Source organism: Ailuropoda melanoleuca, chromosome 12 (assembly GCF_002007445.2).
Source record: "Ailuropoda melanoleuca isolate Jingjing chromosome 12, ASM200744v2, whole genome shotgun sequence".
Taxonomy (NCBI): Eukaryota; Metazoa; Chordata; class Mammalia; order Carnivora; family Ursidae; genus Ailuropoda; species Ailuropoda melanoleuca.
Window position 1 is genome coordinate 29463880 of NC_048229.1, and position 51246 is coordinate 29515125.

Sequence of the window (51246 nt, forward strand, 5' to 3'; positions counted from 1 at the left end):
AGTCAGCCCCCACACGGGCATTCCTGAGCAGGGGAAGGACCAGAAAGGGAGGAACACAAATGGGAAGATGTTGGATGGGCATGAAGTTCCTGTTTACAGTCTATCAACAGGACCCAGACTTCCTGCTACTTACCAACTCTGGCTCCAGACAGCCTGGGCTAGTAGTAACTGCAAGATCACCTGGGCAGAGGTGGGAGCCTTGGAGTGGTTGAGTCCACCTATCGAGGGACCAGAAGCCTCCAGACAGAAATGTGAGAAAACACGGAAAGAGGAAAAACCCATCCCAGACTGGAAGAGCGAAAATCAATTCAAATGGAGAAAGAAAAAAAAAATCTTGAAGTTATTCAGGCTTGGTAGGAAGCCAGTTACAAAACTAAATGGAAACCTTATTTCTCCCAAGGTCTTAAAACAGCTCTAAATGCCATAAGAACCCCCTTAGGTCCCCTTACTACTTTCTTGCCAACAATGCCCCAAGACTGGCCTTGTTATTACCTCTAATTACTGGGGACATCCATGCCTAAACCTCACCTTGGGACAGCACCCAATCCCTGGTTAACACCTTCTGGGAGCAAAGAGCCCAAGTCCGAGGAGGGAAGCACACCCTACAAGGTCCCAGACACCCCTGACCGGCATCATTGGCTTAGGATGTCACCAGACCCTTCCGCAGGTTCCTTCCACTCTGCACTGGGAGCTGATAAATGGTTGGCACCCTGGGGGCTCTCTGTCCAGCAGGAGACCCTGACCCCTGGAGAGTCCCAGGGAGGGGAGCTGGTGCTGTCCGCGGTGCTGAAACAGGGTCATGCTTTGAGCTCAGGTGCCTCCCAGCTCAGCAGCAGTGACCCAGAAGCTTGCGTCTGGGTTTGGGGCCAGGAGCAGAAAGGGGTGGAGATGGATGGAGCCAGGGAAGCAGACAATCAGGAGTGGGGAGTGCCGGCCTCCTCTCTCTTCTCCACGGCCACCTCTCCTGTTCACTCTCAGGCATTTTTCCTCCTGTGGATGAGGTCTGTCTGCCCCATCTGGCTGAGCCTTCTTGCTAAGGCCCTCTGCTTACTGGCCTTTTGTACTGTTCCTTTAAATAATTCGCTTCATCTCACACACACACACACACACACATCTTCTGAAAGTGAGGAGGCTAGTCTTCACATTTGACAAAGGAGAAAACTTAGGGTCTGGGTCAGGAGTTTTAGACATTATGCCTGGATCCCTTTCTCCTTTTCTGTCCACCTGCTCCAGTGCCTCCGAACAGGAGAAGATATCTCAAGTCTGATGGAGAAGGTAAGCGTTTCCTGGACACATATTTCTGCCTCCAATTGATCCCCCTTGTTGGTGGTGTTGGGCCTACCTGATTGCCCCTCCATGCAGGAGAGAAATGGCCCTACCTGGCTGACTTCTGTTTCTCAGTCAGAATTTGGGAAATGATGGGTCTATGTGTCTTTCTTCTGTTGGATGGGAGAACCAAGATGCTCTCCCTCTGTATTAGTTCCCCAGTTCTGGGGCCCTAAACCAATTCACCTTCTTTCCGCATTCCAGAATTCTCCTTTGTTTCCTGCACCATTTACAGGGTTTCTAGTTGCAAGTAGAGGGAAGAGCAGGGAACAACGTGTTGATGACAACTTGTCTCAACTGGAAGTCTAACCATCAACTTTCAATGTTTTCAACAGATGGTTGGCTCCTGTCACCCAGCCTGACATTACCATAAACAGAAGTCTGACAGCTGTCCCTCTTGGATGTAGGGCAGGGAGAGTTAGGCCCCAGACATTTCTTTTACACCACACCAGACTCTTCCATTTATTTTTAGGAGTCACTTTATGATCTTATAGCATTATGCTTTATCCCTGTCATGGTTTTGGTGCTACTGGTGGATGTAGGGCACTTTTTATTTAAGCTGATTTTTAAGTAAAATATTAGGTTTTTCAGGAGGAAGTTTACAATTTCCTGCTTGCCTCCACCAACCATCTCAACCCTGACATCTATTTTTCAGTTTATTTTGAAGGATGAGCAGGTGCCAGATAGATGATGACCTGGTGATGGGTCTTCCTGGAGGAGGGACGTGGATGCATGGAGGTGGTGGGGAATGCACAAGCCTGGGGGCATTTAGAGAATGACATGAGGGACTGAAGGGTTAGGAGATAGGGATGCAGAAGCAGACTGGGTGGAATTGAAAACAACCTGAAAGAGAGGTCTGAAAACTATAGCCAGTGTCTGCTTTTGCAAATAAAATTTTGTTGGAGCACAGCCACGTTAATCCATTTGTAGAATGTCTATGGGTGCATTTGCACTACAAACACAGACACAGAGTTGAATAGTTGCTACAGAATCCTTACAGCTTGCAAAGGCTAAAATATTTGCATCTGGCCCTCTAAAAAAAATTTCTGACCCTTGACCTGGAATGTCAAATTAGAAGCTTGTAAATTTGTCTTTGGGGCTGAGGAGATGGAGAGGTATTTTGGCTGTGGTCAGCCCTGAGTTTTAGGAAATTCTCTAAACGTTAATACGTGATTTTGCCTCTAACAAGACTAGTAGGAGGCAGGCAGGATGGAAAGGGAAGACTCAGGAGGGGAGGGGGATGATGCTGGAGACCAAGTCAGGGAAGGGACCCAGGGGGAGGGTTTTGTTTTTCTGATAAATATTCAGCAATATTTATCATTAAGGAATACATCTCTATCTACAGTTTATTTCTTCCAGCCTTATTGAGATATAATTGACACATAACATTGCGTAAGTTTAAGTTATACAATGTAACGATTTGATATATGTATACGTTGCAAAATGATTACAACATGGGAGGGTTTTGAAAGTGAGACTGACACATTGCTGATGTGGTGTCCCAGACAGAGCATACCCAGCCTCTAGGTGAAATGTCACCAACACCTTTCTGTTCAAGCGGGAAGGAACTAGGGTGCACCGTACTCTCACAGTGCCGCAGGACTTCCACTGGGTGTTTTCTATGTGCATTTTTATTTACTCCTCATGGCAACCCTGTGAGGTGGGACTTCTCACATCTGTTTGGCAAAGCAGGAAACCGAGTCATGGAGGGGTAAGATGGCTTGCCTGATGTCTACTGTTGATGAATGAAAGAGCGTGGATTCTACTCCAGGCATCTCTGATTGCAAAGTCTTAGTTCCAATATAGCAGGAAACTCACATTCAGGAGTCTGTAAATCCATTGCCTATGGGGATGTTAAGTCTCCAAGAATCAGCCTTTGGGTCTCCCTTCCTAGAGGGTATGGGTGCTCCCTCTGAAACTGATGCTCTAGGTGGTTCCTCACTGGGTCCTGATCTCTGAGTATTCGGCACAGGTGGCCTCCTTCATCCTATGAAAGCTGATGGAAGCATAATACGGCTCCCGCTCCATCTGCGAGGTGGGGGGCATGGCTGCAGAGCTTGGGGGCTCAGCAGGGAGGGCTGACTTGGACTCCCGCTGGTAATCCTGTATGGAGAACAAAGAAGGGGTCAGAGCAGGGCAGTGAGGGTGTGGGGTAGAGTGAGGAGAGGGCAGAGAGGGTCCGTGAAGTGAATTTGATTCTCACAGGACATTGTTCTTTCTTCCATTCCTTTATCAGACGTTTCTTATGTAACAAATATAACACTATTGGGGCGCCTGGGTGGCACAGCGGTTAAGCATCTGCCTTCGGCTCAGGGCGTGATCCCGGCGTTGTGGGATCGAGCCCCACATCAGGCTCCTCTGCTATGAGCCTGCTTCTTCCTCTCCCACTCCCCCTGCCTGTGTTCCCTCTCTCGTTGGCTGTCTCTATCTCTGTTGAATAAATAAATAAAATCTTTAAAAAAAACACACAAATATAACACTATTGATTGCTTTCCAATTTTACCGAACACTCACTCAGACCTACATGGAAAAGACTATAATTTTACAGAAAGAGAAACTAATTCTCAGAGAGCTTGGGCGCTACCCAAGGTCACACATCCGTGGGTCATGAACTCAACCCCAGTCTCACTGGCACAGGACACACACACACAGGAGGGAGTTTATGAAACCTTCCTTTTCTTCTGGGTGTGTCTTCTTTATTCTCACACTGCTACCACATTCACAACACCTTTGACACCAGATGTGTGAGGTTTCCACCACACCAAGCAATTCTCCAACACCAGCCAAGTGGCCTACAGTGCAACTCAATTCTGATGCTCTCTGCCCAGAGGTAATGCCAGATCCCACGGATTAAGGGCTCAGACTTACAAGGCTGCCCCACCCCCACTTCACCTGCCAGTTGGAGGTCCAGGTTGTCACCTGTGTTTCTGACCAACTGGCTATAAATTAGCAATTGCCACGAGCCCCACCTCAGGTTCCATTAATTTGCTAGAGTGGCTCACAGAACTCAGGAAAGCAGTTTACTTACTATTTACCAGCTTATTATAAAAGGATGTGATAAAAGACACAACACAGATGAGCAGCCAAATGGAAGAGATGCATAGGGTGAGGTGTGGGGAGGGGGCGGGAGCTTCTATACCCTCTCCAAGTGCACTCCCAGCATCTCCATGTGTTCACCAACTTGGAAGTTCCTCGAACTCCATACTTTGGGATTTTTATGGAGACTTCATCGTGTAGCCATGATGGATCACTAATTCCATTTCCAGCCTCTCTCCCGTCTGTGGAGAATGGGGGAGAGGCAGGGATGAAAATTCCAAGCTTCTAATCATGGGGTGGTCTTTCTGGTGACCAGTCCATCCAGGAGCCTACCCAGAGTCACCTTGTTAGTACGAAAGATGCTCCTATCACACAGAAAGTTCCAAGGGGTTTAGAAGTATGACCATTTTTCTGCTGCAGACTAATTTCCCTAGACTTATGGCCACATTTTTCAAGAGTATTTCCACTTCCCATCCCCCCATTTTCTCTTGAACTCCCTCCAATCAAGTTAACTTCCTCTCCCAGGCAACCAGATCTGCTTTTGTCAAGATTAGCTGTGACAGCATTTCCTAAACTTAAGGCTCATTTCTGAAAACCTATCTTACTAGACTTTCTAGCATTCGAAACAAATAAGCGTTCTCTTCTCCTTAAAGCTCCACCTCCCTTTGGTTATCAGGAACCAACCCTACACTCTCCTGGTCATTTCTTTTTTCTCGGTGGTTTTCTTGTTGTCTCTACCTTGTATCTCTGGCTCTCCCAGGGTTCTGTCTGTGGACCTCTCCTCTCCTTTGTGGCTTCATCGACTCTCCGACTTGATGTGGATGCCCCCAAATCTCTGTGCCTCCTACCTGAACCCCTGTCCTGAGCTCCAGACTCTTGCCATATATATTCCTGCGCGGACTTCCTAAAACCATTACAATTTCCTAAGCGAGAAGAGCACTAGGAACATCTTCTGTTCTAATGTTTGGTCTTTGACCCTGGTTCCTGACACAGAGCTCCTAAATCCCTTGGAGTTTCCTGGATGACAGCAGCAACTTTTGTTCTAATGACGTAAATCTTGGTGGGCTCCTGGATGGGGGCTGGTCACAGAAAAACCAAGCCGTGGTTAGAAGCTTGGAAGTTTCAGCCCCATGTCCTCATCCTCCAGGAAGGGGAGAGGAGCTGAAAATGGAGGTAATGATCTATCATGTCCATGTGAGGAGGTCCCCATAAAAATCCCAATAGTACAGGGTAGGGGGGGAGGCTAGGAGCTTCTGGGGCGGTGAACCGGTGCTGGGAGGGTGCGCACACCTGGAAAGGGGATGGAAGTTCCATGCATCTCTCCCATCTGGACGTTGATCTGTATCCTTCATCACATCCTTTTATAATAGACTGGTACACAGTAAGTAAACTGCCTTCCTGAGTTCTGTGGTCTGCTGTGACAAATTAATTAAAACTGAGGACGGGGGTGTGTGTGGGAACCTCCAATTTACAGCCAGTTAGTTGGTCAGAAGCACAGGTGACAACTTAGGCTTGCGACCGGCCTCTGCGGGGGGGTGGGGCAGCCTTGCGGGACTGAGCCCACCACCTGTGGGATCTGATGCTAGCTCCAGGTAGATAGTGTCAGAATCGAGTTGAATTGTGGGGAAAACCACACACACATCTAGCGATCAGAAGTGTCGGAGATAGTAGTTCTGTGTGGTTTTCCTTTACATTGTCATGCTTCTCAAAACACATAGGTAATTATGGTGAACTGCAGCCCCCGTGCCTCTCCATATGCACGTCCTACCCACCATGACCCACAACCCACCTCCACACAGCGATGTTTTAGGCACACTGTCCAACTTGCTGTTTCTCCCACACATCAGGCATGCCCCAACTCGGAACCCCCCAAACCCTGCTTACATAGAGCCTTAGTGATGCTCTCAGGGCTCACATTTCACTCCTTCACTTCAGCTCTGGTGGGCGTTTTCTCAAAGACTCCAGTCCCAGGACTATCATCCCCCATTCTTCCACCTAATTCCCCTCCAAAGCACCGTTTCCTGTCAATTTCTTGCATATTTTTGCTACTTATCTGTTCACTGTTTTCATCGCCTCCCCCCAATGAATGTAAGTCCTTGACCGCAGGGACATTTTATATCTGTAACACACGTATTTGTAAAAACACAGATATTACCCAAGCACCCAGAACAATCGACAAGGGGGAGATATTTGCGAAAGGAACGGATGTATGCATGGTGATTGCAGATCATGTGCTCAGAAACCTCAGTGGTGCCCACCTTAGTCAAAGACTGATTGATTGATTGATTGATTATATTTTAAAGTAGTCTCCACACCCAGCAGGGAGCCCAATGTGGGTCTCGAACTCACAACCCTGAGATCAAGACCTGAGCCAAGATCAAGAGTCGGATGTGAACCACCCAGGCGCCCCCTTAGTCAGAGTTTTAAGTAAATGAACGTCAGTCGGAGCTCAGAGATGAGCAGGACCAGGGTGGGATGATAGACAAACGAGAAGACGCGCACAGCCGAGCAATGATTCTGAGATGCGAAAAGCTCACTCTGTTTGAGGCAAGTGAGCAGGCTGGTGAAGGGGGATTGAAGCATTGGAGGAGACTCTGGGTTTCCTGCCCCAACTTCCGGGGCCAAGTTGTCTGGGCCCCCGACTTCGGGCAGTGTGGAGGAGCAGTGCTTTTCAGACTGGGGCGTATGGGACAAGGATCTTCATGGAGGAGAGCTGGGAGGGATGCAGCAGGGTAAGGACTAAGAGGGGAGCTCAGCTCAGAGGGAGTGGTTGCATTACGCCGTGTTGAGACAAAGCACAGACATGCTACTCGGCAGCATATTGGTGCGAGAAGTGCCAGGCTGGGGCAGGACAGGGTCGGGTCTCTGGCAGAGCGTCAGGGACACAAGTGCCATCAGAGAGGCAGACACAGCAGGAAGAATATGGTTAGGAGTGCATTCACCACGTGTTTCTGAGGCTTTGGCATCTGGGACCTTGCTAACCTTAGAGGAATCGTCCCTGCCAGGGCTAGCCAGTCTCTAGAGATAGTGAAGGACTTCCGTGCAAGCATGCCTTTCGCATGCAAACCAGTCCATCCAAAGCTCGCACCCCAACCCCTCCTTACAACCCCTCTGGGCCACTATTCTTCTGCCTGGTCACCCCAGGGCCAGGCAACTAGGGACACCCCAACACCCTAGAGTTTGAAATGATTCAAACTAGCCAAATCTGAGCCTGCTTACCCTGTCTCACCGTGCCTTTCCTATGGAAACTGCAGTAAAGGCCCTACCCACGTCCCCCTCTGCCTCCTGACCCACCCTAGCCCTGCCCCACGTGGTCCTGTGTGGCGCAGTGTGCCTCTCCTCCTGGGAACTGAATAACAGATTGACTTTTCAGTGGCAATCACCTCTTGATCGGTTGGCCTCAGATACCTGAATAATAAAACCTCCATTTTCAAACAAGCAGGAAGGTGATGACCTCATTTCTGGGCATGCAGAATGGAGCATGGCTGCGGGCCGCCCCAGGAGATGCCCACGCCAGGACGCCCACATGACTCACCAAGGGATCTGGCTCTGCACCCGGGGGGATGCTGTCCGCGCCCACTGCTCTCCGGGATGCTGTCTTCCTGCAGGTCTTCACTCTGATGGAGACACCAGGGTCTCTGACATAGGGTCACTCTTCTGAGGCAGGTCGAGGGTGGGGGAGCCCAGGAGCCTTCATATCGAGACTTTCTAACAAGGTCCCCGTGCTCCCAGACTGCTGGGACCAGGGCTGGGAACACACTCATGCCTGGCACCCTTCACCCTTGCTCCAGGACCTCAAGACCCCTGCAAGTTCCACTTCTCCCCCTCTCCCCCATACCCACCCCGCTCACCCAAAGTAGATAAGGCAGAGGCAGAGAGCGAGCAGCGTGGTGATACCAGCTCCCGCAATGGCGCCTAGAATCAGTCCTGACCGGGTGCCCATTTTCCCTGTAGACAGAGACACTTGGGGAGAACTCCAATCTTGATGAGCAGGCATGAGTCCCCTCCTCTCCGGCATGCAGAGAGGAGCACCTTTCCCCTCCCGTCCAGGGTTCAGCCCCGGTCTCCCACCAATTGCGGGACCTCAGCCTCCACCAGAAGGACATGGTCTATGTGGCATCTTCTATCCACACAGTCTGGCCCGTGCACTCTGTCCAGCCAATGCCATCTCTTCAAGGACCCAGGTTCTTCCCCATACAGTGTCTCTCTGCAACAGACCCCAGACCTGGCTGCAGCAGGACCAAGAGACTCTGGGCCTCGTGGGCACTCCAGAGAGAGAGAGAGAGAGAGAGAGAGAGAGAGAGAGAGATATGCACAGAGCTCTGTGGGACGCAGAAAGTCCCTCTTTCCTTCCAGGGAGGGTGTCTGAATCTCCTCTCCTGGCCTCCAGTAGTCCTATCTCTCAGGGCCAAAGGTGGTCTTTTGTGCTTCCAGGACAGGTGGAAGCAGGGGAGATCTCAGACCTTCAGTTCTCCTCATCCTTCCTGGCCATGTTTCCCGGGAGCCTGACACCCAGAGTGAGGGATGTGTCTCTGGGCATCACCTTTCAGCTATTTGATGGGCACTGAAAGAGTCCTAATGGGCCTCCCTGCCCAAGTAGGGGCCAGATGTCATTACCAATGGGAATAGAACAGTGGGGGTGAGGCTGGGCTCAAAGAGAGGTCAAGGTGAGGGCTGAGGAATGATGGTCAAAAAATGGCCCAGAGACATTTTGGGGCAGTGAAACTATTCTGCGTGATACCACTAGAGGGATACATGTCATTATAAATTGCCCAGCCGTAGAAGGTACAATACCAAGAATGAACCGTAATGTCAACTCTGGACTGTTAGTGATAAAGGCGAGCCCATGGAGGTTTTATCGTAACAAAGGTACCCTCTGGTGGGGCATGTTCATGGTGAAGACACTATGCACGTAAAAGCAGGGCTTTTGGAGAGATCTCTCTGCCTTCAGCTCAATTTTGCCAAGAACCTAAAACTCCCCTTCTTTTTTTTTTTTTTTTTTTTNTTTTTTTAAAGATTTTATTTATTTATTAGACAGAGATAGAGACAGCCAGCGAGAGAGGGAACACAAGCAGGGGTAGAGGGAGAGGAAGAAGCAGGCTCATAGCAGAGGAGCCTGACGCGGGGCTCGATCCCACAACGCCGGGATCACGCCCTGAGCCGAAGGCAGACGCTTAACTACTGTGCCACCCAGGCGCCCCTAAAACTCCCCTTTTAAACATAAAGTTTACTGAAAATGCCTCAGGCCTTCAGAGACCAAAGGAAGACAAAGGGCATATTCAAGATGGTGGGGCAAACGGCAGGTCACCCCGGCAAGAGTGGAGGTCGAGGGTATGGGAGAGGAGGGGTAAGGGGGCTTCTCATGTCTAACCACAGCCCCCCCAACATACCCCCACCCATTGAGTCTTAAGTCCCACTCTGATTTAACGTGACAGAGACCCTGGCCAGTCAATGCCCCCATGGACGGGAGACTCCTTCCTACCTGTGGTGTGTCCCGGAGAGACACCAGTTGTTGGGTTCCGTGTGGCACCTGGGATGGGCAGAGGGGATTTCCTTCTTCAGTGGGGCCGGGTGATATGAGATACATGCAGGCATCTCCCCAACCACAGAAACCACAGAAATACAGGAGGGACAGTGCTTGAGTCCTTCTAGGTCCCACACTCAGCCAGGCCTCCAGGTAACACACCAAGCCTCCTGAGCCCCACACTTACAGGTGACATTGAGCTGGATGGTCCTCTCCACTGTCACACCAACTCCAGGGAAGTACACCTGACAGGTGAGGTTGGTGCCATGGTCCTGGGGCCCTGGGGTGAGGGTGAGCACCGACGAGAGGTGGGTTCTGGGGCCCAGGGTGGTGAGGGCAGCTGACGTCCAGGAGAAGATGGGGGGCGTGCCCCACTCACAGGCCCAGGGCACAGAGCAGGTCAGGTTCCCAGGGCGGCCACACTCTAGAGTCTCCGGGATGAGGATGTCAGGTGTGTGGGTCAGGGCTGTGAGGAGATGGGGAGACACAGGAATCAGGAGCAGAGTTCGAGATGAGGCCCTGTGAGAAGCCTCAGGGTTTGGCCCAGCTCCTGCCTCTGAGTCCTGACAATGGTTACCCCCAACCCCTCCCAGGAGGGGAGTCCCATCGAGCCTCTGACCCAGGGTCCCCATCCTTCCCCTATGGCCTCTCTTAGAGTCCACTTCTTACCTGTCACACGCACGGAGAGCTGCTTCTGTCGGTAAGTGTATCTCACATAAGACCCTCTCTCCACCCTAAAGAAGTATGTCCCCGAGTCCCTTCTCTGTGCGTCTCTAATATCCAGGGAGCAGTTGTAGTCCCGGGGGTCCCCGAGGAGTCGGAATCGGCCCTGGGTCTCCTCCTGCACTTTTCGACCTGGGTTGTTTGTGGCCACGGGAGCACCGTCAACTTCATTGGCCCCTTCCCAGAACCAGTAGCCGAGAGCAGGGGAAGACGGGGTCCAGTAGTCCATGGGGTGGTAGAATCTTCAGGGCACACGCGCACACAGGCCCTCCTGCACCGTCACAGTCTCCTGCACTTGCAGCCAGTATCTCTGATCCTGAGCCAGGGACCCTACAGGGAATCGAGGGTCAGCAGCTGCCGGGCCCCGGCACTCGGCCCACTCACCTGCCCACAGCAGGCACAGCAGCAGCGGCAGCGGGAACATCTTTGAGATGGAGAGTGTGTGGGCCTCCTGCGGGTGAAGAAGAGGAAGGCAGTGGGAGGGAGGCTGGGGGGACCCACGGGAAGCTGGGGAGGAGCACAAGGCCTCGTGGTTCACAGAAGAGGAACCGCACCTTCAGAGCTCCCCCTTTCTCTGCACAGAGCTGGCCACACCCTCGGCCAGGGATCAGGGAGACCCACCCAGGGAGGAGAGAGCGGCAGCAGACCCCGTGTGCGGAGTCTCGGCACTTCCCTCTGGCACCAGAGCCTGGACCAGGACCTCTGAAGACACCTGAGGCATGGGACACAGTGAGTCTCCTGAGGTCCTCCCACCTGAGAGGCTTGTCTGAGCAGCACTGTCTACACCGGGGAGCTAGTCAACTCCCGGCTAGACCCGGAGTCACCGTCTCATCTAGACCCTCGGGTGTTCTGTCCTGCAACGTGGGGGGTTCTTTAGGTCTGTGTGAGCGTCTGGGGCAGAAGAAGAGAAGGGATCCGGGGCGAAGCAAAGGCAGGAGCCGTTCATTCATTCATTCGTTCATTCATTCATTCTCCATAAGCTTAGTGAACATCTGTGTTGGGGGAACTGGGGACAAGACAGATGGGACTGACCTGGTCCATCCCGTGACATGGTCCCCACGAAGGGCACCATTTCCTCGGTAGACACACGGTGCTGTCCCTGCGGGGTTCACAGCTGCAAACACCTGGACTTTTTAAATGTCTGCTGACCTACTGGATATTTTCTAAACACACAAGGATGGGTTCTTTTTTCTTTTACTTCTATTATGCCGATTCATGAAGTTTCAATGGCATCTCCGAAAGGAAAACTGTGTAGTGTCTTCATGTAAAAGAGAAGGGAAAACAATGTTCATGAGCCAGTGGGAAATCTTTTCCATGAATGTTGTCTATACAGCAGAGTGTGGACTGAAGCAGTTTTTTTAGTCTCTCATCATATAAATTAGCATTTCCTGTGATGCACAAAATCAGCTTCTGGAGATGAAATGTGGTTCAAAACACGTGTTACTGCAGAAAACACGAGTGGAGCAGTCATACAGCTGTAATTAAAGTTGTGGGTTCTGCTGGCGTGGTTTTCCATCTCACTCTGTGAAGTACACATCTGGCAAAGCACTGATGCCTATGTATACAGTGTAAGCAGATAATTGCATTTGCCATCATACAATGGTAAGGCCTTCCAATCACAGTAGTACCTTCAGAAATGTTCCTTAAACATCACTAACATAGAGCTGTTTTTGCATCTCATCTGATAAATGGGGAATTGAGTCCCAATTAGTGAAATCGTGCCTTATTCTAGGTTATTCAAAGTGTAGGATTGTGGCACGTAATAGAAACCCCGATGCAACTGGGTTTATAGTCAAGAGAGTTATACCATTTTCACGGACAGGAAGGTTTTGTAAGTTCTCATTATGCTTCTTTAATGAACGTTGTACTTTTTATAAGGTAACATGTACCCTCTTAAAGTGTGCTTTTCTGTGACTTATGACCAACGCAAACCTCCACAGTCGAGGCATAGAACATAAGCACCAACACAAATGGGTTTCTGGAACCTCTTTGCAGCCCATTAGTGCCTCCTCTAGCCCCAGGTAACCATTGACCGAGTCTCTGTCATGGTGAATTAATTTTGCCTAGTTGAGAATTTCCTAGAAATGGACACATTTGTGTGTTCTGTATTCTTCCACTTAGCATGCTACTTTTTTTTTAATGTATGAAAACCATTGTGGGCCGTTTATTAAACAAACATTGATTGTTACATCAAATCAACATATCATGCATCATTTTTATGACTTACAATCACAGTAAATCAAGTTTCACATAGGAAGTACCATGAATTCTTAGGGTATTTGTCACTTTCTTTTTTTTTTTTAATGATTTTTTATTATATTATGTTAGCCACCATACAGTACATCCCCGGTTTCCGATGTAAAGTTTGATAATTCATTAGTTGCGTATAACACCCAGTGTACCATGCAATACGTGCCCTCCTTACCACCCATCACCAGTCTATCCCATTCCCCCACCCCCTCCCCTCTGAAGTCCTCAGTTTGTTTCTCATAGTCCATAGTCTCTCATGTTTCATTCCCCCTTCTGATTACTCCCCCCTTTCTTTATCCCTTTCTTCCCCTACCGATCATCCTAGCTCTTATGTTCCATAGATGAGAGAAACCATATGATATTTGTCTTTCTCTGCTTGACTTATTTCACTTAGCATTAGTATGCTACTTTTGAAAGAGATCCAAGGTGTATCTGTAGTTCATAAGATATGATGACTAAGTATTATTCCATTATATGGGTATCCTATAATCTTTTATTTATTCACCTGCTGATAGACATTGGAGATTTTCAAGTTTGGGCTATGTGAAAGTGAAACTTTTAATGGATGTATTTTCATTCTCGTGAGTATATACAAGAAGTATAATTGTGGGGGCGCCTGGGTGGCACAGCGGTTAAGCGTCTGCCTTCGGCTCAGGGCGTGATCCCGGCGTTGTGGGATCGAGCCCCACATCAGGCTCCTCCGCTTTGAGCCTGCTCCTTCCTCTCCCACTCCCCCTGCTTGTGTTCCCTCTCTCGCTGGCTGTCTCTATCTCTGTCCAATAAATAAATAAAATCTTAAAAAAAAAAAAAAAGAAGTATAATTGTGAAACTAACATAAGATTGTGTCAACCATCCTTCAATTAAAAAATAGACATAAAAAATGCTAAAGAAGAAAGAAGACCCCCTCCCCCAAAGTGTAATTGTTGGGTCACAGAGTAACTGCATGTTTCACACTAATAGAAATTGCTAAACTACTCTCCGAAATGGATTGGACCTTTACCACGCCTGTCCACCATGTTCCAGAATTCCATAGCTCCACGCTCTCCTTCACCCTGGATGTTGACAGCCTGTTAAATTTTAGCAATTTTAGCAGAAGGGTAGTGATTTCTTGATGGGTTCTTAAATTATTAAATGTATTCTCACTTGGACTTAGCGACGTTCCGTTGTTATCACCTTCAATTCTGTGAAGTTGGATGGACATACCACCTTTTGATTATCTGTTCATCTCTGGTGGACCCTTGGGTTGCTTTCACCTTTCAGCGCTTATGAATAATGCAGCCATGAACACGGATGTAGAAAGAGCTATTCAAGGGCCTGCCTTTGACCCTTTGGGTATATGCCCAGATGTGAAATTACTGGATCCTATGGTAATTCAATGTGTACGTTTTTGAGGAACTGCCGTACTGATTCCACAGCAAACGCGCCATTTTACAATCTCAAGAGCAAAACACAGGAATTCCACGTTCTCTGCGTCCTCACCAACACTTGTTAATTCCTGCTCTTGGTTTCCATTTTGTTTTTTTATAGTAGGCATTGGTGGAGTGTGAAGGGGTTTCTCGTTGTGCGCTTGCAATCCGCATTTTGATGAGTTTAGAAGTTGAGCAACTTTTCCTGTGCTTAGTGGTCATTGGGATACTTTCTGAGAAATATCTATTCAAATCATTGCCAATATGTAACTACAGTTGATTCGGGGTTTTGTTGTTGTTGTTGTTGCTGAGACACAATTTTTTTTACAATTAGGTTTTGTTCGTGTCTTTACTTCTTGTTTTGTCTTGAGAGTCCTTGATATATTCTAGACACGACCCTTTCATCAGATACATATTTGTAGGTCTTTTCTCTCTGTCCCTTTTCTTTTAGCTCCCTTAAGAGTGGCTTTTACAGAAGAGCAGGTCCCTGTTCCCCAAGACGTGTGTCATGCTTGAGGTGACCCACTAGTGTATCAGGACATGGAAGAACAGGGAAAGAAGGTCAGGGGGCCAGATGGGGGACATTTAGGGGTGGAAAAATCCCTTGGGCCATGCAGTGGGCTGAATAATGACCCCAAACATACCCAGGGCTTAAACCCTGGGACCTGTCGTTGTTCCCTTACAGGAAACAGGGCCTTGCAGATGGGATGAAGGGATCTGGACTGTGGAGCTCACCCTAGATTATCTGGGTTGGGTCCTAAATCTATCCAAGTGTCCTTCTAAAGGGGAAACAGAGGGTGACTTCCTGCACTCACAGCATGAGGCAACATGACCACAGAGACCCAGAGTGGAGCAGTGACACCCCACGTTAAGGAATGCTGACAGCCAACATCACCCCCAAGAAGCAGGAGAAGGATTCTCTCCTTGAGCCTCTGGAGAGCATGGAGCTCAACCACTCTTGATGTCTGGGCAGCAAACCTGATTCTGGTTTCTGTGATTCAGGACATAGCCTCCAAGATGTATCACCTTGGCATTGTGACCCTTCCAGGCTGAAGGAATTTGAGAAACGGCAGGTGGAGGAAGGACTTTGTGACTTTTCCTTCCCTCTCCCCACAAGAATGGAGCCGCACAAGTCTGAACACAGATGGACAGATAGAAGGATCCAGCAAGCAGGTGTCATCAAGCCCCTCCAGTTACTACCCAGAGCTCAAACCCTTTGTTCTCCCAGGGATGGCTCCAACTCTCCACTCTTCACCAAATCGAGCAAAACCCCTCAGGTTTAGCCATTTCTGTGGGTTTTCATTTCCTTGGGAAACTCCTGTGCCACATAAATCTCGTAGGAAATACCTGTGTATACTTTCCTCTGGTTCACCTGTCTGGCGTTACAGGGTCCCAGGGAGATCTCAGCAGAGCAGAGGGAAGCAAAATGTTTCCTTCTGAACACAGCTTTCTGACCTCCCTGGGAGAGCTTACATTTCTTCTGTATCAAGCCCCCGAGCGTGTGGCATTTGTTACAACAGCCCCGGGAAGCTAACACAGGCGGGCAATCAGAGATGCCCACTCTGGGGGAAATGCAGAGAAGGACAGGGAACAGCCCTCATCTCCAGACCCCCGCTCTGCTCCTCTCTGCAGCAGAGTCCTCACAGGGTTCTCGAAACCCCTGCTGCCATCTCCCCTTGTCTGACTTTGCTGAGAACTTGTTCCAACCACATCTTCACCCCTTTCCCACCCCTTCTGTCCAATCTGCATTCTTGGGTGCCTGTGACAAATGTGTTCTCAGGTGCCTCCTCTTCTCTGTTGCCATCAGCCGCTTTCATCCCCATCGACTATCCCCTTCCACTAGCTGCGTGACTTCACATCTTCGCCTGGACCCCTCTGCTGACCGGGCAGGCATAGCCTCCTCCATCCCCGATTGTCCGAATGAGCATCTCTAAAGTCCTTGACTTCTGAGTCCTGCCAGACACTCAGGGAAGACCCTGGGCATCATGCTTGCTCCTCCCCTTCCCCCACTCCCCACATCCATTAGAAAATTCTGTTTTATCTTCCTGATGCATCCAAAAATAAGTCCCCACTATCCCTGGTTGGAGCCAGCATCACGTCCTGCCTGGAGTCGCCAGCAGTGCCCTTCCCCATTTCTGTCTTGCCGTCGTGGACCCACTCTGGCTGGTCCTGAGCAGAACAGCCATGGGGATCCTGTTGAAAGGAAAGTTCCGTCATATCTTTGCTCTCCTCAAAGGCTTCCTGATTCTTGTGTTTTCTGCAAGGCTCACATAGTCTCCACCAGGAGAACGTCTGCACTCCCACCTCTGGATCTCCACCCCCCTGAGGCTTCCACTCCCTCAAGGTCTCCACAGCCTCGGGGTCTGCACCGCCACGAGATCTAACCATGACCCCAGCACCCCCACCGTGCCCCCTCTGCTCTCCCCCTCATCCTCTTCTTTCCACGCCAGCCCTCCTGTCCCAGAGCTACTTCCTCACCTTTCCCCATGTTCCATTTCTTGGCATAATTTTCTCTCAGGCAAACACAGAACCTGCTCTGTCACCTGCCTTCCAGACTTTGCTCACCTGTCACCTCCTCAACTCTTGCTGACAGAACACGGTCCCCAAAATGTCACGTGCTGCTCAGTTTGCATGATTTTTCTGCAAACACATCTTCTACCCAAAGTGCTCTAATATCACGTCTTATTTATTTCTTCTGATGTCTTGTCTCCAGAATGACAGGTTCTGGATGACCAAGATTTTGCTGTGTCCACCTGTGCGCCCCAAACCAAAACAAGATGGTGTATAGTAAGTGTTCACTACTAGTCGTTGAAGGAGCCTTTTAATAACTGAATATGACTTGATTCAAAATCATGTGAGATTCACACACACACACACACACACACACACACACACACACACACACAGAGAGCTGGGTGGCCTTTAAGACCGAGCCTGAGGATGATTAGGACTTGGAGATGCAGGATTGGGGAGGGAAGGGCACTTCAGGAGAAGGGAAGGCACATGCAAAGTCTCAGCTCAGGAAAGCCCTAACCCAGCTGGGTGTGGAGATGGTGCGAGATGCAGGGAGAGGGGGAGGTCTCGGTGGAGGGTCCAGCAGGAAACGGAGCACACCAGGCCTTCAAATCCAGCCTCTTTGCCCCTCAGTCTTGACACTGGTGAGGAATCATAGCCGTTCATGCTGTGGAGGAAGTGGACGATCATGGTCTCCCAAGACTCAGTGTGTTGAGGAGAGGGAGGGAGGCTGGAGGCAGGTGGGTAGAGGCCCAGGGAAAGAGGAGGCCACAGGAACAAGCAGGGTCAGGAGGTAGAGGAGACTGACATCAGGATGAGCTTTGGAGGAAGGAAGGACAAGACCGAGTGACGTACTGGATCAGGCAGGAGGGAGGGAGGTCCCAGCCTGGCTCTGGTCTAGAGACGGGGGCTGTGTCAGCCATGTGACAGGAACCCAGCAGAGAAGTGGGTTCAGGAAGAATGAGGCAGCTCCACTCTGGCCATACTGAGTGAAGCAGTGCTGGGGCCATCCTGGAGGAGGTGTTGATGGGATGTTGGGTGGTGAGCTGCCCATATCACTCACCTGAGGGATTAACTGGGGACGGTGTTTGCCTCCTCCAGGCCCCCTGTGGGCCTGCCTGTCTCCTTCCTGAGGAACCTCACTCTGAGAGGAGAGACGAGGGTCTTTCAGTCTAATCATGGTGGTGCAGGGTGAACTGAGTCACCCGTGCTCCCAGTTCAGGGGTCGGAGGGCTGACCCACGTGGGAGAGGGCAGCTCTGGCCCCACAGGCACTGAGAGCTCGGCAGGTGCATCTCAGCGTGGACACCTGGTGCAGTCCTCACACCTGGTGGGCCTCCCGCCTGCCCCATCCTCAGCCTGTTCAGTCCCCCCTGCACTAGTCTGGGACTCGGCTAAATGCCCGCCCTCCCCACCCCTGCCCTTCCCCTGTGGCACGGCTCACATGAGGATGATAACGCAGAGAAGAAGGACCAGGGTCTTGACCGCCGCGTCCCCAGCGGCCACCAGAACCAGTTGTGCCACAGGCCGTGATTTTCCTGTAGGGATGTGGAGCGAGGACAGACTCATGCCTTGTACACAGCCCCGTGTCCTGCAGTCCCAGCGGGGCTCTGGGCAGTGGTCGTGCAGGCCTTCCTGCATCACTGGATGTGGGACCACCAGGGCCTGGGCCTCACCCCACCCCGTACACCTCCCTTCCAGCAGCAGGACTAGAAAAGTGCGCAAAAGTTGGACTTCATCAGGGGCGCCTGGGTGGCGCAGTTGTTAAGCGTCTGCCTTTGGCTCAGGGCGTGATCCCAGCATTCTGGGATTGAGCCCCACATCAGGCTCCTCCGCTGGGAGCCTGCTTCTTCCTCTCCCACTCCCCCTGCTTGTGTTCCCTCTCTCGCTGTCTGTCTCTCTCTCTCTGTCAAGTAAATAAATAAAATAAATAAATCTTTAAAAAAAAAAAAACTGATAAGCATGTTCAAACAAAAACGCGTCTTCCAGCGCTCACAGCAGCATTATCACAGCCCCAAACAGATGCCACGCAAATGTCCATCGCTGATCACGGATGACCAGAATGTGACACATCCATACGATAGAACAGCATGCAGAGAAAAAGGAATTGGTACCCATACATGCTCTATGGATGACCCTTGAAAACGTTTTGTTGAAATGAAAGAAGGAAGACTCGAAAGACGACACCCTGTGGGATTTCATTGAGTTGACGTGTTCCCAGTGGGCAAATCCACAGAGACAGAAGGCAGGTTGCTGGTTGCAGGGGGTCAGAAGGAGGGGAAATGGGGAGTGACTACCTAATAGGCAGTGGGTTTCCCATTAGGGGTGATGACAATGCAGGGTGGATGGAGTCAGGTCATGGTGATGGTCCTACAACAACATGAATGCCCTGAGAACCACCTGCTGTTCGCGTTGAAATGGCTAACGTGGCGAATTTTCTTTTAGGTCAGATTTTCCCCAAGGAAACAACATGGTGTAGACATAGAAAATACTGTATGGGGGCGCCTGGGTGGCACAGCGGTTAAGCGTCTGCCTTCAGCTCAGGGCGTGATCCTGGCATTATGGGATCGAGCCCCACATCAGGCTCCTCCACTATGAGCCTGCTTCTTCCTCTCCCATTCCCCCTGTGTTCCCTCTCTCGCTGGCTATCTCTATCTCTGTCAAATAAATAAATAAAATCTTTAAAAAAAAAAAAAAAAGAAAATACTGTATGGAGATCGCAGTTGCCACCAGGTACTGGCCAAGATCAGAACTTTCGCCCCATGCACGGATGGTGAAAACATTCACTTTGAGCCCTGGCTGTTGGGGGCATAACCTCGTCCACCCTCTGTGTCCCTGCTCCCAAGATTACAAAGAACCTGCGATCGAGCTATTTGGGTTTTAGGAACGTATCCCACAGACATAATCTCACACACACACACACACACACACACACTATGGTTTGCCATGCCGCAGTATTTCTGTTGGTAGAAGAGAACAAATGCCATCATTTCTCATTAGGAGAAGACACACACGGAATCAGAATCCATCCAGGGGAAGGAATACTGCACAGTCTTGGAGAAGATCCAGGACAGTCGGTGCTACTGATATCAGAGGTCCCCTCAATCCTCTAGGCAAGCACACCAAGGCTCAGAGCAGCCTATGGACACAGGTCACCTTCCAGGAGGGGACTGGGCATCTGAGGACAGACTCTGCTGTGCCTTTTGAATGCTTGTCCAAGTGAACATATTACCTGTTCAGAAGCACTTAAATAAGCAGTGGGTAGGAGAGTAAAAGCCGGGAAGGAGGAGTCATTGGAGATGCACGGTAAGGGACAGATGTGCTGAGTGCATGTTGCCATGTTCTCCTCTTCTCCTGTATGGGGGGTGTGTGCAGAAGCAAGGGGAGGGGGGCCAATGGGGACACCTGCTCACAGAGCCATGGGGGCTGGGAAGGGGGAGGAAACACTGGGTTCACACACAGGGGGTCCTGGTCAGCAGGGTGAGTGAGTCCAGAAAGAGGCAGGGACCCGACTCTGAACTGAGCTTTGAAGAGCCCCACCCTCTATATCCCGGGGGAGGGGGCTCCTTCCTACCTGTGGTGTGTCCCAGGCAGACACCAGTTGTTGGGTTCCGTGTGGCACCTGGGATGGGCAGAGGGGATTTCCTTCTTCAGTGAGGCCGGGTGATATGAGATACATGCAGGCATCTCCCCAACCACAGAAACCACAGAAACCACAGAAATACAGGAGGGACAGTGCTTGAGTCCTTCTAGGTCCCACACTCAGCCAGGCCTCCAGGTAACACACCAAGCCTCCTGAGCCCCACACTTACAGGTGACATTGAGCTGGATGGTCCTCTCCACCGTCACACCAGCTGCAGGGAAGGTCACCTGACAGATGAGGTCGGTGCCATGGTCCTGGGGCCGTGGGGTGAGGGTGAGCACCGAGGAGAGGTGGGTTCTGGGGCCCAGGGTGGTGAGGGCAGCTGACGTCCAGGAGAAGATGGGGGGCGTGCCCCACTCACAGGCCCAGGGCACAGAGCAGGTCAGGCTCCCGAGGCGGCCACACTCCAGAGTCTCCGGGATGAGGATGTCAGGTGTGTGGGTCAGGGCTGTGAGGAGATGGGGAGCCACAGGAATCAGGAGGAGAGTTCGAGATGAGGCTCTGTGAGAAGCCTCAGGGTTTGGCCCAGCTCCTGCCTCTGAGTCCTGACAATGGTTACCCCCAACCCCTCCCAGGAGGGGAGTCCCATCGAGCCTCTGACCCAGGATCCCCGTCCTTCCCCTATGGCCTCTCTTAGAGTCCACTTCTTACCTGTCACACGCACGGAGAGCTGGTTCTGTCGGTAAGTATATCTCACATAAGACCCTCTCTCCACCCTAAAGAAGTATGTCCCCGAGTCCCTTCTCTGTGCGTCTCTGACGTCCAGGGAGCAGTTGTAGTCCCGGGGGTCCCCGAGGAGATGGAATCGGCCCTGGGTCTCCTCCTGCACTTTTTGATCTGGGTTGTTTGTGGCCACTAGAACACGCTGGCTGTAATCGCTCCCTTCCCGGAACCAGTAGCCATAAGCTGGGTCATCGTCGGTGTATCCACGATGGGGGTGGGAGAATCTGCAGGGCACACGCACACACAGGCCCTCCTGCACTGTCACGGTCTCCTGCACTTGCAGCCGGAATTCTGACTCCTGAGCCAGGGACCCTGCGGGAATCGAGGGTCAGCGGCAGCCCCCGCCCGCCGGGCCCCCCGCCCTCGCCCCACTCACCTGCCCACAGCAGGGGCAGAAGCAGCAGCGGTGGGAGCCATCTTTGAGATGGAGGGTGTGTGGGCCTCCTGCGGGTGAAGGAGAAGAGGAAGGCAGTGGGAGGGAGGCTGGGGGGACCCACGGGAAGCTGGGGAGGAACACCAGTCCTTGTGGTTCTTGGAAGAGGAACTGCAGCTGTGAAGTTCATGCCCTCTCTGCACAGAGCTGGCCACTCCCTACGGCCACAGACCAGGGAGACCCACCAGGGAAGAGAGACCAGGAGCAGCCCCAGGTCCTGCGCCTCATCTCTGTGCTTCCTTCCTGCATCAGAGTCTGGGCCAGGGATGTGGGTCTTGCCCATCAGGCCTCAGATTGGCTGGAGGCCTGTCCTGATGGGGAGGGGCACAGCAGAGGCGTGAGAGAGGGGTGGGGGGGTGCGCTGGAGTCCTGCTCTGCGGGCTGTGGTACCATTACGGTGCTTGAACAGGGGTGTTTGCCTGCCTCCCCCCAGAGGGGAAATTTGTCAGTGTCTGGACGCATTTGATCATCACAGTTTCGGAGGGTGTGTCTGGCGTCTAGTGGGTTGAGACTAAGGATGTTTCTAAACATCCTGGACGTACAGGACGGCCCCCATGGCAAAAAAATCACGCAGCTCCAAGGTTCAACAGCGCTGCGGTTGAGAGAGCCCAGTCTAGCGCCGAGAGGCAGGCAGTTCTTTGGGATATGGGATCTGGGAGGTTCTGTGGGTGTCCAGCCCATAAGAGATGAGTAAGGGTCTTGGGTACAGAGTAGATGTGGGCTCTGTGTTCAGGCTGGAGGCAAAGAGGAGACACAGCAGACCCAGTTCGTGCCCTTGAGATGCCTGGGAGAGGCCATGAGGGTGGAAACAGGCTGGGACCGTGGGACTGGAGGCTCTGTTGGGTGCCCTGGGGCACAAGTGAGCAGAGCGGACCTGGCCTGCACTCTCGGGGGACAGGAAGGAAGATGCCCAGCTACAGGGCCCTGCCGTGGGTCCGAGGTCAATGCAGAGGCAAAATCGGGCTGAGCAGTGGGAATTGCTGTTTGCACCTCCCGACTGAGGTCCCCCTGCTCACACAACACGTGGGCTTCATCATTGTCTCAGGGGCCTCCGGGTCTTCTCTCACTCCCCACCCCCTCTGTCTCCCACCCTGCCTGCAGTCATCCTGCCAGCCGTGTTGGACGCCATGCCTGCAGCCCCCAGAGGTGTTGGCCTCAGCTGTGCAGGTGTCTAACTGCCTTGCGGATGCTGCCCGTTCCTGGCCATCAGCTCCCTGACTTGCCTCGTGGGGACATCAGCTTGTCCATTTGACCACATTCACTGGACACCCCCTGTGAGCCCGGTGCTGTGCTGGGGCTAGGGCTGGGGCTGGGAGGTGAAGAGACAGACTCTGACCTCAAGGAGTCCCCAGTCCTGCCTGGCTGGGCTCTCGTGGGGCACGGTGCAGGGAGTGTTCAAATCCTCCCCGTGGTTGGCTCAGGAAGACTGCATGGAGGAGGGGATCTTCAGCTGCTGTCACTCCCTCCGCCTCCGTCCTTCTCATATCCTCTTTTCCCATGTCTCTCATCCCCAGGACCTCCGTGCCCCAGCCACCTGCTGGACAGGTCCCAGGCCCGTCCCTTGAGGCCCCGTTACCTCTAGGATCCAGGATCCCGAGCCCAGACAGTAGTTTTCCATTCATCTGTTTATTTAACAAAACAGAGTGAACACACTCGCTGTGTCAGGGGCTGGACCTGAGACCCAACCTCACTTCTCCCTGCTTCGTGGGGGGATCCCTAGGCAATTCCAGGATGTCATGACAGGAGCTGGAACCAGGAAGAGCAGCCTACATAAGGATTTCCTTCCAGGTGTTCACCTGGTTCCCCGGGGACTTGATCCCCACATCTCTGTTTTGAGAGGACAGGATCCGCCCATCTCCTTGGTCATGTCTACCGCCCTCCTCGGTCACCACAGGGCAGGGCCAGTACAGCGGCCAGTACGAATACTTGAATAACTGGGTGTTGAATAATTGCCCGTTCCAATTGCCCCTCCCAATTCGCGGTGCAACCCCCCCCCTCATCTGGCACCCCCCGCCCCCGCAGACTTTTTCTTCCGGATGCTTTCGCGCAGGATCTCCTCTTGTCAAGCCTCACACGTGTGGCTGTTTCTCTTGCTTTTCACAAACCCTCAGCAGCCCGTGAGTGTGCGCGCAGAGCTGCCTGCATCTTGCAGACTCCCGTCTTTATTCTATGGTTGGAGGGGCAATGTGTGTTTACTGTGACTGTAGGACACGGGCTTGAATCCGTGTGCAAATTCGGTTTTGTTACAAAATACGCCGGTGAGCAAAAGCCATGCTCTCTCTTTGTAGAGGTGCCTGGAATGCTCCTTTTCAACAACCTCCCATCCCAGTGCTCAGCGAGTCAACACAGAGCCTGCCCTGAAACCTCAACCCACCAACACAGAGGACGAAGGAGTAAGCTCTTGACTGGCTGAGACCACGTTTCCATAGAAATCGGCAGAGGCCGAAATGCAGGCTGTGGCCACGAGATGGCAGTAACGATCCCCCCAAATGCCTGCGGTGACGCTAAAAGGCTAAAGGAATTCGGTGAGAGCTACAGTTTTAGGATTCCCAGGAAGCAGTCCAGGTAACAGAGGGACGCGTGTTAGTGTGAGCGTTAGTGTCAGTTAATTACTGCGCTAAACGCTTTACCTGTAATACATCCTTTGAGCCTCATGCAGACCCGTTGAGGTCTATAGTAATTGAAGAGGTTCTGGACTATCGGTGAGGGTCAGTGGGGTGGAGGCGGAGCCCACCGCCAAGAAAGAATTCTTGAGACGTCTTTGATGCAAAATGGTGGCTTATGAAAGCACGGGGGCAGGACCCATGGGCAGAAAGAGCTGCTGCCCCGGGTTGTGAGGGGTGGCTGATTATATACTAAGGGGTTGGGGAGGTAAGGAAACAGGGAGGTTGAGAAAATACTTTTATATGTTAAAGAAGATTCACAGGATACCGGAGGCCTTGTCATTGTCAACTTAAGGTTGTTTACCCCTCTAGCAAGACATTAACCTGAAGATAGTTGGGAACTTCCTGGAAGAATGTCACGTACATCCTGTGGTGGGGGGAGGGGGAGTTGCGGGGTGTCAGTTTCTGCTTTGTCCTCAGCTTGCCCTCTGTTCCCTCATCAGTAATGATCCCTTTCCATTTTATGAGCGATGATAAGGTTCACAGATGCGATATTCTTTCCTTTTTTTTTTTTTAGATAAACCTATTGACATACAACTGCTGTACGAAAAATGGCACACATGTAATGTATGCAGTTTGATGAGTTTGAACTTATGCATTGTCCCTGTAAAATCGTGACCACAATCCTGGTTACAAACACATGCACCACCTCTCAAAGTTTCCCGGTGCCTCTACGCTTTTTGTTGGTTTTTTTGTTTGTTTGTTCGTTGTCGTTGTAATGAGCAAACTTAATATGAGATCTACCCCCTTAACAAATTTGTTGAGTGCACAAAACAGTATTGGTAACTATAGGCTCTCTGCCATACGTAAGATCTCACAACTGACCTATCTTGCATACCCGAAACTTTGTATCTTTTGACTAACAGCTCCAGGGTCCCCTTCCCACCGGCCCCTGGCAACCACCACAATACTCTGCTTCTTCCTTGAACTTCCTTAGATCCTTTATTTAAGTACGATCGTGGAGCGTTTGTCCTTCCGTGATTGGCTTTTCCCATTTAGTATATGGCAGTAACACAAAATGCGTTAAGGGAGTGCCTCCGGCTGAAATGAAAGGTTGTGAGACCATCTGCCTGGGCAAATGGAGGTATAAAACTCCCTGGGAATGGCAGGTAACAGACAAATACAGAACATGGTAACCCTGTAATGGTGGTATATGACTCACTTAATTTCAGTATAAAAGTGAAAAGACGGAAGTGTTAAGAGTAACTATGACTAAAACAATTTGTTAATGGAGACTTCATGTGAAAAGATGTAAACTGTGTCATCAAAAATATAAAGTGTTGAGGGGTTGAAGTGTAGAGTTTCACACGGGAATAAGTTGCGATCAGGTTACGACAGACTGTTAGAAAATTGAGATATTTCATGATGTCGTTTTCTGGAGAGCAGATCAAGCTCTTGCTGGAGCCAGATTTGAACCTTATCTTCCTGTCTCTAGAGCGTCTGTTTTTAATTCTACACTCCAAATCCCCAAACCCGCAAATAGAAAATATGTAGCGAGGGACACAATGTGGATTATTCAGTGCAGAGTAATTATTGACTTAACCACCAGGTCTGGGGCTCCTATCTTGTATGTCTCTGCCTCTGAGTTCCCCCATTTTTCCCCCAAAGATTTAATTAATTAATTCATTCATTCATTTAGAGTGTGAGCGGGGGGAGGGGCAGAGGGGGAGGGAGAGGGAGAATCTCAGACTCCGTACTGAGTGCAGAGCCCAACTCTGGGCTCGATCCCACAACCCTGAGATCATGACCTGAGATGAAATCAAGAGTCAGACGCTTAACCAATTGAGCCACCCAGGCGCCCCTCTGAGTCCCTTTTTTAATTCAGGATATAATTTAACCTGGCTTTAGGTGTGGCTCGGTCCAGGGTTCATATGATAGAGGCCTTATCACTCTCCTCGCTTTTTTAGGTGGTGTGACTGCTGATTTTACTCAGCCTGGCTTTTGTTCTCAAATTCATAAAGGTCGGAACTGTGATGTCCACTCTGCACATGAGGACACGGAGGCCTACAGAGATCAGGTAATTTGCCCGCAGAAACTGGGGTCTGCGCACTCTCCACCGCCCCCACGGCGCCCCCTGGCGGCGGCGCGTCTCTCTCAATGTTCCCGGCCCCGTTAAGGGCGCCCTCTGCTGCTCGTCCAGAGAGTTACCAGATGGCTGCACCAGCTGCGTCCTCCCTTCCTCCCTTTCAACCCATCTGCTTCCACACCCCTGTGCCCTGACACCTGGCTCCCACCCCACTACTCAGGGGCCGCTCTCTCTGACAGTCTCGCTACACAGGAATGATAAAAGGCAAAGAATTATTACTATGATCACAGTTGTTATTACCCGTGTTATTGTTAATGTTGGTATTTTCCCATTCCACTCCCTTCTTCCCTGGGAGCTGATAGGGGGGCCCTGCCTCCTATCCTGTCTGCCCAGTTCTCATGGCACCCCATGAGGATGTAGACCTAGATGAGGGTTGCTGCGATTGAGAACTTCGTGGCTCCCCCTAGTGGTCTGATGCACTTGGGGTGATAGGTTTGCCCACACGGGGCCACAGGGACCAGGCTGAGGGTTGTCAGGGTTCCACCTGGTTTACAGTCCCACAAAGATCCCAGATTAGCATTCCCTGTGGTCTCCAGGCCTGGTGAGCAGGAAGGAGCAGGTGTTTCCTAGTGTCCACTCTGGCTGCATGAGGCAGAACCCTTCCCTGGGAGGGGCTGTGACGTTGCACGGTCTTGATAAAAAGGTACAAAGCTGGACTCCAGAAAAAGACTGAGGGCTCCTTGGGATGGCTCCTCAGGCTGCAACCCGTCTCTAGGTGAGCGCTGGGGCTGGCTAAGGGGAGCTACACCCAGTACTGACGTGTGAACATTCGTCAGACTTTGCCATTCAGGGAGGTTCAAGGGCTGACAATGTAGGAAGCCCACCACTCCTGAATAAAGAGACGGGATCCAGGATGGCATGTGCCAGGTCCAACTCTGGGGTTGGCTTAAGGGAAGGAGAATGAGTCTCTGAAGCCCGAAGTATGTTGCAAGCCTGCAGTTGTCTCCCGAGGGTTGGGCCCTCCTGAGGGTCTCACTGCATTAAATGCTCGCATTCTTGCTGGGGGCTCTGAATGAAACCAGTTCTGCCATACTGGTCCCGATTGATTGGACCAAGCATCATTGGCCATGTACAGTCTGGATACAAGGGAGGGACATTCTTCTGCAGTGACTTGGCACAAAGCTCTGTTGGATAGGGATGCTTCCTGTTGAGTGATGTCAAATAAGTTCAATCAAATGGTCTCTGGGCCAGAGGTTGCTGGTCTCCTCCCATTAACCAACCCCCATTTTATCTTAATAAGGAAAAAAAAAGTAACAAGGACACAAGCCCTTGATTAATGAGATTTATAGGGTAATTTAACTGCGGAGGTTTTTGTTGTTAGGTCATACAATAGAAGTGTTTTTTAAAAATCTATAAATGCAGTTTAAAATGTGTTTTTCTCAAAAAGTTGAGTAAAACATAATAAAAAGATTTTTAAGTACGCCCATAGGAATTAACCTGTCCTGAAATGGTCTGTGCGGAAAGCAAGGATGGCAGTCATTTACATCGATTACCTTATTGAAAGCTCACAGCAGCCCTACGGAGAGGAAACATTCCATATCCTCACAGTACAGGCGGAGACGGTGAGGCTGAGTGAGGAAAGCCACCTGCCTGCCTGAGGTGACGTGGCCGGTAAGTGCCAGTTCGGGATTCGAGCCAGGGCAGCGTGGTCTGGGATTCGTTCTCTGAACCACAGTGTCTCTATTCCAGTGGCTCTGCATAGTTAGAGGGCATCCGTAAGTACAACCACCCTCAGGGTACCCAAGACAACCCTCCGTTTCCATCACTCCCTGGAAGGACTCACAGAACATGCTAGAAGCTCTTATCCTTGTGGTTAGGGCTTGTTACAGCTTGAGGGCAGTGAAGGGGGGAAAGGGCACAGGCAGAGTCCAGGAGCTTTCACATGTCTCTCCAGTGGAGTCCTGAGTCGTGGACAGAATTAGCTCCTCCCAGCTTCCATGCATGACAGTCTGCTGACCGAGGAAGCTCACCTGAGACTTGACATCAGACCTTTTATTGGGGTTCTTTCACATAGGTATGATTCACTGCTCACATAGCTGACCTCAGTCTCCAGCCTCTCCAGGGGCAGACCTGATTCCATGTGACCCAAGGCCTTCATCATAATTTCCACTGTGGAATATCTAGGGTGCTCCAAAGTCCCCCAAGGTAAATAAATACACTCTGATCAGGCAGGGCATTCTAAGGACTTCGACATTCCTTCCAGGAGTCGAGGACAGAGTCGGCTCTGTCTTTGGCTAAGGTTAAATTCTTTACTACAAAAGTCCATTTCTGGGACCCACCTCGCTCCACAAATGGAACTTACCAAAAGTGGTTATGCTGCTGATTTTTATAAAAAAGAGGAAACGTTGAAAGTATCTCAACGTTCCCAGATGGGGTACAGGTTGAACAAATGGCTCTGGGGCGCATGCAGTGGGCTAAGTACGCAGCCGTGAACAAAGACCAATGAAGATACAGGAGGAAGGGCTTCCGACGACCTACAGGCAGAAAAACACCTCTCTGTGTTTTCTGGGGACACGGCTTATACTCCAATACTGAGGAGGACCAATTGAACAATTTCAATGGTACATAATACATTATTTTCCTATTGAAACAAATACCGATGTGTTTTGCTGTAGTTCTGCAAATATTCACATGGGTTTTCCGAATATAGTAGGAGACTTCAGACCTAGTGAACGAACCACTAGACACTCCGAGGTATATATTCACCCTCCTCCGACTAAACTTGGGTTTAATGTTAGAGAAGCCCAAATAAAGAAGGACATTGAACAGTATGATACCACCTGGTAAAAATATGCATGTGTGGGGCGCCTGGGTGGCACAGCGGTTAAGCGTCTGCCTTCGGCTCAGGGCGTGATCCCGGCGTTATGGGATCGAGCCCCACATCAGGCTCCTCCGCTATGAGCCTGCTTCTTCCTCTCCCACTCCCCCTGCTTGTGTTCCCTCTCTCACTGGCTGTCTCTCTCTCTGTCAAATAAATAAATAAAATCTTAAAAAAAAAAAGATTTTTTTTTTGTAACCAGGGCAGAATAATGTAATCAACTAAAAAAAAATGAGGCGAATAAATGATAAGCTAAAGGCGGCTTAAAGTCATAAAGATAACTCCCCAAGTGTCCCCTCCCCAGGCCTGCCCGCACTGGGGTCAGAGTCCACCCTGCGGCAGAGAAGGGGGTTGGGGACCCACGGCTCAGAGCCAGAGACGCAGGTCTGTGAAGAGGCAGAGGAGGCTGCCTGGTCCCTGGACAGACACCCAGCCCAGGGGGACCCGTGCAAGCCATGGACCTTTCCAGATGCAGGTGCAGACTCTGGAGGGAGCTGGTTCTCCTGGGTAAGAGAGCTGAACCCGCAGGGCAGGGGAGCGGTAGAGGAGAGGGGGGCAGGACTGGCACAGGACCTTCATGAGCTCACGTACCTGGGCACACCTCGCCCATAGACACTCTCTCTCTCTCTCTCTCTCTCTCTCACACACACACACACACACACACACACAGTGTTCATCCCCATCCCCCCCAGAATGATGAACTTGGACCCCCTCCTACACCTGCCAGAAATCACCTTCTCTGGGTGCCTAGTCTGCCCTGATCCACTCCCCTTCGTCCCCAGCTGGACTTCTTCCCCACCCCTCCCTTCCCTCCACGACCCTCTGAACACCCCCTGACAGGGGCAACTATCATGTCTCACTGGCCACCCTGTGTCCTGTCCTCAGACACCACCAGTGTCTACACCTGGGGGCCTGGAGCAGGGGGTCTCAGTGTCTTTTCCTCCTCCGCAGAGCCAAGGCTTAGGGGATGACAGATCCTCACCCACATTCACGTGCACTCCATGGAATTCAGATGCCAAGTCAAAGACATGTGTAGACAGGCTTGGGGGACCTTAAGCACCCAGATATCAACTGAGCACTTCCCACTGGGTTCTGCCCCATGCTCAGGGACACCGTGATGGGGTGTCTGGTGTGAGACGCAGATCTGCCGGCAGACTCCTATGACCCAGAGTGATGGGGGTGGAGATGAGGGGGGCCCAGGAGGCTGGGGGAGCCCCAAGGGGCCGCCTGACCCAGACTGGGGAAGAGGGGACATCAAAGCTGAGAACTGAGGGCCGAGTAGAAGTGAGTTGATGGGGGGATGGGGAGAAGGGAACACGGATCTGTGTGCCAGGAACAGGGAAGAGCATGTGTGAAAGCCTGAAGTCAGGAGAGAATGTGATGTGTCAAGAGAGCTGCCTATGTCTGGGGCACAGTGTTTCTGCTGTACCTTCTGATAAATGAAAGCACAAATGCATGCACGAATGAATGACTGAAGAAGGGGGGTCATGGGGTCATGGGGTGGGGTGGGTATGATCCAAAAGGAGGCTGGATGAATCATAAAGACCAGTTCTCTCTAAGAGTGTCTCATAAGCCACGTTGAGTTTGAACTTTATCCGTAGAATGCTGGGGAGCCATGGAAGGTACCTAGGCAGGGAGGAGAGCAGGGTCACAACTGGGGCTTTATAAGGATCCACATAACTGTCATATGAGGATGGGTTGGAGACGAGTGTCCAAGGAGGAAGTCAGGCTGGAAGAGGATGAGGAAGGAATGAACCAGGACAGGGGCTGAGCGGGTGGGGAGGAGAGGACTGGCTGGGGAGCTAGAAACCCATGGCGTGTTCACCAGTGTCCCTGGAGATGGCTTCCCGGACGGTGAAAACCAACTCAGTCCTCTCTCTCTCTCTCGTGTATGTGTGTCCTATTTGTCTTCCTCAGCCAGTCTCCTGGCCCGTGGGATCCTCCAAGCCTCTGGCCAAATCTACATCAGCCCAGACTCGCTCACAGGGCTCAAGGGATTTCGGACCATCCTGATCCTTGAAAATGCCACCGAAGATGCTCGGGAATATAGCTGGCACCGCGGTACCAATGGCACTGCGGATAATTTTATTGTCAGCTACAAACCCCCCTCCCATTCCTGGCAGACTGGGCCCATGTACAGCGGCCGGGAGAACGTGACCAAGATGGGTGACCTGACCATCAGGAGATCTGAACTAAATGACACAGGGAACTACACCATGAGAGTGGACACTGGCAATGGGACCCAGACTGCAACTGGCTGGCTGGAAGTTCAAGGTGCTTTGGCGGGTCGCCCATTTCCAGACCTGGGGGCTTTAGGAGTGAGGGCCCTTCGGAGATCATACTGTCCAAGCCTCCTCCACCCCTGGGTGACAGTGGGAGCCTTAGAAGATGGTAGTCCAGCGTCTCTGGCAGAGATGGGTCACTGGTTCCCCTCCAGGGCTCCGGTTTCGCCGTCAGCGTATCGGCTACGTACTGCTGCATAACAAAGGGCCACGAGCAGCCGTTTCAAACAGCAGCCATCTATCAACACACATGCCTGTGGGTCAGAAGTCTGGGCGGGTGCTGTGCTCTGAGACTCACAGGGTGTCGAGTCGGGGTTGTGGTCTCATGTGTGGCTCTGTCCGTGCACATTTCACATCATGACTCTTTGCTTCTTCAAGGTCAGCTGAATTCTCTCTCTCTCTCTGGTCCTCCAAGAAGGATTCTTATATGACATAAAGGGAACGACTGGAGTGACAGTCCTTCACTTTTGCCATACTGTGTAGGTTAGAAGAAAGTCATGGGCTTCAACCACATTGGAGGGGTGGGGATGATACAGGCTGGAGATCATGGGGCCATCTTGGAATTCTGTCTACTACAGACAGCACCTGGGGGCTCACAGGGCTGCGGGGAGAGTGTGGATTTGGAGACAGGAAGCCCTGTGTTTACCTCTGACGGTGTATATGTCCCACGGCCCTGAGCCTTCATCTTCCCTCGGTGGTGTTCTGTTTCCTCATCTGTAGAATGGGCATAGTATCTACCACTGTCTGTTGTAAGGTTGGAGGGAGTATCTGTAAAGCGAACGGGACTCAGATAATGGGAGCAATTATTATAGAGTCCCAATGGCACCTGTCACTCAATTCTACCCATGGCTCCTCAGTGGGGGGCATTCTGGTTTTAGGTTCCGGGTTCGGAAACAACCATTAGGCCACATGCCTGTCCCAAGAGCTCACCATTATTGCAGTGGAGACCACAGTGGCGACTCCGCACATAGGACAGTGGCCTCAGGCGAGTGCCCACACCTCAAGGACTCATGCCCACTCCCTACTTCTCTGTCCCTCACAGCTCTAGGACTGCTTCCCTGCCAAGACCCCAGGCCCCATCTTACAACTCTTGCCTTCTCGCCAACCTACCCCAGAAGCCCCTTTGGAGAGGAGGAGAGCCTGGGGAGGCAGACCCCACGCCTAATGTCTTCTTCCTGCTTCCTCCAGATGTGGAAGGCAAGCCAGACATCTGGGCCAACGCCAGCTCTCTGGTAGAGGACATGGATTCTGTGGCCGCCATTTGTTATACTAATGCCACCAACGTCAAGTGGTATGTGGATTACGTACAGGTATCCAGCAACGACCGGATGACAATCTCCCCAGACCTCAAGACCCTCGTCATCCACCGGGTCAGCCGCTATGACAGAACACTTCACTGTGCGATAGAAAGCATCCCAGAGATTCTTCAGAGAAGTGAAATTATCTCTCTGACTGTGAACTGTGAGTGGTCTGGGGCTGCGGAGTAATGGCGGGGGGCGGGGTCAGAGCCTCCCAGGGACGTAGCAATAAGACAGGCAGAACTGGAGAGAGGAAACCCCATGAGCCAGCCCTCAGCCAGCCGGATCCGGGTTTGGATCTCAGCTCTTTGGACTTAGAATCAGCCTCACTGCACAGAACGATCTGCTACTTAAAATGGGGACCCTAATTCCTACGCCTCAGATTAGAAATAGTGTGAATTTGTTCAGATCCGCCTTTTGTAAAGATGGGACTGCTTACAACTAATGGTTTCTTAAAAATGACATTCAACTTATTAAATATTCAAATCGCATGTTCCCGTGAGCCTTCAAATACATTGATCTTTTTATTCCGGCTTTCTAAATTTAGTCAAATCACCTTCACTTTTCCTTTTACTCAGACTGAACTGACTATACTCCCTTAAACAGACAGTTCGATTTAAAAGCTAAATAACACATTTCATGCATTCTCTTTTCTCTGCGACCCTTCGGCCGCCCACCAAGGCAAGTACGCCATCCAGCCAGACCTCCCCAAAATCTCAAACAGGTCTTGTAAATCGAAGACATTGACTTCTTGGATCTTCTCAATGTTCCAGGACTTTTCACATTTACCAAACTGTTTCACATCTTTCGACTGTAAAAAAACACAAGTCTTGAATGGTTTTCACATCTAAATCTAGAACCACGCAAATCCGTCAGATTTCCCAACAAGCGTGCCCTGGCAATCATACAGAGAAAGTGGTCACAGAGCAGGCAGCTCCTGACCTCCAGACACAGCTTACTGGCTGGAGGTTTGCAACCGAGAGCCAGGACCCAGGGGCTGCCTCTGCAGGGACATTCCTCCCAGGCCATCGGGGGAATTTGCTTAGTCCCTTTGTGGGTCACTATGGGACCATGAAATCCCTAATCCTCTCCTTGCGACTCCATTTCCCTCATCTATAAAATCAATCATATGAGTTGTTTTGGGGCTTAAGCAAGTGTGTGAACCTGTAAAGTGTTTGGAACAGAGCCCCATGTGCAGGGGGCCTGATGTCCTGCTTCTATTCCTATTTTATTGTGACGTGGAGGGCTGTCATGTCAGAGTAAGTGCTTGGTAACGGAAGATGCCATCATAATAGTGTTGTAGGCACAGCTGCCTTGCGTGTGTTGGGTCTAGGGGGTGCTCGGGGTGCCAAGTGGGGGCGCCTCCCATTCAGGGAGGACTGCGTGTGGATTGAGGAAGGAGACGGCACCGCAAGGGGTAAAACACGTAGCTCTGGGTCTCCTGCCCTGTCTCTGCAGACGGACCAGACAGCGTGTGGCTGAGTACCAGTCCTGACATCTTCAAAGGCGTCCTGTCCGCTAAGATCGGCTCCCAGGTGATGATGGAGTGTAGCGCCACTTCCAAACCCAGTCCCAGGTACCAGTGGATCCACAATGGCTCCCTTCTGAGCTTCTCAGAGGCAAGCGTCACCCTCCCAAGTCTGACCCTGGAGCAGACGGGCAGATACAGATGCGTCGTGGGGAACCCCGTGACCCAGCTGACCATGTACAGAGAATTCCAGATCCAGCAGCAGCCCCGTGAGTACAGTAGCCCGCCTCGGGGGCTCATGCTCCCCAAATCTTCCCATCTCCATGCTTTCGCCTAGGCAGTGCCTGTCATCACGGATGCCGTCTCCACCTTGCGATGCCATGCTCACAACGGTTGAGTAAAAGCCACCCCCACCCGCCCTGTCCTCTGAGGTCCAAGTCCAAAGCCACCTCCTCGAGGAAGCCCGCAGGGATCTCAGATCAGAGCAAGGGTGAATCCTAGGGAGATACAGTCAGCCACCATTAACTAAGCACTTATTGTGTGCCAGCCGCCATTCTAATCTGTGGGACCCTCGCAGTCTCCCCGCAGAGGAAGTGACTGTTGTGGACACCACTTCCATTACAGATAAGGAAACCGAGCTGTGGGAAGTCTGAGCGCTTCATTCAAGGTTCCAGTTCCAAGCAACAGAGGAGGCAGGGTTCAAACTCTGGTCGTCCAACCGCACAGCCGATGTCCTCAGCTCTTTTACTCGGCTGCCTCCAGATGAGAAAGTGGAAAGGCCGGAGGGGGAGGTGGTGCGGGGGAAGCAGGGGTCTGTTGTGGACGTGATGTTTGGAACTTGGCTTGAGAAGGAGTCTGTCAATGGGAAGAGCGCCTCTCTGAGCCTCAGTTTCCCTATCTGTAGTGTCGAGATAGAAAGGGTCCCTATATGACAAGGCTTCTGGCAGAATTAAATCAGACCGTGCATGACAAGCCACCAGCGTGGCTTGTCCCAGAGAGAGCCACAAACACAACTGAACGTGGGCTGGAAACATGTATTGGGGTTGCTGCACGCCGTTTACAAAGCACCTGCTATGCCCCAGACACGACTGACCAACTGTGAGCGATTGTGCACTGACTGATTCACACCTTTCTTTTTTTTTTTTTTAAGATTTTATTTATTTATTTGACAGAGAGACAGCCAGCGAGAGAGGGAACACAAGCAGGGGGAGAGGGAGAGGAAGAAACAGGCTTCCCCCCTGAGCAGGGAGCCCGATGCGGGGCTCGATCCCAGGACCCTGGGATCACGCCCTGAGCTGAAGGCAGATGCTTAACGACTGAGCCACCCAGGCGCCTGATTCACACTTTTCTAACTCCACCCGACTGTGGGCTTCAGGAGGACAGAGGCTGGGAGAGCATTTGCTCGCTCCTGCCCCTAGTGCTTAGCACGGTGCCTGACACATACTTGGCCCTCAGTGCAATGAGTTAATGACCCTGTGTCTCGACCCTCGACCCTGTCACTCTCTACCCCCTTAAGTGGCTTTGTTCCTTTTCGGAGCACTTCCGGCTGCCTGCAATGATACTAGACATTTCTTTGCTTAATTGTCAACCGTCCACTTCCCAGCTGGGCTGTCAGCCCCGTGAGGGCAAGAAGTTTGTTTTGTTCAGTGTTGAGTTCCTAGCACTTGGAACATAGCAGATGCTGATAAATCTTGCAAGAATAGATGCGTGGGTGAGCGAAGGGTTGGGTAATAGCGCCCCTGGCCCCTTGTCTCCTCTCCTCCAGAGCACATTCCTGTTGTGAACAAAGGTTTCTACATCTCAGGAGCCAAAGTGGTGTGGCTGATCGTGTTCACCGTCCTGGGCGGTGTCTATGTCTGCGGAATCCTGATCTACGCCCTGGTCAGCCATTTCTCCACCAGGTGCCTGTTGCCCCGGGTCGAGGGTGGGGTGCTGGCTGGGGACTGGGTCTCAAGAGCACTCCCTCAAGAGGGGAAGGCAAAGCCAGGAGGGGAGGGGACGAGCTAGGAACAGGTTGTCAGGAATCATCTGGGGCAGACAGGTAGCTCACGGACCAGCAGCCGGTGGCAGAGAGGGACCGTGTAGAGACAGTCTTGCCTCTAAATAGAAATGGGGTTTCAGGGCGCCTGTGTGGCGCAGTCATTAAAGGTCTGCCTTCGGCTCAGGGCGTGATCCCAGCGTTCTGGGATCGAGCCCCGCATCAGGCTCCTCCGCTATGAGCCTGCTTCTTCCTCTCCCGCTCCCCCTGTTTGTGTTCCCTCTCTCGCTGGCTGTCTCTCTCTCTGTCGAATAAATAAATAAAATCTTTAAAAAAAAAAAAGAAAAGAAAGAAAGAAACGGGGTTTCGCTCAGCGACTTCTTTTCATCCCAGTCTCTTTGTGTTTATGACGTCAATACGGAGGTCCACCTAGAGGGACGGCCATGAGAATGAGCGGCGTGGGTGCCAAGCATCCAGCGTATGTCTGGGACATGGTAGTCACTAGTTACCAAGTGAAGTTGGGGAAGCTGGTAGTAGAGTCAACGGCAGGGGAAGAGCTTGGTCAGAGGGAAGATTCTAATCCGGGTTTCAATCTCAGCTCTGCCTCTAGCTGTCTGGGTGGCCTTGAGTAGATCGCACTCGCCTCAGGTCCTCTTCACCCACCTGGAGGATGTGAAGGGTAATGTCTGCCCTGAAGGGAGATATGGGAGCCTAGGCACAATTCTTGGAGGAAGAAGCCATTAGCAACATTCTCGGTACAGACAGATCAGAATTTCTCAAGCTCAGCACTATCAATATTTGGGGCGAGATAATTATTTCAGGGGCGGAGCATAAGGCTCTCCTGCACACTGCAGCATGCTTAGCAGCATCCCTGGCCTCTACCCACTTGATACCTGAAGCAATAACCTCTATCATTCTAAGCTTAGACCACCAAAAATGACTCTAGGCATCAGAAAGGTCCCGAGGGCAAAATCGCCTTGGTTGAGAACCATCGCAGTAGATGCTAAAGAAAGCAGTGATGATGGGGATGATGGTGGTGTTGGTGTTGGTGATGCTAAAGTAGTGGTTGCGGTGGTGGCGGTGGCAAGGATGGTGATGGTGATGGTGATGGTGGTGGTGGCGGTGGTGGCAATGGTGGCAGTGGTGATGGTGGTGTTGGTGGTGTTGGTGATGGTGGTGATGGTGGTGTTGGTGGTGTTGGCGATGGTGGCGGTGGTGGCAATGGTGGCAGTGGTGATGGTGGTGGTGGTGATGGTGGTGATGGTGATGATGGTGGTGTTGGTGTTGGTGATGGTGGTGATGGTGGTGTTGGCGATGGTGGCGATGGTGGCAATGGTGGCAGTGGTGATGGTGGTGTTGGTGGTGTTGGTGATGGTGGTGATGGTGGTTGGTGTTGGTGATGGTGGTGTTGGTGGTGTTGGCGATGGTGGCGATGGTGGCAATGGTGGCAGTGGTGATGGTGGTGTTGGTGGTGTTGGTGATGGTGGTGATGGTGGTGTTGGTGTTGGTGATGGTGGTGTTGGTGGTGTTGGCGATGGTGGCGATGGTGGCAATGGTGGCAGTGGTGATGGTGGTGTTGGTGGTGTTGGTGATGGTGGTGATGGTGGTGTTGGTGTTGGTGATGGTGGTGTTGGTGGTGTTGGCGATGGTGGCGATGGTGGCAATGGTGGCAGTGGTGATGGTGGTGTTGGTGGTGTTGGTGATGGTGGTGATGGTGGTGTTGGTGTTGGTGATGGTGGTGTTGGTGGTGTTGGCGATGGTGGCGATGGTGGCAATGGTGGCAGTGGTGATGGTGGTGTTGGTGGTGTTGGTGATGGTGGTGATGGTGGTGTTGGTGTTGGTGATGGTGGTGTTGGTGGTGTTGGCGATGGTGGCGATGGTGGCAATGGTGGTGGTGATGGTGGTATTGGTGTTGGTGGTGTTGGTGATTGTGGTGATGGTGGCGGTGGTGGTGGTGGTGATGGTGGCGATGGCAGTGATGGTGGTGATTGTGGTGGTGGTGGTATTGATTGTGGTGATGACGGTGAAGATTTTAGAAGACACATTCTTTTTTTCAAATCATTTTAGTATTTTGATATGGAGCCTATCTGTGATCATTGCACGGTCTATCAAGAAGCTTACAGTATTGACCGTCAGTGTGAGACTTAGCCCATTTGTGCTTTAGTTTGCCATGTGCAAAATGGGAGTAATACTGGTATTGACCTCACAGGAATATCTGCTATGGGGATAAAGAAAGATATCACTGACAAATAGCTTGGAACAAAGCTTGGCACATAGTAAGCACTCAAGAAAATCTTAAGTATTATTGATAGCATTATCATTCTATGTATTTTTCCAAACTAGTCACGATAATCTCTACGGAATTTAGGAGCGGTTCCAGGATATCTGGTTTACTTCTTCTGTAGCCTGAAAGAAGCTATCTAGCCTGGCATAACCCCCTCTTCACAGCCAGGAGTGAACTGAACGTCTCCACTGCCCTGTTCTCCTTAGAGGTGCCCCATTCTCCCTGGTCTTAGCTCTCCAGTCTGGCATGCATGAGAGCTGGGGGCTGGGAGTCAGAGAGGCCAGGTTCAGAATTAACCTCTGTCATTTTCTAGTTGTGTGACTTTAGGCAAGTATCTTCACCTCTCTGAATTCCTACTTCTTCATTCACAAAACAGGGTTAAAGTTTCTACTTTGTGTAACTGTTGAAAGGGTTCAATATAATTTCTATAAATCATCTAGTGTCTGGCATATAATACGTGTAAAATAACTTACTATTAGTAGCACTAGTAATTAGGCCAGGGAGTGCCAGCTTCTTCCCCAGGTACACCCAGCCTCTTTTCCCTCCCCACATCTGCTGCCCCATGGCATCTTCCTCCAGTGCCCTTAAGACATCAGAAACACTAAAACATATGGGAAGTATGGAGGACTCTCAGTGTAGAGGTTAAGCTCCCAGATTCATCCCCTGCTACTCCTGAGGTCTTTCAAAAGGAGGGCTTGGACAGAAGAAGCTGACGCCTCATCTCCCCAGGATTCTCCTGCATTCTCTGTTTCCTAAGGACCTGAAATGTGACGTCTTCCCTGATTTCTCCCCCTAGGCAGTCCCGGTTACACGAGTGTCCAACTTAGACCATAAGGACAAGACCAGATGGGCAAAAAGGTGAGGTGGGAGCAAGGGAGAAGGGCTGAGAGTCCCCATAGGGATGGGCTAGGCTGGAGAGGGTACAGGGTCTAGCTGGAATTGACAGTCAAGAGAAGGAACCAGCCCAGTCACACTGAGGTTGGGAGATGGAGGCTCCCAGAGGCAGTCTGGAGGCCCCACCTAGGATGGGGTGGGGGTGGGGTGACATCAAGGGCAGAGTGGCCATTGGCTGCTCCATCTGCCAATCAGAGCCAGTCAATGGGAAGTAGGCTGGGGCGGGTCCTATGCGGAACCCCGCGCGCTCATTCTGAGGCCTCTTCTCCAACAGCAAATGCGCTTCTGACTTCTCCTTTTCCTTACCTTGACGCTGTGGCACCACCAGAGAAGAGGCAAAGACGACCACTGTCAGTGACGGGGAAATGGAACAACCTCTAAATGCCCAACAACCAGGAATGGTTTAAGTGGACAAGCACAGGTTGAGCTAACCTGTCATGGTTAGAAGCCACGCTGGAGAAAGGTGCTCGCTAACACAGGAAATGCTTACAGCTCATTGTTAGCAATGCATAATGTGAAGCTGCACCTGGTGGGACCATCGTTAGGAAGAGGGGAGAAGAGGGGAAATTAACTGGTTGATGTAATATGTACAGTATGTATGTTTGATTCTACAGTTGTAGAATTGTTAGAACCAGCTAGGGTTCTTAGCACCTCCTGCCCCACTTTCCCCAGCTAACAGCCCGTCCTCAGATGGGCCGACCAGCGCTGTCTTCTGAATCATCTTCAATGTGTGCAGGCAGATTGAAAATAGGTGTGTACATGCTTACGCACCTCGGTGCCATTTCTATATGTTCTGTTCACGCATTTGCCTTTTTACGTGGTCTCTGTGCTCACTTATTTAACCACTCTATCTTTGTGTCAAAATGCAGAGATTCACACATATTTCCCAAAACACCTCATTTAAATGACAGAAAACCAAACACATCCTGAGTGAACCACTGCATAACCCATGAACAGAATACTATTTCTATATCTAAACTTGTATCTCCCCACTTTACAGTCTTAAGTAGTTATGGCTGTTGAAGTTTACCCAAAGCCTTTTCATTACTGTTAATTTTTTTTATTATTTTTTTGTCAAAGGTAGATTTACATACAATAAAATGCACAGATCTTACATGTATAATTCACTGAGTTTTGATAAATACATACACTCCTATAACTACTATCCCGATCAAGATATAGGAAGTTTTCTGCATCCAGAAAGTTTCCTCGTGCACCATTGAAGTTATTCCCCAGCCACACACCCCCAAACAGAGGCAGCCACTTCTGTGAATTTCTGTCCCAACAGATTAATTTCATCTGTTCTTGAACTTCATCTAAGTGGAATTACAGACTATATATTCTTTTGTATCTGGCTTCTTTAACTCAACATGTTTCTGAAATTCATTCACGTTCTTACATGTGCCAACTGTTCATTCTTTTATTTTGGTGAGTAGTATTCTGTTGTTTGGCTATAACACTTCGGTTATCCATTCACTCGGTGTGGGGCATTTGGGGTTTTTTTGTTGTTACTGTTATTGTTATTGTTGTTGCTGTTGTTGATGGGCATTTGAGTTGTTTCTACCTTTGGTTATTATGAATAATGCTGTTATAAATATTCATGTACAAATGTTTGTGTGGTCCTTTGCTTTCATTCTTCTCGAGTACAAATTAGGGGTGGAATTTCTGGGTCGTAGAGTGGGTATATTATGTTTAACTGTGTGCAAAACCGCCACATTGTTGTACAGAAGACACAGTTGTACTGTTTACATCCCACCACAAATATACAAGGGTTCCAATTCCTCCATACCCTCTCCAACATTTAGTGCACTCAGGCTTTTTGATTTTAGCCGTTCTAACAGATGCGATAGGGCATCTCGTTGTAACAAATTTTCATCTCCTCGATGGCCAGTGGTGTTGACCAACTTGCATGTACCTACTGGCCATTTGGATCTCTTCTTTTGTGAAACATATGATTGAGTCTTTTTTCCCATTTTAAAAATTAGGTTATTGTGTTATAAACTGGTAATATTTCTTTATGTATTCTAAGTTCAAGTCCCTTTTCAGGGATATATATATTTATATATATTTCTTCCAGTTTATGGCTTGCCTTTTCATTTTCTTAATCGTGTCTTTTGATGAACAGAAGTTTTTAATGAAAAACATATACATGATGCTTACTGTTGTGGATGTCCTGTGAGAAATCTTTGCATACCCATAGATATTCTCCTAAATTGTCCTCTAGAGCAATTCTGTCTGATAGAAAAACAGTGCACCCAAATATGTAATTTCAAAATCTAGTAGCTATAATAAAAAAAAGAGGAAAAAGAAACCAGTGAAATTACTTTTAATAATAGCATATTTAACCCAGTAGATCTAAAATATTATCACTCCAGCAGGTAATCAATATTAAAAAATTATTAATGAGATTTTTATCTCTTTTTTTGCACGGTAAATATAGCACATATTTTTTTAAAAAAAAAGAATTACTTATCTATTTGAGAGAGACAGCATGCAAGCTGGGGGAGGAGCAGAGGGAGAGGAACAAGCAGACCTCCCCCCACCCCCGAGCAAGCCAGATTCAGAGCTCTATCCCAGGACCCTGAGATCACAACCCTAGCCAAAACCAAGAGTCGGACGCTCTAAATGCCTGAGCCACCCAGGCGCCGTAGTGTAACACGTCTTAAATGCCATGGCTACTGGCTACCGCACTGGGCAGCACAATTATAAAACCTTTATAGTTTTCACTTTTAGGTTTATGATTCATCTCAGACTAATTTTTTGCAAGTGACACGAGAAAGGGGTCAAGGTTCACCGCCATTTGTTAAAAAGTCCCTCCTCTGCCAATTGAATAGACTTGGACCTGTTCGATTAACTATACGTACACGCCCTATTTATGGACTCTATTCTGTTTAATGCCGCCGTGTCCTGATTGCCCTACTTTATAGTAAAGTCTCATTTCTGCAACCGTGTTATTCTTTTACCAGACGGTTTTTGCTGTTCTAGGTCCTTCTCATTTCTACGTAACTTTGGGAACCAACTTGCCGATTTCCATGGGTATACATATGTGAGTACTTACACGTTTGGGAACCTTTCTCATTGGTTTGGCTTGTCTCTATAGGGAGAGATCATGTCCCACTGCTGGACCCCCTTCTGAGCCCGGAAGTCTACCTCTTGAGCTTGGCTTTCAAGAACAGAGGCAGAGGAAGGTCTGGCGGGAGGGCGTTCCAGGAGGAGCCCTGTCAGCAGGCGAGAGTGAGGGCTGCTGCTGGAACCTTCCAGAATCAGGAGAATTCTCAGGAAGACTTTTCTGCTCAAAGCGCAGGGATCCAGCATGTGGTCAGCATACACTTTGTGCCAGGAGCTCCGACAGGATTTTCCTACTGCAATTCTCACCACGAGCTTGCAGCTAGCGCTTCTCATCCCAGTTTCACAGAGCAGGAAACTGAGGCACAGAAAGGTGGGGATTGGTCTGTCGCTTACTTAGTAAAGGGGCGGTGTGGCTTTGCACTTGAAACTCCCTGTTTCCGAAATCTGCGTTCTTTCCGCTGTACTTACAGCTCTTCACCTGCAGGCCTTTTAATTCTACAGGGATCAGCCTCTGACTTTTTCTTTGCCCCTCAGGGGCCAAGATCCCTCAAGCCAGGGCTGGGTCTCAGCAGGCTCTCACTGGTGAATCTTGATCTCCGAGTACTCGATACCAGTGGCCGCCTGTTCCTGCCGTCCCCAGGGCTCTGTCCCGTGCAAGCTGAGGGATGCATAATGGAGCTCTTCTTCTTCCCCTGAGCAGAGGGTAGCTGCATCCGGGGGAAGGCTGCCTGCCCAGGATTCAATCAGGGGACCCTGAATGGAGGGAGAGAAAAGGGAGTCAGAGCAGAACAGTGGGGACAGGATAAGGCGGAGAGTAGGGGAGGGAGGTCCATGAATTCCTTCACCCGTTCATCCCACGTCCATTTTTGTTGAATATCCTCCACTCATACTTTCTTCAAATATTTAATACGTAGTACTTTATTTGGTGCTGGTGAATCTCATTGACTTCCCACATCAACCCCATAAGGAAGATATTATTATTGTCCTCATCTTATTGCTATGAAAACAGAGGGTGAACCAAGGAAATAGCGTGTTCAAGGTTCCCGGTGAAACCAGGGTCCAGCCCAAGTTCTTCCTGACCCCAAAGCCTGGCGTCCTACCGAGGACCTCTGTGCCTGAGGCCCTGAGCTGGACACTGCATGTGCTGTAATGGACAGCAGACGTAGGCCCTGACCTCTTACAACTTACTCTTTTCTTCCCCTTGCAGCTTACTTTTTAACCGAGGGAGGAGGCAAGAAGTGAGTTAAACAAATAAATATCTAATTGTGAATTATTATAGAATGGACAGGAATGGGGTAAGGGAGAGAGAGCTACAAAGCCTTGATTCGGGTACAGCACCTATCTTTAGGAAGCTTGCATTTCGGTGGAAGGACAGTCAGTCAAACAAATTACATCCCTGTGATATAGGCAGAAAAACAGCCCCTCAAAGATGCTTACGCCCTAATCCCCTGCGATCTATGAATATGTTACCTTATATGGCAAAAGGGACTTTGGGGATGGAATTAAGGATATTGAGATGGGGAGACTGCCCTGGATTATTTGGATGTGGTCAATGTAATCACAAGGGTCTTTCTCTTCACAAGTGAAAGGAGGCAGAGAGGGATTTGAAGAAGCCTCTGGCCTTGAAGACAGAGAACAGGGCCATCCAGCCACGTCCAGAAGATGGAAAAGGCAAGAAAACACATTCTCCCCCTGGAGCCTCCAGAAGGGACTCAGCCCTACCTGCCAACACCTTGACTTTAACCCAGTGAAACCCATTTTGGTCTTGGGACCTCTGGAACTGTAAGATGATACATTTACACTGTTGGAAGCCACTAAATGTGGTTCATTACCACAGAGTGGCAGGTGCTCCTGGGGAGGGGGGGCAGGGAGGGGCATCCGTCTCTGCTGTCCCCTCAAGAAGAGAACACTTTAACAAAACAGTTCATGGTTTTGGTCCTCCTGTTCTCTCTTGATTATTCTAAGTAAGACACACACATACAACCACTTCCTGACACTGTTGTTACAGAGACCTCTGCTCAGTGAAATCTAAATGGTCCCTTTTCAGTCCCCACCTCTCTGGAGTTTGCAACAGCAGGTGGCCCCGTTGAATGTCTTCCCTAAATAGAAGCTTTTCTTTTCTTAACCACAAGGTATTCCTCAACTGCCCTGGCAGCCACTTTACTGGGTGCTCTCCATTTCCCTGACCCCGAAGTACGAGAGGGGCCCAGACACTTTCCTTCTTCAACTTTGCTTTGTGACCTCATCCACTCTATTAGCTTCCTGTCATCTACAGGTTAATGGCTCCCAAAGCTTTACCACCAGTCCACTCCCTCGCTTGAACTGTGGACTTTGATCTGATGGTGTAGTCAGAATCCCCGTTCCCTTGTCCAACACACACACCAAGCAGATTCAAGCTGAACTTCTCCTTTTCTCCCCCAAATCTCTTCCTCCTACAATCTTCTCAAGCGCAATGATTGAAGCCTCCATTCTTCTAGCTGCTCAGTGCAAAAATCTAGGAGTCCTCCTGGACCCCTTTCTGCCACTCATATCCCACCCTCAATCCATTAGCAATTCCCATTAGTTTTAGCTTCAGACTTCATCTGGAATGTGCTCATGCCTACCCTCCTCATGCCATCTTGGTTCTGGTCACCATCATCTCCTGCCTGGAATGTTCCTCCAGCCTCCTCTCTAATGTCCCTGCTACACACAGTCTTTTCTTACACACAGCAGGCAGCGGGATCTGTGAAAATGAGAGCTGGATCACGTCCTTCTTCTGCTCAAACATCTCCAGATGCCCACAGTGGACTCCATGCGCAGACAGGATTTACACATACCCTGACTTCTCCAAACTCATTTCCTGCCTCCCACTGTCTGATTACACAGACTTCCTGCTGGTCCTCTGCTTACTGGTCTACGTCCTGTTTCTGAGCATTTGTACCTCTTATTTCTTCTGCCCAGAGTGTTCTTTGGTCATAATAGATTGCAACCTCTTGAGTTTCCTTCATGTCTTTGCTTAATCATCACTAACAAAAACCACAAACCAACCAATGTAATGGCACAGAACGTTTGCAGATCATATATCTGAACGGATGTTAGTACCCAGAATATATAAGAACTTCTACAACTCAACGACAAAAAAGCAAATAACCCAGTTTTTTAAATGGGTAAAAAACCTTGAATTAGACATTTCTCCAAAGAAGATATACAAATGGCTAACAAGCCTACGCGAGACACCACTGCTGATCAGTAGAGAAATGCAAATCAAAACTACAACACGATATCATCTCACAGCCGTGAGGATGCCCGCTAGAAAAAGCGAAGAAAGAAAGGGGGTGCCTGGGGGGCTCAGTCAATTAAGCAACTGCCTTCAGCTCAGGTCATGATCTCAGGGTCCTGGGATCGAGCCCCGAGTTGGGCTCTACACTCAGCAAGGAGTCTGCTTCTCCCTCTGCCCCTCCCCCACTCATGCTCTCTCTCTCTCTCTCTCTAATAAATAAAATCTTTTTTAAAAAGGCAAAAAATAAAACATAGCAAGTGTTGGTGAGGATGTGGAAAAAATGAGCCCTTGCGCACTGTTGGTGGGAAAATAAACTGGTGCGGCCCCTGGGGAAGACAGTACAGTGGTTTCTTGAAAAAATTAAAACGACAACTCCCATGATCCAGCAATTCCACTTATGAGTATTTATCCAAAAAAAATGAAAGCAGGATCTCAAAAAGATATTTACACACCCATGGTCGTTGCAGCATTATTTGCAATAGCTCAAGGTAGAAGTGACCCTAATATCCATCAGCAGACGCCTGGATAATGAAAATGGGCTGTTTACATGCAACAGGATATTATTCAGTCTTTTTTTTTTAAGATTGTATTTATTTATTGCACAGAGAGAGAGACAGCCAGCGAGAGAGGGAACACAAGCAGGGGGAGTGGGAGAGGAAGAAGCAGGCTCCCAGCGGAGGAGCCTGATGTGGGGCTCGATCCCAGAACGCCGGGATCACGCCCTGAGCCAAAGGCAGACGCTTAGCGACTGCGCCACCCGGGGACCCCTGTTATTCAGTCTTTAGAAAGAAGGCCATCCCGCGGCACCTGCGTAGCTCTGTTGATTGAGTGTCTGACTCTTGATTTTGGCTCAAGTCATCATCTCAAGGTTGTGGGGTTGAGCCCCACTTTGGGCTCCAGGCTCAGTGGGGAGTCTGCTTAAGATTCTCTCTCTCTCTCTCCCTCTGTCCCTCCCCCCACCTTGCACACTCTCTCTCTCTCTCGCTCACTCGCTCTCAAGAATAAAAAATCAATAAATCTTTAGAAAGAAGGACATCCTGTCACAGGCTACGACATGGATAAACTTAGAGGACATTATGCTAAGCGAAATAAGCCAGTCACAAAAAGACAAGAACTGCAGGGTTCCACTTATGTGAGGTATCTAAAGTCATCAAACCTATACAAACAGAAAGCAGAATGGTGGGTGCCAGGGGCTGGAGTAGCAGGGGAAGTGGGTTGTTGTTCAATGGGTACCCATAGAATTTGTTTTGCAAGATGAAAATGTTCTGGAAATCGGTTGCACAACTGTACATTTAAAGATGGCTAGGTGGTAAATTTACCACAATAAATAAAGAACGACAACAACAACAAAACATAAGCCATCTCCCCAGTATCCCCAGTCTCCGTACCCCGCATTTTCCCCCGAAGTACATGTCTATACTTCACATTATACTCACTTGTTTGGTTGGTTGGTTGTTTGATTGGTTGGCTGTACCCCTCTGTCTAGACTAAAACTTATTGAGCCCAAGATCAAATTTTTTTTCTTTTTTCTTTTTTTAAAAGATTTTATTTATTTGAAAGAGAGATAGAGTCAGAGAGCACAACTGGGGAGAATGGCAGAGGGAAAGGGAGAAGCAGGGAGCCCAATGTGGGCTTGATCCCAGGACCCTGGAATCATGATCTGAGCCGAAGGCAGATGCTTGACTGTCTGAGTCACCCAGGCGCCCTTGGAACTTTTTTTCATAGATGAATCTTTGGCAGCTGAAATGCCTGTCACTTGGCATTTCACACTCTGAATATAAATGGATGAGAACTGTGACATTTACATTAGAGCGTGAAGGCTGAACAGGAACGAAGAAGTGGAAATGGGAGGGAAAAGCATTTGAGGATAAAGGAACAGCCCATGCAAAGACCCAGAGGCACAAACAGCCTTTTCAGAGGAGTGATGGAGTAGAAATTAAGAGTGATTTTCTGAACCATTTGAAGCTTGAGACCGAAGAAAACATGTGGGCCCCTAAAAAATGTTTTTGTATATTTTTAACAGTTATTTTTACACAACATTAAAATAATTGAAATATTATTGCAAACTTAGGGTATGTGTAATAAAACATTACTTTCAGTTTAAAGATTTTATTTATACCCAAACCAGAATTTTTGATAATTTTGCATTTCTCGTTTTGCTGGAAGCAAACGTAGAGAGGACATTTTAAAAATCAACTTCTCTGCTTTTCTCGTTTTCATTTGAGAATGCTGCTGTGTTTGACAATTTCTCTAGACTCAATTATGGTAATAAATAATTTTTTAAATAATTTTTAACTAATAATTAACTAATAATTTTAAATAATTTTTAACTAACTTTAGTCTACTGATCGTGTCATTGTTTAGATTTTTTGTATTTTGCTCATCATGGATTTTTTGCCTCCATTTTGATGTTTAAAAACAGCATATTAAGGGGCGCCTGGGTGGCGCAGTCGTTAAGCATCTGCCTTCGGCTCAGGGCGTGATCCCGGCGTTATGGGATCGAGCCCCATATCAGGCTCCTCCGCTAGGAGCCTGCTTCTTCCTGTCCCACTCCCCCTGCTTGTGTTCCCTCTCTCGCTGGCTGTTTCTAACTCTGTTAAATAAATTAATAAAATCTTTAAAAAAAATAGCGTATTAAAACAGTATTTATCTAGATTACTGAGATTTTTTAACACCACCTCAAGTTTTGCATCTGGGGCAAGTTCCTCCCTCACTTCAACCCAATCCTAGTCCTTCCGGAGAGGTAGATGCTTGAGAAGTCGGAATATGCATGGCTGCAGGGTGAGGAGTTTGGACTTGATTCTCTGGCGGAGGGGTCCACAAACTATATCCCATGGATCAAATACGGCCCACTGCCTGTATCTGTAAATAAAGTTTTATTGGCACACATTTGTGCTCATTCACTTACATATGGTCTACGGCTGCTTTTACGCGACAACAGCAGAGTTGAGTGCTTACAATAGACTGTAATGCTTGCAAAGCCAAAAATGTCTAGCTGGCCCTAGATTAGAAAAAGTTGCCAGCCTCTGGTCTAGACAATGAAGACAAGCAGTTCCAATACAGAGGAACAGGGTCGTGATGGTTTTTAGATGACTGCTTGGTGTGGGACAAGGGAGGTGAGAGGCAGGGAGATGAGGGGGTCCAGGGAAAAATTCTGCAGCCTTGGCAATGATGGGGGTCTAGATGGGGGGGCCTGGTGCTAGCTGTCCTTCAGAGGACAAATAGACAAGACAGGGTAAATTTGGGGTTCCTCCACGGAAGGAGTCGTCTCTGGCCTGAGAGAAAGAGGAGGGAGTGGTTGTGCTGTCACCAAGATGGGGAATCCTCAGGAAGGAGGAGGAGGAGATAAGGAAAGCAACTTTGGCCATGCTGAGCAGAGTGATCCTGGGGGCCATCTGGGTGGAGGTGTCCAGGAAAGATGCTCAATGGCAAGACGCCCAGGTCACTCACCTGAGAGACTGACCTTGTGACAGCATTTGCACCTTCCATGCCCATATTCCTGATGCCCACTGATGGCCGTGGGGCGTTCTTCCTGCAGGACCTCACGCTGAGAGAAGAGACCAGAGAGCCTTTCAGTCTGGCCAGCTCACGGTGCTGTAGACAGACTGATTCCCTCCTCTGTTCTCTCTTAAGGGGCTGGAAGAGTAATGGGGGTAGGAGAGTGGTGGTCCCGTTTTGGAGACCCCAGTTTGGAGAAAGCAGGCCTCCCCATCCTGGAGAGTGGGGCCAGAGTTCTGTGGCAAACTCACCCAGATGCCATCGATCTCCTTCCTGCCCTTGCTTCAGGGTCTCGACCCATCCAGGTCCCTCCATTCTGTGCCCTCCTGCCCTTTCCACCCCGGGGCTATCCCTCCATCCCCATGCTCAATGCTCACGTGATGACGATGACGCAGAGGAACAGGAAGAGCAGAGCCGTAACACCTGCTCCCCCAGCCGCCCCCAGCATCCTCTCTGAGAAAGGCCATGCTTTTCCTGCACACAGATTGGATTACTGGTGATTCCTCTCCAAGCACTCGGTACCTTCTCCCACTCCCCGTAGGACCCCAGATTCCTGTTTTCCAGCCCCTCTTGCCAGACTCCAAGCAGGGGCACCTGGGTCTTGGGGAGGGTACGAGGGCCGGGTGGGGGAGGCATACAGGGGCTGGACTGCAGCCTGTCTTTATTTAAAATGCGTATATTTTGTTGATAGTAATATTTATTTTGTGTTCATTTATATTTTAGAAAACACTGCATTGCAGTATTACTTCTCCTTCCCGAGGTTTTTTGGCCTCTCCTTAAATTTTGTGCTCACGGTGAGCGCCTCACTTGCCTCGCCCTCCTCCCTGCCCCACAAATCAAGGATCTGTATCTGCATCCCCAGACTCACCTGTGCAGGCCCCAGCCCCTCTCCTTCAAGACCCACGTCCTTCCCCTGGCTTCCCCCCAGCCTTCACCCCACCCTACATCCCTGGTCTGGCAAGAAGAGGACAGTGGGGGAAAAAAAGAGGACAGTGATACTATAAGTGGCAGGAAAAAACTTGGCCTCACAGAGGAATGCAGACCAGAGATGAGCTCCCCTGTAAGGCTCAGGGGCTGCTGGGGTCCTGGGGGTGATGCTGTTGTACTCCTCCAACACCCCCCACCCCCGCCCAGGTGCACTCACTCTGCAGGGAGAGCCTCAGGGAGACATGCTGGGAGCCCACCAGGTTCTGAGCTTGGCAGGTGAATTCTCCTTCATCTTTCTCCTGTACTCGAGGCAACTCCAGCACCCCAGGGTTCCAGGGATTTGAGGAGCACAGGGTCAGGCTCCCCCGGGTCCAGCTCAGCCTGGCAGGGGGGTTGCTGTTGACCACACAGACCAGACGCAGGAACTGGTCCTTCAGGACTGAAAGAGATGAGCCATTCTCCAGGGCTGTGGGTGCTGGAGAAAAAGAAACAGACGGTCAGAGAGGCAAAAAGATGGAGAGAAAGCAGAAGGACTTGAAAACAGACTGGATGAGGGGACAGAGAAACAGAAGTAGGTTGAAGTGCAGGAAAAGGCATTGTTGGTGAGAATGCACACTTGTCCACCCTCCATTCCGGACAACTGGCCACATACCTCAACTTGGAAAGAACATAAAAGCTACATTTTGCTTTTAGGAACTTTTCCCACAGACATACAACACACAGTTGTGAAAGGAGACACAAGATTACTCATTGCAGCATTTCGGCTAATAGAAGAAAGTGAATGCCATCATTTCCCATTAGGAAAAGACATACACGGAAACAGAATCCATCCAGGGGAAGGAATACTGCACAGTCTTAGAGAAGATCAAGGACAGTAGGTACTACTACTATCAGAGGTCCCCTCAGATCCTCTAGGCAAGCACACCAAGGCTCAGAGCAGCCTATGGACACAGGTCACCTCCCAGGAGCGGACTGAGCATCTGAGGACAGACTCTGCTGTGCCTTGTCCACGTGAATGTATTACCTGTTCAGAAGTACTTAAATAAGCAGTGGGTAGGAGAATAAAAGACGGGAAGGAGGAGTCATTGGAGATGCACGGTAAGGGACAGATGTGCTGAGTGCATGTTGCCATGTTCTCCTCTTCT

General features: G+C 50.2%; 4 protein-coding genes across 10 annotated transcripts in view; 1 reads left to right on the forward strand and 3 right to left on the reverse strand.

The window, feature by feature from the left end:
- Positions 1-2639: 2639 nt before the first annotated feature.
- On the reverse strand, positions 2640-11147 carry LOC100476848 (myeloid cell surface antigen CD33). Its single transcript, XM_002927928.4, has 6 exons — positions 10556-11147; positions 10074-10352; positions 9845-9892; positions 8214-8310; positions 7898-7979; positions 2640-3429 (listed from the first exon to the last, which is right to left on the reverse strand). Exons 1-6 carry the CDS (start codon positions 10836-10838, stop codon positions 3265-3267), a joined length of 954 nt encoding a protein of 317 aa, XP_002927974.3. The 5' UTR covers positions 10839-11147; the 3' UTR covers positions 2640-3264.
- A 1993-nt stretch (positions 11148-13140) lies between these two features.
- LOC105235236 (myeloid cell surface antigen CD33-like) lies at positions 13141-21722 on the reverse strand. 5 transcript variants are annotated; one of them, XR_004619166.1, is made up of 8 exons: positions 21521-21722; positions 21073-21456; positions 20591-20869; positions 20353-20400; positions 18223-18316; positions 17843-17923; positions 16831-17446; positions 13141-16458 (listed from the first exon to the last, which is right to left on the reverse strand). XR_004619166.1 is itself a non-coding variant. In XM_034639146.1 (7 exons), the coding sequence occupies exons 1-6, from the start codon at positions 21705-21707 to the stop codon at positions 17851-17853; spliced, it is 1065 nt and encodes a 354-aa protein (XP_034495037.1). In that variant the 5' UTR covers positions 21708-21722; the 3' UTR covers positions 16746-17446; positions 17843-17850. The 5 variants fall into 5 exon arrangements, 3 of the variants coding, with proteins under 3 accessions (XP_034495037.1, XP_034495039.1, XP_034495038.1); XM_034639146.1 differs by lacking the exon at positions 13141-16458 and having other exon boundaries at positions 16746-17446; XM_034639147.1 differs by lacking the exons at positions 13141-16458; positions 16831-17446 and adding an exon at positions 17455-17598.
- Positions 21723-29599: 7877 nt separating this feature from the next.
- CEACAM18 (CEA cell adhesion molecule 18) lies at positions 29600-36417 on the forward strand. Its single transcript, XM_011237872.3, has 5 exons — positions 29600-29651; positions 31062-31418; positions 32615-32887; positions 34183-34461; positions 35958-36417. The coding sequence occupies exons 1-5, from the start codon at positions 29600-29602 to the stop codon at positions 36197-36199; spliced, it is 1203 nt and encodes a 400-aa protein (XP_011236174.1). The 3' UTR covers positions 36200-36417.
- Positions 36418-41870: 5453 nt separating this feature from the next.
- Positions 41871-51246, reverse strand: part of LOC100477687 (sialic acid-binding Ig-like lectin 8) — a 10851-nt gene continuing 1475 nt past the window's right edge. The window contains exons 4-7 of one of the 3 annotated variants that reach the window (XM_011237874.3): positions 50319-50576; positions 49552-49648; positions 49127-49223; positions 41871-43170 (exon numbers count right to left, since the gene is read on the reverse strand). In XM_011237874.3, the coding sequence (XP_011236176.1) occupies positions 42994-43170; positions 49127-49223; positions 49552-49648; positions 50319-50576 (629 nt within the window). In that variant the 3' untranslated portion in view covers positions 41871-42993. Of the gene's footprint in view, positions 43171-49126; positions 49224-49425; positions 49649-50318; positions 50577-51246 lie in introns of those variants that run through there. The other 2 variants (XM_011237875.3, XR_004619165.1) reach the window with 2 other exon arrangements.

Excerpts from the sequence above, each read along its gene's own strand:
- LOC100476848 (XM_002927928.4), bottom strand. The coding sequence starts at position 10,838 with ATGGACTACTGGACCCCGTCTTCCCCTGCTCTCGGCTACTGGTTCTGG. Across the intron at positions 10,353-10,555 it reads GCTCTCCGTGCGTGTGACAG|CCCTGACCCACACACCTGAC; the intron begins GTAAGAAGTGGA and ends ATCTCCTCACAG. Across the intron at positions 7,980-8,213 it reads CTCTGCCTTATCTACTTTGG|AGTGAAGACCTGCAGGAAGA; the intron begins GTGAGCGGGGTG and ends TGTCTCCATCAG.
- LOC105235236 (XM_034639146.1), bottom strand. The coding sequence starts at position 21,707 with ATGAACTTCACAGCTGCAGTTCCTCTTCCAAGAACCACAAGGACTGGT. Across the intron at positions 20,870-21,072 it reads GCTCTCCGTGCGTGTGACAG|CCCTGACCCACACACCTGAC; the intron begins GTAAGAAGTGGA and ends ATCTCCTCACAG. Across the intron at positions 20,401-20,590 it reads CATCCAGCTCAATGTCACCT|GTGCCACACGGAACCCAACA; the intron begins GTAAGTGTGGGG and ends TGCCCATCCCAG.
- CEACAM18 (XM_011237872.3), top strand. The coding sequence starts at position 29,600 with ATGGACCTTTCCAGATGCAGGTGCAGACTCTGGAGGGAGCTGGTTCTC. Across the intron at positions 31,419-32,614 it reads TGGCTGGCTGGAAGTTCAAG|ATGTGGAAGGCAAGCCAGAC; the intron begins GTGCTTTGGCGG and ends TGCTTCCTCCAG. Across the intron at positions 34,462-35,957 it reads CCAGATCCAGCAGCAGCCCC|AGCACATTCCTGTTGTGAAC; the intron begins GTGAGTACAGTA and ends CCTCTCCTCCAG.